At 50.2% G+C, this 71,765-nt stretch overlaps 1 protein-coding gene and 1 long non-coding RNA gene across 2 annotated transcripts; both read right to left on the reverse strand.

Moving 5' to 3' along the window:
* Window positions 1–12,626: 12,626 nt before the first annotated feature.
* LOC122541527 (uncharacterized) lies at window positions 12,627–41,679 on the reverse strand. Its single transcript, XM_087979142.1, has 6 exons — window positions 41,592–41,679; window positions 24,071–24,184; window positions 23,874–23,975; window positions 22,745–22,873; window positions 13,806–13,886; window positions 12,627–12,742 (listed from the first exon to the last, which is right to left on the reverse strand). The coding sequence occupies exons 1-6, from the start codon at window positions 41,677–41,679 to the stop codon at window positions 12,627–12,629; spliced, it is 630 nt and encodes a 209-aa protein (XP_087835268.1).
* LOC148139992 (uncharacterized) lies at window positions 21,385–22,418 on the reverse strand. The gene is made up of 3 exons (XR_015752994.1): window positions 22,389–22,418; window positions 21,613–21,667; window positions 21,385–21,560 (listed from the first exon to the last, which is right to left on the reverse strand). It is a non-coding gene; the product is annotated as an uncharacterized LOC148139992 (long non-coding RNA).
* Window positions 41,680–71,765: the final 30,086 nt, after the last annotated feature.

Below are 71,765 nucleotides of genomic sequence, written 5' to 3' on the forward strand. Positions count from 1 at the left end.
ACCCTTGTATACAAGCAGTCTCAGGTAGTTCACATATCTATTGAAGATGGTGGCTGGACTCTGACACTTTGGTGGGCAGTAGACGTTACCGGTGTGTATTCTCTCCCTTCCCACCTTAAACTAATAATCTGTGTCTATTGTACTGGTAGCCTGTTGACCTCAGGCAGTATCTGTGTGTCCTTTGCTGTATTTTCCCATGTAATGTCTCAGCAGCCATCTTGTGTGCTAAGTGACCAACCTATGGCTCAGCGACCATCTTGTATCTGTGTGCCCCTTGTTAGCATACCCCGTGTCAACTCCCACTTCACCATAGATCACAGTGGGCCAGGCAGCATCCATGGAGAGAGACAGCAAGCTAACATTTCAGGTTTAGAGTACTCTTCATCAGAACGGCTGTGAATTGTTGAGGGGGTAACATTTATGCAATAGTGGGGGTGGAGTGGAGTGCTGGCAGAGAAAATGTTGCATACGTGTTGTAGGAAATAAATAAATCTATTTAACTAAATTAGCCTTTGCTAAGGGCTTATTTATAGCAAGTTACTATATTGGAACAGGAACAAAGTGTGTGGTGCTGGAAAAGCATAGCCGGTCAGGCAGCATCCGAGGAACAGGAGAATCAATGTTTCGAGCATAAGCCCTTCATCAACAACAGTTCATTTGTAGTAATTAACATAAATAATTTGTTAACTTTAACTCTATTGAAATGCTTAAGTCATTTAAATTTTTAAAAATTTTGTCTGATTTTTAACTGTAGTGTAAAAGCAAAGTGTATTTTACTTAATGTCTAGTAGTTTGACCAATCAAATTGCATCTTTACTAACTTGTTATTCTAAAGGTAAATGTAAGGTCTAGACTATTTTCTAAATGTTTTGAGGGGTTTCAGTCTGGTCCATAACACTTGTTAAGCCTACATATGCATGCATACATATGTAAACGTTACAGAGTTAAGTCACCCACCCGAACAGACCCAGACACACAAATAGAAAGCTGGACAGAAAACCAACGCTTCCCCGGAGACTCACTGAAGATGTTACCAAGCACGGTGACGAAACGTCTGAAAACAAACCTTCCAGCTCAGCGAGCAAACTTACAACCAGAACCTCAACCTGAGCTACAAATCTTCTCAAAAAATGCCTTTGAAACCATTAAACAACAGCTCATGAAAGATTACAAGAAATGGGATAATGTGTTGAGGAGAGCGAACTAGCAATGAGTTGGCAGCATTTTTAATAATGTAAGTGGCAAATAATTGGAGTAATGCAAAGTGAACAGAATGAATCTGAACCAAGGAACAGTACACCCCAGGTCGTTCTGCTATCATGTGCATTTTGTTAATGCAAATTCACTATAACATGATGGATGAACTGGGGACACTTTCTAAAGCGTATATTGGTTATAACACGTTTCCAACCCCATTAGTTTCGGTGGTGCTGCTATTACACAATTTCCTTATAAGACAGGATTGCACGAGAACTGACCTACTACATTATAGCAGAACTGCCTGTATACACTCAGCCAGTACAGTACTCAGGATGACTGAACTCTGAAGTTTGTTTGTAGGGAGAAAACAATATTTTCTATAGGTGGTGGATTAAAAATCTGTAAGAAGAATGTAGTAATTGGAAGCAGAAGTGGATCTTTCAGCCTCTTGAGCTGGCTTTGCTGTTTGGAATGATGATATCTGAGCTGACTGTCACCTTAACTCTACCCTCCTGCCTATATCCCTCATAACCACTTGCTCCTCTAACTCAGCCTCGAATAGATTAAATGGACCCAGCCTTTACTGCTCAATGTGGAAGAGAATTCCAAACAATAGAGAGCCCTGTTCCTTCTCATTTCTGTTTTATTTCAAATTCCTGACCCCGGAGTCTTTCCACAAGTGTGCAAACATCAGTGAGTGTAGATCAGCTTTCTTCAGATACAGCTTTCGCCTTTTTTTGATTATCTTTTGCTGATTATTAAACTTTCTGCTACCTTTTCATCTCCACAAGCATTGGAAGGAATGTACAATTTTTCTTTTAATTTGACCCATAGAAGGCCAGTTAGCCCTGCTTCCCCCCCATTCAATATGATCAGGGCTGATCATCCAACTCAGTCCCCTGTTCCCGCTTTCTTCCCAAAATCTTTGATCCCTTCAGCTTTAAGAATGGTGTAAGAAGACTGGGGAACAGGGTGGTAGACATAAAAGAGAATTACAGAGCAGTGTATCTCACATCAATGGTAGGGAAACTACTGGAGAAGATTCTCAAGGAGAGACTTATTCTCCACTTGGAGGGGCAAGGTTTGATCAGGGATAGTCAGCATGGCTTTGTCAGAGGGACATCAGGCCTGATAAATTTGATAGAATTTTTCAAGGTGGTGACCAGATATGTAGACGAGGGTAGGGCAGTTGATATGGATTTCAGCAAAGCATTTGACAGAGTAATGAAGAAGGTAAAAGCATGTGGGATTCAGGGTAACTTGGCAAGTTGGATCCAATATTGTGGGTTGGCACAGTGGCTCAGTGGTTAGCTCAGGGACCCAGGTTCAATTCCAGCCTTGGGCGACCAGTGTCTGCGTGGGTTTCCTCCGGGTGCTCTGATTTCCTCCCACAGTCCAAAGATGTGCAGGTTAGGTGAATTGGCCACACTACATTGCCCGTCGTGTTAGATGCATTAGTCAGAGGGAAATGTGTTTGGATGGGTTACTCTTCGGAGGGTCGGTGTGGACTTGTTGGGCCAAAGGGTCTGTTTCCATACTGTAGGGAATCTAATCTAATCTAATCATATCAGCTTAGTGCCAGGAGACCGAGGGTGGTGGTGGTGGAAGAATGTTTGTGTGACCAGAGTCTGGTGTCCAGTGGAGTGGCACAGGGATCAGCGCTGGGACCCTTATAGTTTGTGACGTGTGTATACGACATGGATGGGAATGTGGCGGAGGTTGATAAGTAAGTTTGCAGATCACATGAAGATTGTTTGGGTGATTGTTATTTCAGTAGCAGATGGAATTTAACCCTGGAAAGTCTGAGGTCATGGACGATGGAACAAGACAAGGGAGCACTCAGTGAATGGCAGAGCACTAGGGAGCTCAGAGTAACATAGGGATCTCGGTTGTACACATTCACAGATCCCTGAATGAGGCAGGACAGGTTAATACGGTAGTTAAGAAGGGATATGGGACACTGACCTTTATCGGACATGGATTAGATTATAGGAGCAGGGAGGTTAGGTTGGAGCTGTACCTTAAACCACACTCTAGAAAGGGTGTGATTGCAGTGGTGGGGATGCAGAGGAGATTCTCAGCGATGAAGAGAACCTGGATACGCTCAGGTTGTTTTCCCTATAACAGAGCAGATTGAGGGAGAACCACGGGGGAATTGCCAGAGGACTGGAGAACAGTTACGTGATTGCAGTTTTCAGGAAGGGTGGTAGAGGTAAACCACGGAATTATAGACCAGTGAGTCTCACGGTTATTAGGAAGGAAATTTGGAAAACACTCTGAAGGAGACCACTAATCTCCTCGTGGAAAGGCAAGGTTTGACCAGGGATGGTCAGCATGGCTTTGTCAGAGGGAGGTCAGGCCTAATGAACTGGACAGAAGTTTGTGAGGAGGTCTCCAGGTGTGTAGATGTAATTTACATGGATTTCAGCAAAGCTTTGAACAAGGTCCCAGACTGGAAACCGATTGAGAAGGTAAAAGCACATGGGATCCAGGTAATTGTCTTAGTGGTAGGAGACAGAGGGTGGTAGAAGACTTTGTGTCACTGAAGGCTGGTGTCCAGTGGCACACAGCAGGAATTAGGGCTAGGACCCTGATTGGTTGTGGTATACATAAACAATATCGACATGAATCTGAGGGGAAGAGGGTGGTTGACATAAACAAAGGTTGGGAGATTGACAGTGAGGAAGTAGATGAAAGTTACAGGAGGATATAGACAGATTGGCTGGATAGCACATGGTATTTAATCCTGGTCAGTGTGTAGTTATGTACTTTAAAATAAGTCACAAGGCAAGGAAGTACTGAATAACTGGCAAGACACAAGGAAGCTCAGACCAACAGAGGGATCTGACCTCCGCAGGGATTCAGCTGGTCTGTGCCAAATGTTTTCCTTTCTGGGGAAAGTATTAAGGCAGACCAGCAGTATCTGGGTATATTGTGGTCTAGCAGTAATAGGGCTGTGTATGTGGATCATTTCCTCCTGGTAATGGCGTAGCTGAAAGATGACACCAGTCAGTGTGTCTGCAAGAGCTGCTTTTTCATTTTATTGAAAATTGCAATGACAAAGGCTATGACGTCCCAGCAATTGTCAGCATCTGGTGATTTATGCACAAAAAAAAACAGTATTCCTTCCTTTTAACAACGACAATAATCATAGCTGTCTATTGGACAGACAGCTGGTTAGAAAAATTCCATAATCATTCAAGTTCTGAATGAAATTATTACTGAAGAGGTTTTTAACCCACAAGCTGATGTTATCTGCAGTTTATTGTCGCTCCTGTATTAAGCCTTTGTTTAAAGATAGCAGCCTGTGGAAAAGGACAGGAGACAGCAAGGGTCGACATCTGCTTCTTGTGATTAAGTTGCCTGGAAAACAAGACCAACTCAATCACTACGGACTAAAACTAAAAAACAAATCCTTTGGGTATATGCAGCACCAAGACCAACTCAGTTTATGTAAGGCTGTTAGGAAATGTGGTCCAGCGAGTGGTTAGGTACTGTTCTGATCTTTTACAGAATCTGCAGCCTGATACCATTCGTTAGTTGTGAGGTTAGGTGACTCCTGACTCCATGATCTTTTTAACTCCTCTCCAATACCCTTCCTTAACCTGCATCCCTCCCTGCAGCCTTATGCCAGGGCTTGATCCTTTCACTGGGGACAGTCAGAGTGACATAGCCCCAGCCTCTCCCTATAGATCAAACCCCCAAACCCTGACAACATCCTTATAAATCTGTTCTGGGTTGGAGGGTTTGAGTTAACAAGAGAGAGGCTGAATAGGCTGGGGCTTCCTTCCTCTGGAGCGTCAGAGGCTGAGGGGGGACCGTTTGGAGGTTTATTAAATCATGAAGGGGCAGGGATAGGGTGAACAAACAGTCTTTTCCTCAGGATCCAAAAGTAGAGGGCAGAGGTTTAAGGGAAGAGGGGAAAGATTTAAAAGGGACCTGAGGAATAACGTTTTCACACAGAGGGTGGTGTGTGTATGGAATGAGCTGCCAGAGGAAGTGGTGGAGCCTGGTACAATTACAACATTTAAAAGGCATCTGGATGGGTACATGAATAGGAAGAGTTTACAGGGATATGGGCCAAATGCTGGCAAATGGGTCCAGCTTAACTTAGGATATCTGGTATACATGGACAGGCTGGACCAAGGGATTGGTTTTCATGCTGGATATATCCATGACCTGGCCTGTCTTCATTTTCTTCCACTTTTCTAAATCTGAATGACTCTCTCTGTGAACCCCAGCGTTGTGATAATGAGGAACAGTATAGCTGTGACCACACCGACACCGCACTGACACTGCACCGTGTGGTACAGACGACACCGACACCGCACTGACACTGCGCGATACAGAACACACCGACACCGCACCGTGCAGTACAGACCACACCGACACCGCACCGTGCGGTACAGACCGCACCGAGCGGTACAGACCACACCGACACCGCACCGTGCGGTACAGACCGCACCGACACCGCACCGTGCGGTACAGACCGCACCGACACCGCACCGTGCGGTACAGACCGCACCGACACCGCACCGTGCGGTACAGACCACACCGACACCGCACCGTGCGGTACAGACCGCACCGACACCGCACCGTGCGGTACAGACCGCACCGGCACCGCACCGTGCGGTACAGACCGCACCGGCACCGCACCGTGCGGTACAGACCGCACCGGCACCGCACCGTGCGGTACAGACCGCACCGGCACCGCACCGTGCGGTACAGACCGCACCGGCACCGCACCGTGCGGTACAGACTATACCGACACCGCACAGTGCTGCATGGACCACACCGACACCACACAGTACAGACCGCACCATGCGGTACAGACCACACTGACACCGCACCGTGGTACAGACCGCACCGACACCGCACCGTGTGGTACAGACCGCACCGACATCGCACCACGCGGTACAGACCACACCGACACCGTGTGGTACAGACTACTCTGAAACCACACCGTGCGGTACAGACCACGCCGGCACCGAACCGTGTGGTACAGACCACACCGGCACCGAACCATGTGGTACAGACCACACCGGCACTGAACCGTGTGGTACAGACCACACCGACACCGCGCCGTGCTGCACGGACCACACCGACACCGCACCGTGCTGTACGGACCACTCCGACACCGCACCGTGCTGTACGGACCACACCGACACCGCACCGTGCTGCACGGACCACACCGACACCGCACCCTGCTGCACGGACCACACCGACACCGCACCGTGCTGTACGGACCACTCCGACACCGCACCGTGCTGTACGGACCACACCGACACCGCACCGTGCTGCACGGACCACACCGACACCGCACCCTGCTGCACGGACCACACCGACACCGCACCCTGCTGCACGGACCACACCGACACCGCACCCTGCTGCACGGACCACACCGACACCGCACCGTGCTGCACGGACCACACCGACACCGCACCGTGCTGCACGGACCACACCGACACCGCACCCTGCTGCACGGACCACACCGACACCGCACCCTGCTGCACGGACCACACCGACACCGCACCCTGCTGCACGGACCACACCGACACCGCACCGTGCGGTACGGACCACACCGACACCGCACCGTGCGGTACGGACCACACCGACACCGCACCGTGCGGTACAGACCACACCGACACCGCACCGTGCGGTACAGACCACACCGACACCGCACCGTGCTGTACAGACCACACCGACACCGCACCGTGCGGTACAGACCACACCGACACTGCACCGTGCGGTACAGACCACACCGACACCGCACTGTGCTGTACAGACCACACCGACACTGCACCGTGTGGTACAGACCACACCGACACTGCACCGTGCTGCACGGACCACACCGACACTGCACCGTGCGGTACAGACCACACCGACACCGCACCGTGCGGTACAGACCACACCGACACCGCACCGTGCGGTACAGACCACACCGACACCGCACCGTGTGGTACAGACCACACCGACACTGCACCGTGCTGCACGGACCACACCGACACTGCACCGTGCGGTACAGACCACACCGACACCGCACCGTGCGGTACAGACCACACCGACACCGCACCGTGCGGTACAGACCACACCGACACTGCACCGTGCGGTACAGACCACACCGACACTGCACCGTGCGGTACAGACCACACCGACACCGCACCCTGCTGCACGGACCACACCGACACCGCACCGTGCGGTACGGACCACACCGACACCGCACCGTGCGGTACAGACCACACCGACACCGCACCGTGCGGTACAGACCACACCGACACTGCACCGTGCGGTACAGACCACACCGACACCGCACCGTGCTGTACAGACCACACCGACACTGCACCGTGCGGTACAGACCACACCTACACCGCACGGTGCGGTACAGACCACACCGACACCGCACCGTGTGGTACAGACCACACCGACACTGCACCGTGCTGCACGGACCACACCGACACTGCACCGTGCGGTACAGACCACACCGACACCGCACCGTGCGGTACAGACCACACCGACACCGCACCGTGCGGTACAGACCACACCGACACTGCACCGTGCGGTACAGACCACACCGACACTGCACCGTGCGGTACAGACCACACCGACACCGCACCGTGCGGTACAGACCACACCGACACCGCACCGTGTGGTACAGACCACACCGACACTGCACCGTGCTGCACGGACCACACCGACACTGCACCGTGCGGTACAGACCACACCGACACCGCACCGTGCGGTACAGACCACACCGACACCGCACGGTGCGGTACAGACCACACCGACACCGCACCGTGCGGTACAGACCACACCGACACCGCACCGTGCTGTACAGACCACACCGACACCGCACCGTGTGGTACAGACCACACCGACACCGCACCGTGCGGTACAGACCACACCGACACTGCACCGTGCGGTACAGACCACACCGACACTGCACCGTGCGGTACAGACCACACCGACACCGCACCGTGCTGTACAGACCACACCGACACTGCACCGTGCGGTACAGACCACACCTACACCGCACGGTGCGGTACAGACCACACCGACACCGCACCGTGTGGTACAGACCACACCGACACTGCACCGTGCTGCACGGACCACACCGACACTGCACCGTGCGGTACAGACCACACCGACACCGCACCGTGCGGTACAGATCACACCGACACCGCACGGTGCGGTACAGACCACACCGACACCGCACCGTGTGGTACAGACCACACCGACACTGCACCGTGCGGTACAGACCACACCGACACCGCACCGTGCGGTACAGACCACACCGACACCGCACCGTGCGGTACAGACCACACCGACACCGCACCGTGCGGTACAGACCACACCGACACCGCACGGTGCGGTACAGACCACACCGACACCGCACCGTGTGGTACAGACCACACCGACACTGCACCGTGCGGTACAGACCACACCGACACCGCACGGTGCGGTACAGACCACACCGACACCGCACCGTGCGGTACAGACCACACCGACACCGCACCGTGTGGTACTGCACTAATGAATTTCCGTCGGAACGTTTGTAAGTTATCAGCCTTTCGCATTCTGCTTGTTTATACTATACCTTATTTGAAAGCACTGTGTTAATTTGGTATTGAAATGTGTACAGTTGCTCGTCTGACTGCTTTCAACTTTAGATACATTTCCAGTTCTCGAACTGTCAGGATAGAAATGAACAGAGTGTAAAAGCTGCAATTTGAGAGACTGGGATGACATTGTGAACAATGAGGTTCTACTGAGAACCAAAGACAGATGGGCAGTATTAATTTGAGAGAATTAATGATAAAGGAGCACAGGTCTAGGACTTTGGAGCAGGTTTACGCCTCTCAGTCCCTGGAGTCTGCATCCCTTTTCAATCAGAGCTAGTTGTAGTCTCAACCCTACTCCCCAGTCACATTCTCATCTTTCAAAACCCTCATTTGTCTGGACATGGTCTAATTGGGTTCTGGGGAGAATGCCACAGACTCACAAGCCTCAGAAAAAAAAGAAATTCTCAACTCCTTCTTAAAAGAGAGAGCTCCTATTTTTAAACCGTATTGCCTGCAATAGGAGAAATCCTTTCAGAGTCCCCTCGAGATCTGTCAAGTCTCAGTGAGGTCCTCTCTCATCCCTCCACACTTCAATGAGTCCAGATCCAACTTGTTCAACCTTTCCTCCGAAAATAAACAGCTCTCATCCCAGAAAAGAGGTGAATGACCCTTACTGAAGTGCTTCTAATGTAGTGATATCCTTTTTATCAGTAAGGAAATCAAAACTGTAAACATTACTCCAGATGTGTTCTCAATATGGACTTGTACAGCTGCAGTAAAACCTCAAGATGTTTACCTGCAGTAAGCCCTGATATGCCACAGCCTTACTGTTCACTTACTGACCTGCATTCTAATATAACTGATTCATGAGCTGCTGCACCCAGTTCCCTTGGTAGCTCAGAGTTTTGCAGATTCTCTTTATTTATACAATAGACTGGTTTTGTACTCTTCCTGCCAAAGTAGACCAGTTCAGATTTTTCCACATTGCACTCCATCTGCAAAATGTTTGCCACAAAAGGTTACAAGGGAAGTTAGAGCCAAGGGTATTGGAGCCAAAGAAGAGGCAGAAAACTGGCCAGAAAAACAAATAGCAGCCCTGAGGAGTGGGAGAAGTTTAGAATTCTGCAAAGGAGGATAAAGGCATTGTCGGAGAATAAGCTGATGGGGAACATTAAAGCCGATTGAAAAGGTTTCCATTGGGATGTGAAGGGATAAAGATTGGTGAAGACAAATGAAGGTCCCTTACAATCAGAAACTCTGAGTTGCAGAGATTTACTGAATTCAAATTGCACCTTCTGCCTTGGCAGGATTGAAACACAAGTCCCAGAATATTCCTTGTGCCTCTGGAGTAACAATCCACCGATAGTTCCACTGGGTCATCACCTCCCTCGTGATAACGGAGAGCTGAGAAATGACTGATCATTGAAAAATGTACTTTTGCTATATTTTCGTAAAGAAAAACAGCCATAACATCCCAGAGATGTTGGGGAAACACGGGTGAAATACCTCCAGAGAAGCCGGTATCCTATCACTGTGTCATTCCTTACTTCCACGTGCACAGTACGTGAACTCTGACCAACTAGCTCAGAGTCAGTCCCGAGAGTGAGGGGAGTCTCAGCGACTCCCTGATCAGCCCAGGCTGACAGCCCCAGTCAGGGATGTCCTATTCAACATAATGCAACTGGTCAACCTCGCTCCAACCACTCCAACAGAGACTGAGGTACTGCATGAAATCTGGATTAGTACCGAAATAGGGTTGAGAAAATTGATGGGATTGAAGGCCAGTAGATCCCCAGGCCCTGATTAGCTACATCCTTAAGTACTTAAAGAAACCACCCTAGAAATAGTAGACACACTGGTGATTTTCTTCCAAGACTCTATAAACTATGGAAACTTTCCGAAAGATTTAGGGGATAAATAATGTAACCCCTCTATTTAAGAAAGGAAGAAAAATGAAAACTGGGAATTATAGACAGTTCAGCTGGACACAGGCAAGCAAATCCTTTCCAAAGTGAAGTATCGCTCAATAGAGACATTTCAAAATGCAAGTTATAAAGGAAACAAGAGAGGTGAAGGGTACAAGAGACCAGCAGCCCAACATCATTAAACCAAATCCAAAAGTCTTCCATTGGCAAATAAACAGGAACATCTAACATGATCCCAGATGATGTTGCAACTGGACAGGTCAGATCCTAAACTGAAACCCAGTTTAAAAATAATAATATGGTGGTCTTTCACTGAAACACCAGCATGCAACGCTGCAGATTTCATTTTAATTATAAAAGAATTTTATGACACAAAATAAAAGATAAAATAGAAGAACTTGTGCTACTTACATATATCACAATCTGAAAGATTTTAAAAAATTTCAAAACTCCTATCTATCCCAACACCATCACTTTACAATTGCCAACTACCAGAGATAGCCCTCTCTCTATCACATCCATCGATTTCACTTCTTTCAATTCCTGGTCCTAAGAGTTTGACAAATTTGCCCTTGATTAGTCTCTCAGATAAGTCTGAGCTTAAATGTTTTTAGCATCATATAACTTTTCTAGGTTTTGGTCCAAACACTTCTGGTCTGGAATTTTCTAACTAAAATCCTTACACTGAGGTAACCTATTTTCTAACTGTTCTGTACGACTCTTTTTCTCCTGTATCTAACCTCAGCCAGGTTTTCTGGGAACTTTAACCAAAAACTTGCTTCTAAGTCAAAAGCAATCAATACTTTTGAATGTTTACTTTCTTGGATTGTAAAATTCTCACAATGCAAACAAGTTATCATCATTAAGTTAAAGACAAATTCGGCTGATCCTATTGGATCATAGGGCTGCTCTCTCATTACAAAAAACAGCTGGTGGCAAGTTTAACACAAGGGTCACCAAGCATCAGATAAAGGGCAATGCTGAAAAGGTGCGAGTTTCATGGTAACCTCAGCCAGTGCAGGAATTGAACCTGCACTCTTGGTGTCACTCTGCATCGAAAACCAGTCCTGCCAACTGAGCTAACCACACAAGGGGGGGCCAAGTCAGTGAATACTTTCAAGGCTGAATTAGGATTTTACCAACAAGTAAGTCAAGGATTATAGGGAAGAAACAAGAAAGTGGATTTGTAGCCAGAATGAGACAGTTATGATCTTATTGAATGGTAGAGTAGGCATGAGGAACTGAATATTTCTTGTGGTTTTATATTCTTATATGTCACATAAACAGTATTCAATCATTAATCTTATTGCTGACTCTCTGCAGTGCTGAGAAGGATTTCGAAGCTGGTGGAGGATAGCTGAAGGGCTGATGGAACTGGTGATTTCTGGTTTAGTTGAGTCTTCAGCACCAGTGTGGGGTCAGATGCTGCATCTTGCCTGTCCGCTATGGTGGATCACCAACATCAGGCCATTTACACAGGTACACAAAAGCTAGGTCCTGACCCAAGCAAGAACTTTCCATTTGGGGTCAGGGTCTGACAGCCTGACATCTGTAACCAATTGTATTTTCAGAAAGTGCCTTCATCTCCTTTTCCCAGCTTCATCAGCAGTGCCTACCCATAATCATGGTGATGCCAATCTTTCAGCAGTGTATGGCCTCTGATTGGCTATCTAATCCCAGTTGGATGCCTCCTTTTTGACAGATTAGCTCAGCCACGTCCCACAACTGCCCTTGGTGGGTTACTGACCCAGGGCTGAGGTCAATGATACACACGTGCCAGCAAACAAACCATCGGTGCAATAAACAGGTAACCATTTCCAGACCAACTCAGCATGGGTACATCTTCATGACACATCGAAAAGATACAGGAGAAAGAACAGACTTTACAATCAGATGGAGAATTACACATAAGACAGAATTCTAACAGCCAATACCTAACTTCTTACTTACGGTATGTGATGTAGTAGATGACAGATGCAAACACAGGGAATAAGTAGACCACCACAGCAAGTAAACTCCTTGTAATTAACATTTCGGAGGGATATTGGCAGAGTGAAGCTGCAGCATGCAATGTAGAGACAGACAAGGTTACTTTAATGTTATCCTTTCCTAAAATTCTGACAATTAGTCATACTGGAAGAATCAGTGTCATGTACAGGTCATTGGGACATCAACATTAAAAGAGGCTGAATTCAGAGAGATAGCATCATAATTATTAAACACAGATCATCAACATGCAATGACAAACAGTTTGTAGATTGTAGAGATACTAATATTAAGTATCCAAGCAGTGCAAAACAGTAACCTTGCACAACGTTCCTGATGGGAATCCTTCCCACACAACCATCCCTGATGTAATAAACAGGCCATAAGACACAGGAGCAGGAATTAGGCCATTCAGCCCATCCAGTCTGCTCCACCATTCAATCATGGCTGATAGGTTTCTCAACCCCATTCACCCGCTTTCTCCTCGTAACCCTTGACCCCCTTGATACCCAAGAACCTATCTACCTTCATCTTAAATATCCTCACTGACCTGGTCCCCACAGCCTTCTGTGGCAATGAATCCCATCGGTTCCCCACTCTCTGGCTGAAGAAGTTTCTCCTTCTCTCCGTTCTCAAAGGCCTTTCCTTTACTCTAAGGCTGTGCCCTCTGGTCCTAGTCTCTCCTCACAATGGAAACATCTTCCCAACATCCACCCTGTCCAGGCCATTCACTATTCTGTACGTTTCAATTAGATCCCCCCTCATTCTTCTAAACTCCATTGAGTATAGACCCAGAATCCTTAAACGTTAAGCTTTTTGTTCCTGGGACCATTCTCGTGAATCTCCTCTGAACATGTTCCAGGGCCAGTACTTTCTTCCAAAGATATGGGGCCCAAGATTGTACACAATACTCCAAATGTGGTCTGACCAGAGCCTAACAGAGCCTCAGAAGTACACCCCCGCTTTAATATTCAAGTCTTCCCAAAATAAGCCTTGATACTGATATTTCAGGAGGCGAAGAATTTTTCTGTGTTCATGTGGGGAACTTTCAGGTTTCCCCCCAGTCCAAATGGAAATAGTTAGGAGTCTAATGTTTGAGATTCTTTTATTCGAATCTAATATCTCAGCTACTCACCAATTTGTATTGATTGATAAAGTAAGAGAATTGAAATTACCACCGAAAGAAATCCACAAACGAACAGGATAAAACAATGAACTGTCAAGAGAAAAAGTAATTAAAATCAGCCTGTTCTACTTGGAAGAGATTAATTATAATACATTCCTAATCTCTAAATACACCTGACATGAATGTCAATACACATGGAACATTCCAGAACAGTACAGGCCCTTCGGCCCTCTATATTGTGCTGACCTGTGGAACCAATCTGAAGCCCATCTAACCTACACTATTCCATCACCATCCATATGCCTATCCAATGACCATTTAAATGCCCTTAAAGTTGGCGAGTCTACTACTGTGTAGGCAGGGCATTCCACACCCCCCATTACTCTCTGAGAAAGGAACCTACCTCTGAATCTGTCCTATATCTATCACCCCTCAATTTGAAGCTATGTCCCCTTGTGCTAGCCATCACCATCCGAGGAAAAAGGCTCTCCCTGTCCACCCTATCTAACCCTCTGATTATCTTATATGTCTCTATTAAGTCACTTCTCAACCTTCTTCTCTCTAACAAAAACAGCCTCAAGTCCCTCAGCCTTTCCTCATAAGACCTTCCTTCCTTCCGTACCAGGCAACATTATGGTAAATCTCCTCTGAACCCTTTCCAAAGCTTCCACATCCTTCCTATAATGCGGTGACCAGAACGGTACACAATTCTCCAAGTGCGGCCGCACCAGAGTTTAGTACAGCTGTAGCATGACCTCGTGACTCCGAAAATCAATCCCTCTACCAATAATAGAACATAGTACAGCACAGAACAGGCCCTTCGCCCATGATGTTGTGCCGAGGATTATTCCTAATCTAAAATAAAATTACCTAACCTGTGCACCCCTAAATTCACTGCTATCCATGTGCATGTCCAGCAGTCGCTTAAATATCCCCAATGACTCTGCTCCCACCACCACCGCTGGCAACGCATTCCATACATTCACAACTCTCTGCATAAAGAACCTTCCTCTGATGTCTCCTTTATACCTTCCTCCTAATATCTTCAAACTATGACTTCTTGTACCAGTCAGTCCTGCCCTGGGGAAAAATCTCTGTCTCTAGCTATCCATGCCGCTCCTTATCTTGTACACCTCGATCAGGTCTCCTCTCTTCCTCCTCCTCTCCACAGAGAAAAGTCAGTTTATTCAACCTTTCTTCATAAGACAAGCCCTCCAGTCCAAGCAGCATCCTGGTAAACCTTCTTTGCACCCTCTCCAAAGCCTCTGTAACTTTCCTATAGTAGGATGACCAGAACTGGACACAATATTCCAAGTGTGGCCTCACCAGGGACTTGTAGAGCTGCAGCAAAACCTTGCGGCTCTTAACCCCTATCCCGCTGTTAATGAAAGCCAAAACACCATATGCTTTCTTAACAACCCTATCCATTTGGGTGTGACTTTGAGGGATCAATGCACTTGAATACCCAGATCTCTCTGTTCCTCCACACTTGTCTTTAATCCTATATTCAGCATTCTGGTTTGACCTTCCAAAATGCATCACTTTGCATTTATCCAGGTTGAACTCTATCTGCCATTTCTCAGCCCAGCTCTGCATCCTGTCTATATTGCGCTGCAGCCTGCAATAGCCCTCTCTACTATCGACGGCACCTCCAACCTTTGTGCCATCTGAAAATTTACTAACCCACCCCTCAACCTCCACATCCAAGTCATTTATAAAAACTACAAAGAGCAGAGGCCCAAGAACAGAGCCCTGCGGGACACCACTCAACATTGACCTCCAGGCAGAATACTTCCCATCTACAACCACTCTCTGCTTTCTGTCAGCAAACTAATTCATGAAAATGTGTTGCTGGAAAAGCGCAGCAGGTCAGGCAGCATCCAGAGAACAGGAGAATCGACGTTTCGGGCATAAGCCCTTCTTCAGGATAGCCAAATCTCCCTGTATCCCATACCTCCTGACTTGATGACTGAGCCTACCATGGGGAACCCTATCAAATGCCTTGCTGAAATCCATATACACCACATCCACTGCTCGACCTTCGTCGACCTGTCTCGTCACCTCCTCAAAGAACTCAATAAGATTTGTGAGGCATGACCTGCCCCTCACAAAGCCATGCTGACTGCCTTTAATCACGCTATGCTTTTCCAAATAGTCATAAATCCTATCCCTCAGAACTCTCTCCAAAACCTTGCTGACCACAGTCGTAAGACTGACCGGTCTCTAAATGCCAGGGATTTCCCTATTCCCCTTCTTGAAAAGAGGAACAATATTTGCCTCCCTCCAATCCTCTGGTACGGCTTCTGTGGAGAGTGAGGAAGCAAAGATCTTCACCAGCGGCTTAGCAACCTCCTTTCTCGCTTCCCGAAGCAACCTAGTCTGGTCTGACCCTGGGGACTTAACAATCCTAATGTTTGCCAAAATTTCCAGCACTGAAAATGTGTTGCTGGAAAAGCGCAGCAGGTCAGGCAGCATCCAAGGAGCAGGAGAATCGATGTTTCAGGCATAAGCCCTTCTTCAGGAATGAGGAAAGTGTGTCCAGCAGGCTAAGATAAAAGGTAGGGAGGAGGGACTTGGGGGGAGGGGCGTTGGAAATGCGATAGGTGGAAGGAGGTTAAGGTGAGGGTGATAGGCCAGAGTGGGGGTGGGGGCGGAGAGGTTAGGAAGGCGGTGCTGAGTTCGAGGGATTTGACTGAGACAAGGTGGGGGGAGGGGAAATGAGGAAACTGGAGAAATCTAAGTACATCCCTTGTGGTTGGAGGGTTCCCAGGCAGAAGATGAGGCGCTCTTCCTCCAACCGTCGTGTTGCCATGGTCTGGCGATGGAGGAGTCCAAGGACCTGCATGTCCTTGGTGGAGTGGGAGGGTGAGTTGAAGTATTGAGCCAGGGGTGGTTGGGTTGGTTGGTGCGGGTGTCCCAGAGGTGTTCTCTGAAACGTTCCGCAAGTAGGCGGCCTGTCTCCCCAATATAGAGGAGGCCACATCGGGTGCAGCGGATGCAGTAAATGATGTGTGTGGAGGTGCAGGTGAATTTGTGGCGGATATAGAAGGATCCCTTGGGGCCTTGGAGGGAAGTAAGGGGGAGGTGTGGGCGCAAGTTTTGCATTTCTTACGGTTGCAGGGGAAGGTGCCGGGAGTGGAGGTTGGGTTGGTGGGGTGTGTGGACCTGACAAGGGAGTCACGGAGGGAGCGGTCTTTTCAGAACGCTGATAGGGGAGGGGAGGGAAATATATCCCTGGTGTTGGGGTCCGTTTGGAGGTGGCGGAAATGACGACGGATGGTACGATGTATATGGAGGTTGGTGGGGTGGTAGGTGAGGACTAGTGGGGTTCTGTCCTGGTGGTGATTGGAGGGGCGGGGCTCAAGGGCGGAGGAGCGGGAAGTTATGGAGATGCGGTGAAGAGCATCGTCGATCACGTCTGGGGGGAAATTGCGGTCTTTGAAGAAGGAGGCCATCTGGGTTGTACGGTTTTGGAACTGGTCCTCCTGGGAGCAGATGCGGCGGAGACGAAGGAATTGGGAATATGGGATGGCATTTTTACAGGGGGCAGGATGGGTGGAGGTTTAGTCTAGGTAGCTGTGGGAGTCGGTCGGTTTATAGTAAATGTCCGTGTTGATTCGGTCGCCCGAGATAGAAATGGAGAGGTCTAGGAAGGGGAGGGAGGAGTCTGAGATGGTCCAGGTAAATTTGAGGTCGGGGTGGAAGGTGTTGGTAAAGTGGATGAACTGTTCAACTTCCTCGTGGGAGCACGAGGCAGCACCGATACGGTCATCGATGTAGCGGAGGAAAAGGTGGGGGGTGGTGCCAATGCAGCTGCATGCCACAGTCTTGCCTTCTCCGAGGATTTGACTCAGGACCTTCAGATTATGAGACTGATGCACTGCCTACTGCGCTAAGAAGGCCACATCAACTTCATCAATCTTGACCTGTTCAAGCCTGTTTGAACAGCTAATAAAAGCTAACACACCGTATGCCTTCTTAACAATCCTATCAACCTGGGTGGCAACTTTCAGGCATCTGTGTACCTGGACACCAAGATCTCTCTGCTCATCTACACTGCCAAGAATCTTTCCGTTAGCTCAGCACTCTTTATTCCTGTTGTGCCTTCCCAAGTGAATCACCTTACACATTTCCATGTTAAACTCCATTTGCCACCTCCTTGCCCAGCTCTGCAGCTTATCTGCAACCCGTAATATTCTTCATCACTATCCAGAACTCCACCGACCAGAGTGTCATCTGCAAATTTACTAATCTATCCTTCCAAAAATGACAAACAGCAGTGGACCTAAAACAGACCCTTATGGTACACCACTAGTAACTGAACTCCTGGATGAATATTTCCCATCAATCACTACCCTCTGCCTTCTTTCAGATAGCCAATTGCTGATCAAAACCGTGAAAATCCCCTCAATCCCATGCCTCCATAATTTGTGCAATACCGTACCATGGGGAACCTATCAAAAGCCTAACTGAAATCCACATATACCACATCAAATGCTTTACCCTCATCTACCTGTTTGGTCACCTTCTCATAGTACTCAATAAGGTTTGTGAGGCATGATCCACCTTTCACAAAACCGTGCTGACTATCCCTAATCAAATTATCATCTCTAGATTATTATAAATTCTCTCTCTTATAACATTTTCCAACACTTTACCCACAACTGAAGTAAGGCTCACTGGTCAATAATTACCAGGGTTGTCTCTACTCCCCTTCTTGAGCAGGGGAACAACATTTGCTATCCTTCAGTCTTCTGGCACTATTCTTAAAGTCATAGAGTCATAGAGATGTACAGCACGGAAAGAGACCCTTCAGTCCAACCCGTCCATGCTGACCAGATATCCCAACCCAATCTAGTCCCACCTGCCAGCACCCGGCCCATATCCCTCCAAACCCTTCCTATTATATACCCATCCAGATGCCTCTTAGATGTTGTAATTGTACCAGCCTCCACCACTTCCTCTGGCAGCTCATTCCATACCCTCTGTGTGAAAAAGTTGGCCCTTAGGTCTCTTTTATATCTTTCCCCTCTCACCCCAAACCTATGCCCTCTCATTGTGGACTCCCCCACCCCAGGGAAAAGACTTCGTCTATTTATCCTATCCATGCCCCTCATGATTTTATAAACCTCTAAAAGGTCACCCCTCAGCCTCCGACACTCCAGGGAAAACAGCCCCAGCCTGTTCAGCCTCTCCCTATAGCTCAAATCCTCCAAACCTTGCAACATCCTTGTAAACTTTTTCTGAACCCTGCAGGCAATGAAGCATAAAGATTAATGCCAAAGGATCTGCAATCTCCTCCCTAACTTCCCAGAGAATCCTAGGATAAATTCCATCTGGCCCAGGGGACTTATCTATTCTCTCACTTTCCAAAATTGCTAACACCTTCTCCTTGTGGACCTCAATCCTACCTAGTCTGGTCGTCTGTGTCTCAGTATTCTCCTCAACAACATTGCCTTTTTCCCAGTGTGAATACTGATGAAACAATATTCATTTAGAGCATGTCCTACCACCTCGGCTCCACGCACACCTTCCCATTACTATCCTTGATTGGCCCTAATCTTACTCTTGTCATTCTTTTATTCCTGATATACCTACACAAAGCTTTAGGGTTTTCCTTGATCCTACCTGCCAATGACTTCTCCTGTCCCCTCCTGTTGTTTTGTAGTTCCCTCTTTAGGTCTTTCCTGGCTAACTTGTAATTCTCACCGCCCTAACTGAGCCTTCGTGTCTCATCCTTACATAAACCGCCTTCTTCCTCTTGACAAGAGATTCAACTTCTTTAGTTAACCATGGCTCCCTCACTCAGCCACTTCCTCCCTGCCTGACAGATACATACTTATCAAGGACACACAGTAGCTGGTTCCTTGAATAAGCTCCACATTGCAATTGTGTCCATCCCCCGCAGTTTCCTTCCCCATCCTATGCATCCTAAATCTTGCCTAATCGCATCATAATTACCTTTCCCCCAGCTATAACTCTTGCCCTGTGTATACACCATCCTTTTCATCGCTAAAGTGTGATGACTATCGCCAAAGTGTTCACCTACCTACAAATCTAACACCTGGCCAGGTTCGTTACCCAGTACCAAATCCAATGTGGCCTCGCCCCTTGTTGGCCTGTCTACACACTGTGTCAGGAAACCCTCCTGCACACACTGGACAAAAACTTCTCCAGTTAATATATTTGGGAAGTTAAAGACCCCATAACAACTATCCTGTCACTCTCGTTCCTATCGAGAATTATCTTTGCTCTCCTTTCATCTACATCTCTGAAACAATGCGGAGGCCTATAGAAAACTGCCAACAGGGTGACCTCTCCTTTCCTGTTTCTAACCTCAGTCCATACTACCTCGGTAGACGAGCCCTCAAACATTCTTTTTGCCACCGTCATACTGTCCTTGGACTAACAATGCCACACTCCACCTCTTTTACCATCTTCTCTGTTCTTACTGAAACATCTAAACCCCAGAACCCGCAACAACCATTCCTGTCCCTGCCCTATCCATGTCTCCGAAATGGCCACAAGGTGAACACACAAAGTAGTCTCTCTGTCCTACAATCTTCTCGACACGTTACTGGGAGGTTCTGTCTCCTACAGACTCAGAGAGGAAGGCTGCCTCTGACATCATGTCCACCTGGTTCCAATCAACGAGGTAAAAACAATGACTGCAGATGCTGGAAACCAGATTCTGGATTAGTGATGCTGGAAGAGCACAGCAGTTCAGGCAGCATCCAAGGAGCAGTAAAATCGACGTTTCAGGCAAAAGCCCTTCATCAGGAATAAAGCTTTATTCCTGATGAAGGGCTTTTGCCCGAAACGCCGATTTCGAAGCTCCTTGGATGCTATCTGAACTGCTGTGCTCTTCCAGCACCATTGATCCAGAATCTGTTTCCAAGTTGTGTCCCCAATAAGCAGGAGCACAAAACTGCAAGAGTTCCAACTACCTATCCGGGAAGGAAAGCCGAGTGCCATGGCACATTTCACAAAATTCCCATGTGTGGCTTCTTCCCAAGTTTGATCCTCAGGCCTTGTAATTGCATCCATCCCATTCCTTGCTCCTCATCTCACCAGCCATCACCACCACTCATCGTCACCTGAATGCAACATCACCCCCATCCCCCAAAGGCACTCCCAAACTATTCCATTTCTCACACTCATGGGTCTCTTCCTTCTCCCCTCACAGTAGAAGAGAACACGGACGACTAGGGAAAAGCCGAGGACTGAAGATGCTCATTCGGTCATTCCCACTGCAGAGGAGGCAGCTCTGACATGTTGGCAGCTTAAGCTGCTTTAACCTTCTGTCTATTCACCTGACGAAGGGGCAGTGCTCCGAAAGCTGGGGATTCCAAATAAACCTGTTGGACTATAACCTGGTGGTGTGCACCGTCTGACTTTGTTTACAAACTGACACATCACGCCTGGTTAGAAACAGCTGCCTCCCCCTCACCTCTCCTCTCCTCTCATTCAGTCGGAACAGGGCTGACTGGTGGACACCAGTCAACTGCCAACAGAGAGAACACAGATACCTATCCGAACACGTGTAGCTTATAGGATGATAAATATTAAACACAGACTATCACCTTGGGAACCCCACCCCCTGCAAGTTCCCCTCCGAGCCCCTCCCCATCCCGACTTGGAAATATATCGGCCGTTCCTTCAGTGGGGCTGGGTCCCAATCCTGGAATTCCCTCCCTAAGGGACATTGTGGGTCTACCCACAGCACATGGACTGCAGCGGTTCAAGAAGGCAGCTCACCCCCACCTTCTCAAGGGGGCAACTAGGGACAGGGGCAGTAAATGCAGCTCACCCCCACCTTCTCAAGGGGGGGGCAACTAGGGACAGGGGCAGTAAATGCAGCTCACCCCCACCTCCTCAAGGGGGCAACTAGGGACTGGGGCAGTAAATGCAGCTCACCCCCACCTCCTCAAGGGGGGCAACTAGGGACAGGGGCAGTAAATGCAGCTCACCCCCACCTTCTCAAGGGGGCAACTAGGGACAGGGGCAGTAAATGCAGCTCACCCCACCTTCTCAAGGGGGGGTAACTAGGGGTAGGAGCAGTAAATGCAGCTCACCCCACCTTCTCAAGGGGGGGTAACTAGGGGCAGGGGCAGTAAATGCAGGTCAACCCCACCTTCTCAAGGGGGGCAACTAGGGGCAGTAAATGCAGCTCACCCCACCTTCTCAAGGGGGGGTAACTAGGGGCAGGGGCAGTAAATGCAGGTCAACCCCACCTTCTCAAGGGGGCAACTAGGGGCAGGGGCAGTAAATGCAGGTCAACCCCACCTTCTCAAGGGGGGCAACTAGGGGCAGTAAATGCAGCTCACCCCCACCTTCTCAAGGGGGCAACTAGGGACAGGGGCTGTAAATGCAGCTCACCCCCACCTTCTCAAGGGGGGCAACTAGGGACAGGGGCAGTAAATGCAGCTCACCCCCACCTTCTCAAGGGGGCAACTAGGGACAGGGGCAGTAAATGCAGCTCACCACCTTCTCAAGGGGGGCAACTAGGGACAGGGGCAGTAAATGCAGCTCACCCCCACCTTCTCAAGGGGGCAACTAGGGACAGGGGCAGTAAATGCAGCTCACCACCACCTTCTCAAGGGGGGGCAACTAGGGACAGGGTAGTAAATGCAGCTCACCCCCACCTTCTCAAGGGGGGTTAACTAGGGACAGGGGCAGTAAATGCAGCTCACCCACACCTTCTCAAGGGGGGTAACTAGGGACAGGGGCAGTAAATGCAGCTCACCCTCACCTTCTCAAGGGGGCAACTAGAGACAGGGGCAGTAAATGCAGCTCACCCCCACATTCTCAAAGGACAAGTAGGAATGGCCATTAATGCTGGGCCCAGCCAGTGATATCCATGTCCCATGAGAAAATTTTTTAAATCCCCATGTCCCATGAGAAAATTTTAAAAATCCCCAATCAGAAGTACTAGACTTCCAGCTTACCATTAATGGTTAAGAACGATGGAGTGCGGTTTGTGTTCAGACCAAGAAAGAGGATGGAAACATAGATGATCGCTGCTACACACATCAAACACCCGAACCCCGCAATACATCTGTACAATATGGAGAAGCCTGTGAAAGGGACATAATAGAGGTCTTGGTGAAATAAGAGTGTGGTCAGACAGATCCAGTTCTGCACCCTCATAAACATCAATTCTCTTCAGGAACATTGCATGGTGTGCTTCTTACCGAGTCAACTTCCCATCTTCAAAGCAAACATTTGTCACATTGTCAAAGAAAAGCAGACCAAAGAATGGATATGGAGGGAAGGAGTGGCAGGGGAGGAGGGGAGGGGGAAGAAGGGAGATGCGTGGGGGCTGGATTGAGAGAGGTGGGGGAGAATGAGATGGACAGGAAAGGGGAGTTGGATGACCGTAGAAGAGAAACAAGGGGGAGGAGAGTGATCAGTGGGAAGAGGGAGGCAGTTGGATTGGGAGAAGGGGATGAGGAAAGATGAGTGGGAGAAGTTGGGTGGGGTCAAGAACCAGAGGGCAGTGATTGAAGGTAATTGTCCAATAAATCAGAGATGACATGAGGAAAACGATTTTCACACAGTGTGTGGATAAATCTGGAACGTATGCCAAGCTTTTATAAGTGTTGGTGGAACAAGCTGAATCATTCTCTGGAGAGAGATGGTTTGCTGGAGAGGGAGTAAATGAGTTGAGAAGTTGTGCTGTTACCATTTGCAATTGTAAATCAAGCTGGAATCTGAGCTGCACAATATCAGAGCAAAGGTGGAAGATAATTTTAGGATTAACAAGAAAGAGAATTACAACACATTCAAAATGTGTTCACCTAGATGTAATAGAAAATGACCAGCATGGACCTTCCTCCACTTGTTTCTTCTGTGCTTTCAAAGGAAATGACAATCCTGCAGCACGTCCATCTCTGAGCGTATCTTCCACCCCCGCGCCCCCAGTTTGAAATGTACTTTTGTAATCTACCAACAAAGCGTGTATGAGGTTTCATCAATATTGTAAATTGATAGTGTTCAATTTGATAGTATGAGCCACAGGTTAGTATCTGACTGCAGCCAGTGTGTGTTTAGACATCAGCTAAACAGGTCACTTACCCGACTCAAAAACGGCTAGAACACTTGCAATCAACTGGCAGATGACAGCCACAAGCTGAAGTGCCACAAAAATGGTTGTCAGCTCCTTCTGCTGGTCTGGACCTAGGAACACAAACCCAAGGGCAGCAAAATGAAAACCAACAACCAATCTTTTGATGTAGAAATTATTGAATGCTTTTAACATTGTCAATGAATACCTTGGAGTTTCTTCAAGACAATGATTATGATCGCTTCTCCAACAATGGAGGTCAAACTGCTGGCCAGAGCCACAACAGAGATGAATAAAGTAGCAATGAGAATGAAGAGAATCTCTGAAATGTGAAAACAATACACAAGTGAATCAATTTGACATGAACTCAAAATCTTCCTGCAGACCGCAATTTCTTTGTTCATTACAGATCACTGAGATAATCTTCGCACAACTGCCAAACTTCTGAATCAAACCTCCTATACTCAAGTCTACATCTTTGATAGATTCCATCAACAACAAGGAACACAGTACTGAGGCCTGCAGAACCTCAGTGGAAAAGGCTTTCCAGTGACAATACATGCATTGACCATTACCCATTGCATTCATTCCCTGAAGGAACTCTGGATCCAAGCTGCCTCTTTGTGTTGGATGCCATGGCTTTCCCTTTTGTGACTGGTTCTGCCTCTGTGATCTTATCTGGGAAATTAAGTAGCCTACCTCAAATAGACTACCCTCATCAACCCTCTCTGCAACCTCCTCAAATATGGAACCATGTTAGTCCCTCAGAAATGTTTCCAATCATTTTCCTGCTAACTAGTCTCAGTTGCAGGTCTATAATTACTCAGTGTTTGGTTTTCTCTCTTTTTAAACAATGGTACAACATTTATTTGTGTTCCCGGACCTCCAGCAACATATCTAAAACAAGAGGTTGGAAAACTCGGTTGGAGCCCCATCCACCACCAAAGCTTTCACTCCCTTCAACACTGACACATAGCTGCAGCAGTATGCACCATCTACTACAGTAACTTAGCAAGGCTGCACCACCAACACCTTCCAAAGCCACAACCTCAACTATCTAGAAGGACAAAGGCAGAATATGCGTGGGAATACCACCCCCTGCAAGTAACTCACTGACTCGACGTGGAAATCTCTCCATTTTCCTCCACTGCCACTTCACAATTCCCTCCCTAACAGCAATGTGGTCTACCTCTGCCCAGAGGACTGCTGTGGTTCATCACTGCATTGCTAAGGGCATGATGAGGAGGTGCTGGTGTTAGACTTGGCTGGACAAAATTAAAAATCACACAATACCGGATTATAGTCCAACAGGTTTATTTGAAAATACTGGCTTTCGGAGCGTTGCTCATTCATCAGGTAGCAGTGGGACAGTGCCATAAGACACAGAATTTATAGTATTAGGTCATAATGTCATGCAGCTGATATCTTAGTGCTCCAAAAGCGAGTACTTACAAAGAAACCTGTTGGACTATAACCTGTTGGGTTGTGACGTTGAACTTTCTCAAGGGTTGCTAGCCTAGCCAATGATGAGCACAGCACCTGGTGTAAAGGAAGGCAGTTATGGTGTTTGGAGATCAATCCCCTTAGTGCCAGCACATGTTTACAGCAGTTACACAAACTAGCGCCCCAATCATCTTCAATGACCTTCCCCTCGTTGCAAGAAAGAAACAAACATCTGCCAAACAGAAAAATATTCCATTCAGACAGATAGCCGCTTGCTTCCCTTTTAACCCAAATTCTCAGCTGTGTCCCAAACTGACAAAGGAAAAACCCACAGGCTGACCCAAACCGAATACAATTAGTTTTCGATTAACCCGGGGTATTCCCTCACTGTTCATCTGCATGGTTACACCAGGGCATGCAAGCTTGGAATATTATAAAAGATATATTTGTATCAACCCATTGAGACATGTTATCACACTGATCCATGACAGGTTGATCTGACCCAGAGAGAAGGACATTACCACTTGGTTGCATCTGCTCCCTCCATCATAATCACATCAATTAACCTTTTTCAAAATAGGTCCCAGTTCACCCTAGGCTGAAAGGGACATTGCACAAGAAGAAACTGTAGACTTTTCCCAAAGCAAATGGGTAATCACAAAACAGAGGGAGAGAAAAGGGGGGGGGGGGGGGGGGGGGGGCAGGGAATACACATATGGCTAGGAAGAACAGGAAAAGCTTCTTTATGTTTGTGATCAAGCAAAATACGTTTTGCTAGAGCAGAGATGGAAGAATCAAGGAGTCACTGACGTGGGCCATGCTGACAGAAGTCAGTTCCAGAATACTCAAGCTGAGTCAGATTTTCAAAAAACACCAAGATTGGATTTGGTGTAACATCCAGGGAAAAATGAATCTGCTGAAAGGCCATTACACGATAAATTTGGTAAAAGTACAGCTCTTGGTGTGTCTCAGTTGCATTGTTTAATGCAGAAGCATTTTTTAAAATTCAGAAGTATTTGTTACCTCTTATGCTATACAGTTATGTAGGCCAGAAACAGGCCGACCATGGTGATACTGACCAACAAACAGCAAACTACACTAACCCCACTTAGCTGCACTTGGTCAATAACCTACAATGCTGGAGCATTTTAAATACTCATCCAGATGCTTCCTGAAGTTTGTCTCCACCACCCTCTCAGGATGAGATGGCACATTTCAACCACACACTGAATGAGTCATAGTGTCAGAGATGTACAGCACAGAAACAGATCCTTCAGTCCAACCCGTCTATGCCGACCAGATATCCCAATCCAATCTAGTCCCACCTGCCAGCACCCGGCCCATATCCCTCCAAACCCTTCCTATTCATATACCCATCCAGATGCCTCTTAAATGTTGCAATTGTACCAGCCTCCACCACTTCCTCTGGCAGCTCATTCCATACACGTACCACCCTCTGCGTGAAAATGTTGCCCCTTAGGTCTCTTTTATATCGTTCCCCTCTCACCCTAAACCTCTGCCCTCTAGTTCTGGACTCCCCGACCCCAGGGAAAAGACTTTGTCTATTTACCCTATCCATGCCCCTCGTAATTTTGTAAACCTCTATAAGGTCACCCCTCAGCCTCCGACACTCCAGGGAAAACAGCCCCAGCCTGTTCAGCCTCTCCCTGTAGCTCAAACCCTCCAACCCTGGCAACATCCTTGTAAATCTTTTCTGAACCCTTCCAAGTTTCACAACATCTTTCCGATAGGAAGGAGTCCAGAATTGCACGCAATATTCCAACAGTGGCCTAACCAATGTCCTGTACAGTCACAACATGACCTCTCAACTCCTGTACTCAATACTCTGACCAATAAAGGAAAGCATACCAAACGCCTCCTTCACTATCCTATCTACTTGCAACTCCATTTTCAAGGAGCTATGAACCTGCACTCCAAGGTCTCTTTGTTCAGCAACACTCCCTCGGACGTTACCATTAAGTGTATAAATCCTGCTAAGATTTGCTTTCCCAAAATGCAGCACCTCGCATTTATCTGAATTAAACTCCATCTGCCACTTCTCAGCCCATTGGCCCATCTGGTCCAGATCCTGTTGTAATCTGAGGTTACCCTCTTCACTGTCCACTACACCTCCAATTTTGTTGTCATCTGCAAACTTACTAACTGTACTTCTTATGCTCGCATCCAAATCATTTATGTAAATGACAAAAAGTAGAGGACCCAGCACCGATCCTTGTGGCACTCCACTGGTCACAGGCCTCCAGTCTGAAAAACAACCCTCCACCACCACCCTCTGTCTTCTATCTTTGAGCCAGTTCCGTATCCAAATGGCTAGTTCTCCCTGTATTCCATGAGATCTAACCTTGCTAATCAGTCTCCCATGGGGAACCTTGTCGAATGCCTTACTGAAGTCCATATAGATCACATCTACTGCTCTGCCCCCATCAATCCTCTTTGTTATTTCTTCAAAAAACTCAATCATGTTTGTGAGGCATGATTTCCCACGCACAAAGCCATGTTGACTATCCTTAATCAGTCCTTGCCTTTCCAAATACATGTACATCCTGTCCCTCAGGATTCCCTCCAACAACTTGCCCACCACAGACGTCAGGCTCACTGGTCTATAGTTCCCTGGTTTGTCCTTACCACCCTTCTTAAACAGTGGCACCACATTTGCCAACCTCCAGTCTTCGAGCACCTCACCTGTGACTATCGATGATACAAATATCTCAGCAAGAGGCCCAGCAATCACTTCTCTAGCTTCCCACAGAGTTCTCGTGTACACCTGATCAGGTTCTGGGGATTTATCCACCTTTACCCGTTTCAAGACATCCACCACTTCCTCCTCTGTAATATGGACATTTTGCAAGATGTCACCATCTATTTCCCTACACTCTATATCTTCCATATCCTTTTCCACAGTAAATACTAATGCAAAATATTCATTTAGTATCTCCTTCATTTTCTGTGGCTCCACACAAAGGCCGCCTTGCTGATCTTTGAGGGGCCCTATTCTCTCCCTAGTTACCCTTTTGTCCTTAATGTATTTGTAAAAACTCTTTGGATTCTCCTTAATTCTAGTGAAAAATCTTTTTCTCGAATCTCCTCTCAGACACATCTGTCATGGTTTTGATTTGATTTACTATTGTCACTGGTGTTGTGATACAGTGAAAGGTATTGTTTTCCGTGCTAACCAGACTAATCGTACCTTATGTAAGTACACAAGGCTAATAGAACAGAGTGTGGAATAGAATGTTACGGCTACATAGAGGTCGCAGAGGGATCAACTCCAATATATGAGCTGTCCATTCAGCTCATGATACATCTCACAATTCCATATACTTCAATCAGATCCCTTCTGAGGAGAACAAGTCCAGCCGGTTTAGTTTCTCCACATAACAGAGACTCTTCATCCCAGGCAACATCCCGGTGAGTTTCCTCTTCAAGCTTTCCAACGCAATCATATCCTTCCCGATAATGTGGCGACTTGAACTGCACACAGTTATTCCATCTGTGGCCTAACCGATGCTTTACGAAGTTGAAACAAGTCCTCTTTGCTCCAGCTAGTGAAGGCAAACATTTTCTCTGCCTTCTTCACCAGCCCATCTCCCTGTGCTGACACCTTCAGGGGTCGATGGATTTGTACACAAAGATCCCTTTGTCCTTCAGTACTCCCTACAAACCTGCCATTCATTGGGCAGATTCTTCCTTTATTGTTCCTTTCAAAATCACTTTTATCAGGATTAAAATGTACCAGCCACTGTTCTGCCTAATCTCTAGCTGATCAATATCAGACTGTACCCTGACACTATCCTCTGCACCATCCATGGCAACATGGTGGCTCAGTGGTTGGCATTGCTGCCTCCCAGCACCAGGGACTCTGGTTCAATCCCACCCTCAGGTGACTGTCTGTGTGGAGTTAGCACATTCTCCCCGTGTCTGCGTGGGTTTCCTCCCACAGTCCGAAGATGTGCAGGTTAGGTGGATTGGCCATGGGGAATTACACATAGTGTTCAGGATGTGTAGGTTCGGTGCATTTGCCATGGGAAACGCAGGGTTATAGGGATGGCTCTGGGTAGGATGCTCTTTGGACAGCCAGTATGGATTTGTTGGGCCGAATGGCCTGTTTCCACACTGTAGGGATTCACCAAATGTTCATGTCACCTCCAATAAACCAATTAAACCTTTGAACATTCACATCCTAGTAGCCCCCTGTGGTTTGCATTAGCGTACCACTGATCGCAGGTTTCCATCCAATTACAAAAACCCTCCACCATCCTCTTTACCTGCTATCTGTAAACCAGGATTGGATTGAGTTTACCAACTCGCCTTGGATTCTGGCGGTACATTTCAGACCAACTTTCCATCAGGGACTTACAGAAGTCCATACAAACGGCATCAACTGCACTCCCTTCATCAATATATTTGGGCACATTTTCCAAAAACGCCATTAAATTAGTCAGACAGGGTCTCCCTCCAACAAATCCCTGCTACCTCGGATCAATCCCTCTTTTTCCAAGTATTGATTTATCCTGTCCGAGAATGTTTGCTAATAATTCCCTACTACTGACATCAGAGTGAACAGTGGAAGATCTAGGATGTCATAGCAAGTCATACAATGCCACAGCATGGAAACAGGCCGTTCGGCCCACACTGGTCCATGCCACCAAAATGTCTTCCATACTAACCTGATTTCCCTCCATGTCCTTCCAACAGTCAGAAGGAGATAGAGCAGCAGATATCTAGGATATCAGAAAGATGTGAGCAAAACAGAGTTATTGTTCAGATTCAAGAGTGTGGTGCTGGAAAAGCACAGCAGATCAGGCTGCTTCTGAGGAGCAGGAGAATCGACGTTCCGGGCATTGTTGATGAAGGGCTCCTGCCTGAAATGTTGAGTCTGCTGCTCCTCAGATGCTGCCTGACCTGCTGGACTTTTCCAGCACCACTCTCGACTCTGATCTCCAGCATCTGTTGTCCTCACTTTCTCAGGGTTATTATTCAACTTTGCTAACATTAACTGGGATTGCCTTAGTACGCTGTAGACTTTTGAAAGTGCATCTAAAAGGGCCTTTTGTGCCAGTATGTAGTGGTCCTACTAGAGATGGGGCAGTGTTAGACCTACTCCTAGGGAATGAGGCAGTCAGGTTGGTCAAGTTTCAGTGAATAAGCATTTTGGCGATAGTGACCATAACTCACTATAATGCTTTTGAAACATACAAAGGAATAAGATGACTGCAGAAGTATGTAAGTTGGGGGAAAGCCAATTTCAAGATCAGGAGCTTCAATCTGGCCCACATAACCTGAGAGCAGGTACTTGCAGGTAGACCCACATTTGGAAGCCATGCTGTGGAGGAGCCGGTGATGGACTGGGGTGGACAAAGTTAAAAATCACACACCACCAGGTTATAGTCCAACAGGTTTAATTGGAAGCACTAGCTTTCAGAGCGCTGTTCCTTCATCAGGGAACTGATGGGGTAGGGTCATAGGACACAGACTTAAAAGAAATTCTGGGATTTGCATATTAATTAATCAAAATCTGTACGCCATTCTAAGTGATTAAAGACTTTACAGCAATCTTGGTTTGTTCAATACATCGCATCAGTTGTATGACACTTTGATCTTTTATTATAAATTCTGTGCCCTATGTTCCAAATAAACCGGTGTGATATTTGGAAAATGGGTGCCTTTTAAAGGTAGTATAGTGAGAATTCAGGGCCAGCGTGTTCCTCTCAGAATGAAGGGCAACTGCAGCCTTAGATAGTTCCCTTTATCAATAATGCAATACCCCCCAGCTATCGGCCCTGAAATTTCGATAGCCTAGAATGTGGAGCTAGGAGAAAGTGAGGTCTGCAGATGCTGGAGATCAGAGCTGAAAATGTGTTGTTGGAAAAGCGCAGCAGGTCAGGCAGCATCCAAGGAGCAGGAGAATCGACGTTTCGGGTATAAGCCCTTCTTCAGGAATGAGAATGTGGAGCTGTCAGTCCTGTCCTTCCTTCAACCATATCTCAGTGATTGCAACAAGTCGTATTCCCACATGCTGAACAATGTTCTAAGTTTATCACTCAAGTTCCTTGCATTAAAACAGATATAATTGAACTTTCTAGATCTCCCATGTGCCCTATCCATTGTTATGCACCAAAGCAGACACCCTGCCAAAGTAGATTATGGAGATAGTCTAGACCCTAACTTTTATACATCTTTAAAAAGCAATGATAAGGTGCTATGTTCCAGATATGATTTGACTGGGGCTGGGGCTGTTTTCCCTGGAGCGGAGAGTGAGAGGTGACCTTATAGAGGTTTACAAAATTATGAGGGGCTTGGATAGAGTAAATAGGCAAAGTCTTTTCCCTGGGGTGGGGGAGTCCAGAACTAGAGGGCAGAGGTTTAGGGTGAGAGGGGAAACATATAAAAGAGACCGAAGGGGCAACTTTTTCACACAGAGGGTGGTGCGTGTATGGAATGAGCTGCCAGAGGAAGTGGTGGAGGCTGGTACAATTACAACATTTAAGAGGCATTTAGATGGGTATATGAATAGGAAGGGTTTGGAGGGATATGGGCCGGGTGCTGGCAGGTGGGACAAGATTGGGTTGGGATATCTGGTCAGCATGGACAGGTTGGACCGAAGGGTCTGTTTCCCTGCTGTACATCTCTATGAGGGGTTGGGTAGAAGGGCCTGTTTCCCTGCTGTACATCTCTATGACGGGTTGGGTAGAAGGGCCTGTTTCCCTGCTGTACATCTCGATGAGGGGTTGGGTAGAAGGGTCTGTTTCCCTGCTGTACATCTCTATGAGGGGTTGGGTAGAAGGGCCTGTTTCCGTGCTGTACATCTCGATGAGGGGTTGGGGAGAAGGGTCTGTTTCCCTGCTGTACATCTCTATGAGGGGTTGGGTAGAAGGGCCTGTTTCCCTGCTGTACATCTCTATGACGGGTTGGGTAGAAGGGTCTGTTTCCCTGCTGTACATCTCTATGAGGGGTTGGGTAGAAGGGTCTGTTTCCCTGCTGTACATCTCTATGAGGGGTTGGGTAGAAGGGTCTGTTTCCCTGCTGTACATCTCTTTGAGGGGTTGGGTAGAAGGGCCTGTTTCCCTGCTGTACATCTCTATGACGGGTTGGGTAGAAGGGCCTGTTTCCCTGCTGTACATCTCTATGAGGGGTTGGGTAGAAGGGTCTGTTTCCGTGCTGTACATCTCTATGACGGGTTGGGTAGAAGGGTCTGTTTCCCTGCTGTACATCTCTATGACGGGTTGCGTAGAAGGGTCTGTTTCCCTGCTGTACATCTCTATGAGGGGTTGGGTAGAAGGGCCTGTTTCCCTGCTGTACATCTCTATGACGGGTTGGGTACAAGGGCCTGTTTCCCTGCTGCACATCTCTATGACGGGTTGGGTAGAAGGGTCTGTTTCCCTGCTGTACATCTCTATGACGGGTTGGGTAGAAGGGTCTGTTTCCCAGCTGTACATCTCTATGACGGGTTGGGTAGAAGGGTCTGTTTCCCTGCTGTACATCTCCATGAGGGGTTGGGTAGAAGGGCCTGTTTCCCTGCTGTACATCTCTATGAGGGGTTGGGTAGAAGGGTCTGTTTCCATGCTGTACATCTCCATGACGGGTTGGGTAGAAGGGTCTGTTTCCGTGCTGTACATCTCTATGAGGGGTTGGGTAGAAGGGTCTGTTTCCCTGCTGTACATCTCTATGACGGGTTGGGTAGTAGGGTCTGCTTCCCTGCTGTACATCTCTATGAAGGGTTGGGTAGAAGGGTCTGTTTCCCTGCTGTACATCTCTATGACGGGTTGGGTAGAAGGGTCTGTTTCCCTGCTGTACATCTCTATGACGGGTTGGGTAGAAGGGTCTGTTTCCCTGCTGTACATCTCCATGAGGGGTTGGGTAGAAGGGCCTGTTTCCCTGCTGTACATCTCTATGAAGGGTTGGGTAGAAGGGTCTGTTTCCCTGCTGTACATCTCTATGACGGGTTGGGTAGAAGGGCCTGTTTCCCTGCTGTACATCTCTCTGAGGGGTTGGGTAGAAGGGTCTGTTTCCCTGCTGTACATCTCTATGAGGGGTTGGGTAGAAGGGTCTGTTTCCCTGCTGTATACCTCTATGAGGGGTTGGGTAGAAGGGTCTGTTTCCCTGCTGTACATCTCTCTGAGGGGTTGGGTAGAAGGGTCTGTTTCCCTGCTGTACATCTCTATGACGGGTTGGGTAGAAGGGTCTGTTTCCGTGCTGTACATCTCTATGAGGGGTTGGGTACAAGGGCCTGTTTCCCTGCTGTACATCTCTATGAGGGGTTGGGTAGAAGGGCCTGTTTCCCTGCTGTACATCTCTATGACGGGTTGGGTAGAAGGGCCTGTTTCCCTGCTGTACATCTCTATGACGGGTTGGGTAGAAGGGTCTGTTTCCCTGCTGTACATCTCTATGAGGGGTTGGGTAGAAGGGCCTGTTTCCCTGCTGTACATCTCTATGACGGGTTGGGTAGAAGGGTCTGTTTCCCTGCTGTACATCTCTATGAGGGGTTGGGCAGAAGGGTCTGTTTCCCTGCTGTGCATCTCTATGATGGGTTGGGTAGAAGGGCCTGTTTCCCTGCTGTACATCTCTATGACGGGTTGGGTAGAAGGGCCTGTTTCCGTGCTGTACATCTCTATGAGGGGTTGGGTAGAAGGGTCTGTTTCCCTGCTGTACATCTCTAGGAGGGGTTGGGTAGAAGGGTCTGTTTCCCTGCTGTACATCTCTATGAGGGGTTGGGTAGAAGGGTCTGTTTCCCTGCTGTACATCTCTATGAGGGGTTGGGTAGAAGGGCCTGTTTCCCTGCTGTACATCTCTATGACGGGTTGGGTAGAAGGGCCTGTTTCCCTGCTGTACATCTCTATGAGGGGTTGGGTAGAAGGGTCTGTTTCCCTGCTGTACATCTCTATGACGGTTTGGGTGGAAGGGTCTGTTTCCCTGCTGTACATCTCTATGAGGGGTTGGGTAGAAGGGCCTGTTTCCGTGCTGTACATCTCTATGAGGGGTTGGGTAGAAGGGCCTGTTTCCCTGCTGTACATCTCTATGACGGTTTGGGTAGAAGGGTCTGTTTCCCTGCTGTACATCTCTATGACGGGTTGGGTAGAAGGGTCTGTTTCCCTGCTGTACATCTCTATGAGGGGTTGGGTAAAAGGGTCTGTTTCCCTGCTGTACATCTCTATGAGGGGTTGGGTAGAAGGGTCTGTTTCCCTGCTGTACATCTCTATGAGGGGTTGGGTAGAAGGGTCTGTTTCCGTGCTGTACATCTCTATGAGGGGTTGGGTAGAAGGGCCTGTTTCCCTGCTGTACATCTCTATGACGGGTTGGGTAGAAGGGTCTGTTTCCCTGCTGTACATCTCTATGACTGGTTGGGTAGAAGGGTCTGTTTCCCTGCTGTACATCTCTATGAGGGGTTGGGTAGAAGGGTCTGTTTCCCTGCTGTACATCTCGATGACGGGTTGGGTAGAAGGGTCTGTTTCTGTGCTGTACATCTCTATGAGGGGTTGGGTAGAAGGGCCTGTTTCCCTGCTGTACATCTCTATGAGGGGTTGGGTAGAAGGGCCTGTTTCCCTGCTGTACATCTCTATGAGGGGTTGGGTAGAAGGGTCTGTTTCCCTGCTGTACATCTCTATGAGGGGTTGGGTAGAAGGGCCTGTTTCCATGCTGTACATCTCCATGACGGGTTGGGTAGAAGGGTCTGTTTCCCTGCTGTACATCTCCATGAGGGGTTGGGTAGAAGGGCCTGTTTCCCTGCTGTACATCTCTATGAAGGGTTGGGTAGAAGGGTCTGTTTCCCTGCTGTACATCTCTATGACGGGTTGGGTAGAAGGGCCTGTTTCCCTGCTGTACATCTCTCTGAGGGGTTGGGTAGAAGGGTCTGGTTCCCTGCTGTACATCTCTATGAGGGGTTGGGTAGAAGGGTCTGTTTCCCTGCTGTACACCTCTATGAGGGGTTGGGTAGAAGGGTCTGTTTCCCTGCTGTACATCTCTCTGAGGGGTTGGGTAGAAGGGTCTGTTTCCCTGCTGTACATCTCTATGAGGGGTTGGGTAGAAGGGTCTGTTTCCCTGCTGTACATCTCTATGAGGGGTTGGGTAGAAGGGTCTGTTTCCCTGCTGTACACCTCTATGAGGGGTTGGGTAGAAGGGTCTGTTTCCCTGCTGTACATCTCTATGAGGGGTTGTGTAGAAGGGCCTGTTTCCCTGCTGTACATCTCTATGACGGGTTGGGTAGAAGGGTCTGTTTCCGTGCTGTACATCTCTATGAGGGGTTGGGTAGAAGGGTCTGTTTACCTGCTGTACATCTCTATGAGGGGTTGGGTAGAAGGGCCTGTTTCCCTGCTGTACATCTCTATGAGGGGTTGGGTAGAAGGGTCTGTTTCCCTGCTGTACATCTCTATGACGGGTTGGGTAGAAGGGTCTGTTTCCCTGCTGTACATCTCTATGACGGGTTGCGTAGAAGGGTCTGTTTCCCTGCTGTACATCTCTATGAGGGGTTGGGTAGAAGGGCCTGTTTCCCTGCTGTACATCTCTATGACGGGTTGGGTACAAGGGCCTGTTTCCCTGCTGCACATCTCTATGACGGGTTGGGTAGAAGGGTCTGTTTCCCTGCTGTACATCTCTATGACGGGTTGGGTAGAAGGGTCTGTTTCCCAGCTGTACATCTCTATGACGGGTTGGGTAGAAGGGTCTGTTTCCCTGCTGTACATCTCCATGAGGGGTTGGGTAGAAGGGCCTGTTTCCCTGCTGTACATCTCTATGAGGGGTTGGGTAGAAGGGTCTGTTTCCATGCTGTACATCTCCATGACGGGTTGGGTAGAAGGGTCTGTTTCCGTGCTGTACATCTCTATGAGGGGTTGGGTAGAAGGGTCTGTTTCCCTGCTGTACATCTCTATGACGGGTTGGGTAGTAGGGTCTGCTTCCCTGCTGTACATCTCTATGAAGGGTTGGGTAGAAGGGTCTGTTTCCCTGCTGTACATCTCTATGACGGGTTGGGTAGAAGGGTCTGTTTCCCTGCTGTACATCTCTATGACGGGTTGGGTAGAAGGGTCTGTTTCCCTGCTGTACATCTCCATGAGGGGTTGGGTAGAAGGGCCTGTTTCCCTGCTGTACATCTCTATGAAGGGTTGGGTAGAAGGGTCTGTTTCCCTGCTGTACATCTCTATGACGGGTTGGGTAGAAGGGCCTGTTTCCCTGCTGTACATCTCTCTGAGGGGTTGGGTAGAAGGGTCTGTTTCCCTGCTGTACATCTCTATGAGGGGTTGGGTAGAAGGGTCTGTTTCCCTGCTGTATACCTCTATGAGGGGTTGGGTAGAAGGGTCTGTTTCCCTGCTGTACATCTCTCTGAGGGGTTGGGTAGAAGGGTCTGTTTCCCTGCTGTACATCTCTATGACGGGTTGGGTAGAAGGGTCTGTTTCCGTGCTGTACATCTCTATGAGGGGTTGGGTACAAGGGCCTGTTTCCCTGCTGTACATCTCTATGAGGGGTTGGGTAGAAGGGCCTGTTTCCCTGCTGTACATCTCTATGACGGGTTGGGTAGAAGGGCCTGTTTCCCTGCTGTACATCTCTATGACGGGTTGGGTAGAAGGGTCTGTTTCCCTGCTGTACATCTCTATGAGGGGTTGGGTAGAAGGGCCTGTTTCCCTGCTGTACATCTCTATGACGGGTTGGGTAGAAGGGTCTGTTTCCCTGCTGTACATCTCTATGAGGGGTTGGGCAGAAGGGTCTGTTTCCCTGCTGTGCATCTCTATGATGGGTTGGGTAGAAGGGCCTGTTTCCCTGCTGTACATCTCTATGACGGGTTGGGTAGAAGGGCCTGTTTCCGTGCTGTACATCTCTATGAGGGGTTGGGTAGAAGGGTCTGTTTCCCTGCTGTACATCTCTAGGAGGGGTTGGGTAGAAGGGTCTGTTTCCCTGCTGTACATCTCTATGAGGGGTTGGGTAGAAGGGTCTGTTTCCCTGCTGTACATCTCTATGAGGGGTTGGGTAGAAGGGCCTGTTTCCCTGCTGTACATCTCTATGACGGGTTGGGTAGAAGGGCCTGTTTCCCTGCTGTACATCTCTATGAGGGGTTGGGTAGAAGGGTCTGTTTCCCTGCTGTACATCTCTATGACGGTTTGGGTGGAAGGGTCTGTTTCCCTGCTGTACATCTCTATGAGGGGTTGGGTAGAAGGGCCTGTTTCCGTGCTGTACATCTCTATGAGGGGTTGGGTAGAAGGGCCTGTTTCCCTGCTGTACATCTCTATGACGGTTTGGGTAGAAGGGTCTGTTTCCCTGCTGTACATCTCTATGACGGGTTGGGTAGAAGGGTCTGTTTCCCTGCTGTACATCTCTATGAGGGGTTGGGTAAAAGGGTCTGTTTCCCTGCTGTACATCTCTATGAGGGGTTGGGTAGAAGGGTCTGTTTCCCTGCTGTACATCTCTATGAGGGGTTGGGTAGAAGGGTCTGTTTCCGTGCTGTACATCTCTATGAGGGGTTGGGTAGAAGGGCCTGTTTCCCTGCTGTACATCTCTATGACGGGTTGGGTAGAAGGGTCTGTTTCCCTGCTGTACATCTCTATGACTGGTTGGGTAGAAGGGTCTGTTTCCCTGCTGTACATCTCTATGAGGGGTTGGGTAGAAGGGTCTGTTTCCCTGCTGTACATCTCGATGACGGGTTGGGTAGAAGGGTCTGTTTCTGTGCTGTACATCTCTATGAGGGGTTGGGTAGAAGGGCCTGTTTCCCTGCTGTACATCTCTATGAGGGGTTGGGTAGAAGGGCCTGTTTCCCTGCTGTACATCTCTATGAGGGGTTGGGTAGAAGGGTCTGTTTCCCTGCTGTACATCTCTATGAGGGGTTGGGTAGAAGGGCCTGTTTCCATGCTGTACATCTCCATGACGGGTTGGGTAGAAGGGTCTGTTTCCCTGCTGTACATCTCCATGAGGGGTTGGGTAGAAGGGCCTGTTTCCCTGCTGTACATCTCTATGAAGGGTTGGGTAGAAGGGTCTGTTTCCCTGCTGTACATCTCTATGACGGGTTGGGTAGAAGGGCCTGTTTCCCTGCTGTACATCTCTCTGAGGGGTTGGGTAGAAGGGTCTGGTTCCCTGCTGTACATCTCTATGAGGGGTTGGGTAGAAGGGTCTGTTTCCCTGCTGTACACCTCTATGAGGGGTTGGGTAGAAGGGTCTGTTTCCCTGCTGTACATCTCTCTGAGGGGTTGGGTAGAAGGGTCTGTTTCCCTGCTGTACATCTCTATGAGGGGTTGGGTAGAAGGGTCTGTTTCCCTGCTGTACATCTCTATGAGGGGTTGGGTAGAAGGGTCTGTTTCCCTGCTGTACACCTCTATGAGGGGTTGGGTAGAAGGGTCTGTTTCCCTGCTGTACATCTCTATGAGGGGTTGTGTAGAAGGGCCTGTTTCCCTGCTGTACATCTCTATGACGGGTTGGGTAGAAGGGTCTGTTTCCGTGCTGTACATCTCTATGAGGGGTTGGGTAGAAGGGTCTGTTTACCTGCTGTACATCTCTATGAGGGGTTGGGTAGAAGGGCCTGTTTCCCTGCTGTACATCTCTATGAGGGGTTGGGTAGAAGGGCCTGTTTCCCTGCTGTACATCTCTATGAGGGGTTGGGTAGAAGGGTCTGTTTCCCTGCTGTACATCTCTTTGAGGGGTTGGGTAGAAGGGCCTGTTTCCTTGCTGTACATCTCTATGACGGGTTGGGTAGAAGGGTCTGTTTCCCTGCTGTACATCTCTATGAGGGGTTGGGTAGAAGGGTCTGTTTCCCTGCTGTACATCTCTATGACGGGTTGGGTAGAAGGGCCTATTTCCTGCTGTACATCTCTATGAGGGGTTGGGTAGAAGGGTCTGTTTCCCTGCTGTACATCTCTATGACTGGTTGGGTAGAAGGGTCTGTTTCCCTGCTGTACATCTCTATGAGGGGTTGGGTAGAAGGGTCTGTTTCCCTGCTGTACATCTCTAAGACGGGTTGGGTAGAAGGGCCTGTTTCCCTGCTGTACATCTCTATGACGGGTTGGGTAGAAGGGTCTGTTTCTGTGCTGTACATCTCTATGAGGGGTTGGGTAGAAGGGCCTGTTTCCCTGCTGTACATCTCTATGAGGGGTTGGGTAGAAGGGCCTGTTTCCCTGCTGTCCATCTCTATGAGGGGTTGGGTAGAAGGGTCTGTTTCCCTGCTGTCCATCTCTATGAGGGGTTGGGTAGAAGGGTCTGTTTCCCTGCTGTACATCTCTATGAGGGGTTGGGTAGAAGGGCCTGTTTCCCTGCTGTCCATCTCTATGAGGGGTTGGGTAGAAGGGTCTGTTTCCCTGCTGTACATCTCTATGACGGGTTGGGTAGAAGGGCCTGTTTCCTTGCTGTACATCTCTATGAGGGGTTGGGTAGAAGGGTCTGTTTCCCTGCTGTACATCTCTATGAGGGGTTGGGTAGAAGGGTCTGTTTCCCTGCTGTACATCTCTATGAGGGGTTGGGTAGGAGGGCCTGTTTCCTTGCTGTACATCTCTATGAGTGGTTGGGTAGAAGGGTCTGTTTCCCTGCTGTCCATCTCTATGAGGGGTTGGGTAGAAGGGCCTGTTTCCTTGCTGTCCATCTCTATGAGGGGTTGGGTAGAAGGGTCTGTTTCCCTGCTGTACATCTCTATGAGGGGTTGGGTAGAAGGGCCTGTTTCCTTGCTGTACATCTCTATGAGGGGTTGGGTAGAAGGGTCTGTTTCCCTGCTGTCCATCTCTATGAGGGGTTGGGTAGAAGGGCCTGTTTCCTTGCTGTCCATCTCTATGATGGGTTGGGTAGAAGGGCCTGTTTCCGTGCTGTACATCTCTATGACTGGTCCACCATGAATGAAAACACACCTTATTCTTACAATACAGTTAAAATAAAACAAATAGAAGAATTGGCATAACTTTACTGAAATAATTCACAAGCTAAATGTATTATTTAACTACTAATCATAAACTGTTGCAATATAGGCAGCATCTCATAAACACACCTGAGCAGAACAATTAGGACTCTGACATGCTGTCTCTCTCTCTCTCTCTCTCTGTGGTCACTCTGGCCTTTTTATAAGGGAGCCTCAGTGGCTGAGACTTCACTCGGGTAGTACAGAAGTCAAGCACACAGCTACAGCAGCCCAACAAAACCCTTCTCCACAAACAAACCAAAAACAAACGTGCCCTGCCTTCGTGCCTCGGTGGGGGGTCCCTGAGGCCACCCACTCATTACCCTTTTGTGTCATTTTACAAAACCGGGAGAACGGAGAAGCCGTTTCCAAATGGCCTGTCTGAAGGAGCCATGTTGGCACCACTGTGCGTGACGCCATTCCCTGTGTAAGAGGAAGAGCACAGCACACCTCTCTGAAGGCAGTATGCTCACACCCACCTGCCATTGCATTCCTTTGATGTCTGGGTGGTTTTTGCTCCTGAATGTACATCTGTTCTATGCCCCATTACCCCCTTGCCCCATCAGTTTAAAACCTCCCCAACAGCACAGAAAAGCCCCCAGCAAGGATACTGGATCCATTCCTGCTTCAGGTGCTTGTACAGGTCTCACCTACTCCAGAAGCTATCACAATGATCCAAACCTCTAAAGCCCTCCCTCCTACACCATCTCTTTAGGTACACATTTATCTGCCCTACCTCCCTATTCCTGTTCTCATTACTGAGAGTAATTCGGAGATTGCAAGCTCAGTAAAACATTTGATTTTTGATGATTTTTGTTTGTTACCATAAGAATGGAACAACGTGAAGTGCAGTCCTTCAGTTTATTTCTTTAGGTGTGTGGAAATTCATCTTTATTTAAAGTTATGGTCTCTGTGAGTAACACAATAACCTCAAAACATAGAAAATCACAACAGGAATGTACCTCAAGACCATCGTGATAATCCGAGCAGGGATGACTAATCATCCAACTCTGTACCCTGCTCCAACTTTCTCCACATAACCCTAAATTCCTTTAGCTCTAAGACCTTTCTCCAACCACTTCCTGAAACCATTCAATGGCTTGGCCTCAACTGCTTTCTGTGGTAGAAAGTTCCACAGACTCCCCACTCTCTGGGGGAAGATATTTCCCCTCAGAAACAAAAACAAAAATTGCTAGAAAAGCGGAACAGGTCTGGCAGCATCAGTGGAGAGACATCAGAGATAACATTTGGAGTCCAGTAGCCCTTCCTCAGAACATTTCCCATCTCAGTGGTCATCAGTTAGATTTTAATCCAAAGTAGCTCAGACAGTAGCTGACAGCGGTACTTTTTCTCATCCTTGATTATTTAGAATATATTTATCTACTTTACATTGTATCAACCGGTGAAGTCCTACCATCTGCTGTGAGCACATGTGAGTTTCTGTTAGTGCTGACCTCGTTTTCCACGATGCAGGTATATACACCACAATCAGTCACTTCCATGTCCTGAATGAACAATGTCCTGTTTCCAAATGATAGGCCGTCATCCAACAAGTCCCGTTCTTTGTTATCCTTCCACCAACTGATGTGAGTTGCTTTTGCTTTTTTCACAATACAACTCAACCAGACATAGTTCATTATACGGGCAGGCTCCTGGGTGATCTGTGGGATTCGCAGTTTCTCTGTTAAAAAGCAAAGTTACAAAAGCTTGCTCAATTCAACTGAGAGATCATCCTGGTGCCAGCCTTGGCTCGTTCATGCTACAGCAGGAGAGAGCGCGCACAGGATCGAGAACGTGCGGGACAGAGAGCCCGCGGGTGAGAGCACGAGCAAGAATGCGAGCATAAAGAGGGAGCACAAGAGGGAGCATGAACAAGAAAGTGTGCGTGTGTGAGAGAGAGAGAGAGCACAAGCGAGAGTGCAAACTAGAGAGAGAGCATGCATGAGAGAGAGCGAGTGCGAGAGAGAGCGCATGAGAGAGAACATGTGGAGTGTGCAGTAGAGAGCAAGTGTGTGAGAGAGAGTGGGAGAGAGTGAGTGCAAGAGAGAGCGGGAGAGAGAGAGAACGCAGTCGAGAGAAAGCATGTGACAGCACGAGTGAGAGAGACTGCATACAAGAGTGCAAGTGAGACAGCACGAGAGAAAGCATGAGCAAGAGAGAGAGCACGAGCGAGAGATCACATGCGAAACAGAACGTGAGTGAGAGAGTGTGAGCGATAGTGTATGGGAGACAGCGAGTGCACGAGAGATACCGTGAGAGAGCACAGGAGAGAGAGCATGAGAGAGCAGGAAAGAGCGCACAGGAGAGATACCATGGCGGGGAGTGCGAGCGAGAGAAAGACTGCGCACGAGGGAAAGTGCGAGCACAAGAGAGACCATGAGCAAGAGAGCGCGGGTGTGACAGAGCATGTGCGGGAGAAAGCGCGAGGGAGAGGGACAGAGATTGCGAGTGAGAGAGAGCATGCACAAAAGAGAGAGAGAGAGAGAGAGAGAGAGAGTCAGTGCGCACGAAAGAGCACAAGCAAGAGAACAGACAAGCAAGGGAGAGCACGAGCGAGAGCACACACGAGAGAGCGCACGAGTGAGAGAGAGTGTGAGCAACAGTGAGCGCGAGTGAGAGTGCAAGAACAAGACAGAGTGTGAGCAATAGTGAGAAAGCGCACAAATGAGTGCAAGAACAAGAGAGAGCGTGAGCGCTAGTGAGAGAGAGCACAAGCAAGGGTGTGAGCTCAAGAGAGAGTATGAGATACAGTGTGAGCGAGAGAGAGCACGCGCGAAAGAAAAAAAAAGCGTGAGCAAGAGAGAGCACGAGTAAGAGAGAGAGCCAGAGTCAGTGTGCGCCCAGGAGAGAATGCGAGACTCTGTGCACAAGAGAGAGTGCAAGACAGCGAGAGAGACTGCGCGCACGAATGAACGAGAGCACGTGCACAAGAGAGATCACGTGCACGAGAGCAAATGAAAGAGAGCATGCGCAGGGGAGGAAGAATGCGTGGGAGAAACAGGGCGCGGGAGAGAGCAGGCGCGAGCACGAGAAAGAACGTGAGCAAGAGAGAGCGTGTGCGAGGCAGATTGCGAGTGAGAGAGCACACAGGAGAGACAGCACACGCACGAAGGAGAGTGAGATAACGCGTGCACAACAGAGAACGCACGTGAGAGACATTGCGCACGAGAGAGCACACGAGACAACGCGTGCACGAGCGTGAGCGCACACAAGAGAAAGAACACGGGAGACCACGCACGAGGAAGAATGTGAGTGAATGCGAGAGAGCATGTGCGCACAAGAGACAGCACGCACAAGAGACAACGAGAGAGATCGAGAGAGAGTGCATGCAGGAGAGAGTGCGAGAGAGAGCGTGCGCACGAGAGAGATCGAGAGAGAGTGCGAGAGAGAGCGTGCGCACGAGAGAGATCGAGAGAGAGTGCATGCAAGAGAGAGTGCAAGAGAGAGCGTGCGCACGAGAGAGATCGAGAGAGAGTGCATGCAAGAGAGAGTGCAAGAGAGAGCGTGCGCACGAGAGAGATCGAGAGAGTGTGCATGCAGGAGAGAGTGCAAGAGAGATCGAGAGAGTGTGCATGCAGGAGAGAGAGTGCAAGAGAGAGCGTGCGCACGAGAGAGATCGAGAGAGAGTGCATGCAGGAGAGAGTGCAAGAGAGATCGAGAGAGTGTGCATGCAGGAGAGAGTGCAAGAGAGATCGAGAGAGTGTGCATGCAGGAGAGAGAGTGCAAGAGAGAGCGTGCGCACGAGAGAGATCGAGAGAGAGTGCATGCAGGAGAGAGTGCAAGAGAGACCGAGAGAGTGTGCATGCAGGAGAGAGAGTGCAAGAGAGAGCGCGCGCACGAGAGAGTGCAAGAGAGAGCGCGCGCACGAGAGAGATCGAGAGAGAGCGCGGGCACGAGAGAGATCGAGAGAGCGCGCGCGCACGAGAGAGATCGAGAGAGAGTGCATGCAGGAGAAAGTGCAAGAGAGATCGAGAGAGAGCGCGCGCACGAGAGAGATCGAGAGAGAGCGCGCGCACGAGAGAGAGATCGAGAGAGAGCGCGCGCACGAGAGAGAGATCGAGAGAGAGCGCGCCCACGAGAGAGATCGAGAGAGAGCGCGCCCACGAGAGAGATCGCGCCCACGAGAGAGATCGAGAGAGAGCGCGCCCACGAGAGAGATCGAGAGAGAGCGCGCCCACGAGAGAGATCGAGAGAGAGCGCGCCCACGAGAGAGATCGAGAGAGAGCGCGCCCACGAGAGAGATCGAGAGAGAGCGCGCCCACGAGAGAGATCGAGAGAGAGCGCGCCCACGAGAGAGATCGAGAGAGAGCGCGCCCACGAGAGAGATCGAGAGAGAGCGCGCCCACGAGAGAGATCGAGAGAGAGCGCGCCCACGAGAGAGATCGAGAGAGAGCGCGCGCACGAGAGAGATCGAGAGAGAGCGCGCGCACGAGAGAGATCGAGAGAGAGCGCGCGCACGAGAGAGATCGAGAGAGAGCGCGCGCACGAGAGAGATCGAGAGAGAGGCGCCCACGAGAGAGCGAGAGAGAGAGCGCGCGCACGAGAGAGAGCGAGAGAGAGCGCGCGCACGAGAGAGAGCGAGAGAGAACGTGCGCACGAGAGAGAGCAAGAGAGAGCGCGTGCACGAGAGAGATCGAGAGAGAGCGCGTGCACGAGAGAGATCGAGAGAGTGCGCGCGCACGAGAGAGATCGAGAGAGTGCGTGCGCACGAGAGAGATCGAGAGACAGTGCAAGAGAGAGCGTGCGCACGAGAGTGAGTGCAAGAGGGAGCGCGCGCAGGAGAGCGAGAAAGAGAGCGCACACGAGAGAGAGCGAGAAAGAGCGCGCGCACGAGAGAGAGCGAGAGAGAGCGCGCTCACGAGAGAGATAGAGAGAGAGTGCAAGAGAGAGCGTGCGCACGAGAGAGATCGAGAGAGTGCATGCAGGACAGAGTGCAAGAGAGCGCGTGCGCACGAGAGTGAGTGCAAGAGGGAGCGTGCGCACGAGAGTGAGTGCAAGAGGGAGCGTGCGCACGAGAAACAGTGCGAGAGAGAGCACGCACACGAGAGAGCGAGCGCGCACACGAGAGAGCGAGCGCGCGTGCCCGAGAGAGAGCGAGCGCGCGTGCCCGAGAGAGAGCGAGCGCGCGTGCCCGAGAGAGAGAGCGTGCGCGTTCCCGAGAGAGCGCGCCCGACAGAGAGCGAGGGAGAGCGCGCGCCCGAGAGAGAGCGCGCGCCCGAGAGAGAGCGAGAGAGAGAGCGCGCCCGAGAGAGAGCGAGAGAGAGAGCGCGCGCCCGAGAGAGAGTGCGCCCGAGAGAGAGCGAGAGAGAGAGCGCGCCCGAGAGAGAGCGAGAGAGAGAGCGCGCGCCCGAGAGAGAGCGAGAGAGAGAGCGCGCGCACGAGAGAGATCGAGAGAGAGCGCGCGCACGAGAGAGATCGAGAGAGAGCGCGCGCACGAGAGAGATCGAGAGAGAGTGCAAGAGAGAGCATGCGCACGAGAGAGATCGAGAGAGAGTGCAAGAGAGAGCGTGCGCACGAGAGAGATCGAGAGAGAGTGCAAGAGAGAGCGTGCGCACGAGAGAGATCGAGAGAGTGCATGCAGGAGAGAGTGCAAGTGAGTGCGTGCGCACGAGAGAGATCGAGAGACAGTGCAAGAGAGAGCGTGCGCACGAGAGTGAGTGCAAGAGGGAGCGCGCACAGGAGAGCGAGAAAGAGCGCGCGCACGAGAGAGAGCGAGAGAGAGCGCGCGCATGAGAGAGAGCGAGAGAGAGCGCGCGCACGAGAGAGAGCGAGGGAGAGCGCGCGCACGAGAGAGAGCGAGGGAGAGCGCGCGCACAAGAGAGATCGAGAGAGAGCGCGCGCACGAGAGAGAGCGAGAGAGAGCGCGCGCACGAGAGAGAGCGAGGGAGAGCGCGCGCACAAGAGAGATCGAGAGAGAGCGCGCGCACGAGAGAGAGCGAGAGAGAGCGCGCGCACGAGAGAGATCGAGAGACAGTGCAAGAGAGAGCGTGCGCACGAGAGTGAGTGCAAGAGGGAGCGCGCGCAGGAGAGCGAGAAAGAGCGCGCGCACGAGAGAGAGCAAGAGAGAGCGCGCTCACGAGAGAGATCGAGAGAGAGTGCAAGAGAGCTTGCGCACGAGAGAGATCGAGAGAGTGCATGCAGGACAGAGTGCAAGAGGGAGCGTGCGCACGAGAGTGAGTGCAAGAGGGAGCGTGCGCACGAGAGTGAGTGCAAGAGGGAGCGTGCGCACGAGAGTGAGTGCAAGAGGGAGCGTGCGCACGAGAGTGAGTGCAAGAGGGAGCGTGCGCACGAGAGTGAGCGCAAGAGGGAGCGTGCGCACGAGAGTGAGCGCAAGAGGGAGCGTGCGCACGAGAGACAGTGCGAGAGAGAGCGCGTGCACGAGAGACAGTGCGAGAGAGAGCGCGTGCACGAGAGAGGGCGTGCACGGGAGAGAGAGCGCGCGCACGAGAGAGAGAGCGCGCGCACGAGAGAGAGAGAGAGCGCGCGCACGAGAGAGAGCGAGCGCGCGTGCCCGAGGGAGAGCGAGCGCGCGTGCCCGAGGGAGAGCGAGCGCGCGTGCCCGAGGGAGAGCGAGCGCGCGTGCCCGAGAGAGAGCGAGCGCGCGTGCCCGAGAGAGAGCGAGGGAGAGCGCGCGCCCGACAGAGAGCGAGGGAGAGCGCGCGCCCGACAGAGAGCGAGGGAGAGCGCGCGCCCGACAGAGAGCGAGGGAGAGCGCGCGCCCGACAGAGAGCGAGGGAGAGCGCGCGCCCGACAGAGATCGAGGGAGAGCGCGCGCCCGACAGAGAGCGAGGGAGAGCGCGCGCCCGACAGAGAGCGAGGGAGAGCGCGCGCCCGACAGAGAGCGAGGGAGAGCGCGCGCCCGACAGAGAGCGAGGGAGAGCGCGCGCCCGACAGAGAGCGAGGGAGAGCGCGCGCCCGACAGAGAGCGAGGGAGAGCGCGCGCCCGACAGAGAGCGCGCGCCCGAGACAGTGCGAGAGAGAGCGCGCGCCCGAGAGAGAGCGAGAGAGAGAGCACGCCCGAGAGAGAGCGAGAGAGAGCGCGCGCCCGAGAGAGAGCGAGAGAGAGCGCGCGCCCGAGAGAGAGCGAGAGAGAGCGCGCGCCCGAGAGAGAGCGAGAGAGAGCGCGCGCCCGAGAGAGAGCGAGAGAGAGCGCGCGCCCGAGAGAGAGCGAGAGAGAGCGCGCGCCCGAGAGAGAGAGAGAGAGTGCGCGCACGAGACAGAGCGAGAGAGAGTGCGCGCACGAGACAGAGCGAGAAAGAGCGCGCGCGCGAGAGAGATCGAGAGAGAGCGCGCGCACGAGAGAGATCGAGAGAGAGTGCAAGAGAGAGCGTGCGCACGAGAGAGATCGAGAGAGTGCATGCAGGAGAGAGTGCAAGAGAGTGCGTGCGCACGAGAGAGATCGAGAGACAGTGCAAGAGAGAGCGTGCGCACGAGAGTGAGTGCAAGAGGGAGCGCGCGCAGGAGAGCGAGAAAGAGCGCGCGCACGAGAGAGAGCGAGAAAGAGCGCGCGCACGAGAGAGATCGAGAGAGAGCGTGCGCACGAGAGAGATCGAGAGAGAGTGCAAGAGAGAGCGTGCGCACGAGAGAGATCGAGAGAGAGTGCATGCAGGAGAGAGTGCAAGAGAGTGCGTGCGCACGAGAGAGATCGAGAGACAGTGCAAGAGAGAGCGTGCGCACGAGAGTGAGTGCAAGAGGGAGCGCGCGCAGGAGAGCGAGAAAGAGCGCGCGCACGAGAGAGAGCGAGAAAGAGCGCGCGCACGAGAGAGATCGAGAGAGAGCGCGCGCACGAGAGAGATCGAGAGAGAGCGCGCGCACGAGAGAGATCGAGAGAGAGCGCGCGCACGAGAGAGATCGAGAGAGAGCGCGCGCACGAGAGAGATCGAGAGAGAGCGCGCGCACAAAAGAGATCGAGAGAGAGCGCGCGCACAAAAGAGATCGAGAGAGAGCGCGCGCACAAGAGAGATCGAGAGAGAGCGCGCGCACAAGAGAGATCGAGAGAGAGCGCGCGCACAAGAGAGATCGAGAGAGAGCGCGCGCACAAGAGAGATCAGGAGAGAGTGCAAGAGAGAGCGTGCGCACGAGAGAGATCGAGAGAGAGTGCAAGAGAGCGTGTGCACGAGAGAGATCGAGAGAGTGCATGCAGGACAGAGTGCAAGAGGGAGCGTGCGCACGAGAGTGAGTGCAAGAGGGAGCGTGCGCACGAGAGGGAGTGCAAGAGGGAGCGTGCGCACGAGAGGGAGTGCAAGAGGGAGCGTGCGCACGAGAGTGAGTGCAAGAGGGAGCGTGCGCACGAGAGAGCGCGAGAGACAGTGCGAGAGAGAGCTCGCGCACGAGAGAGAGAGGGCGCGACGAGAGAGAGAGCGCGCGCACGAGAGAGATCGAGAGAGAGCGCGCGCACGAGAGAGATCGAGAGAGAGCACGCGCACGAGAGAGATCGAGAGAGAGCGCGCGCACAAGAGAGATCGAGAGAGAGCGCGCGCGCACAAGAGAGATCGAGAGAGAGCGCGCGCACAAAAGAGATCGAGACAGCGCGCACAAAAGAGATCGAGAGAGAGCGCGCGCACAAGAGAGATCGAGAGAGAGCGCGCGCACAAGAGAGATCGAGAGAGAGTGCAAGAGAGAGCGTGCGCACGAGAGAGATCGAGAGAGAGTGCAAGAGAGCGTGTGCACGAGAGAGATCGAGAGAGTGCATGCAGGACAGAGTGCAAGAGGGAGCGTGCGCACGAGAGTGAGTGCAAGAGGGAGCGTGCGCACGAGAGGGAGTGCAAGAGGGAGCGTGCGCACGAGAGTGAGTGCAAGAGGGAGCGTGCGCACGAGAGTGAGTGCAAGAGGGAGCGTGCGCACGAGAATGAGTGCAAGAGGGAGCGTGCGCACGAGAGAGCGCGAGAGACAGTGCGAGAGAGAGCTCGCGCACGAGAGAGAGAGGGCGCGACGAGAGAGAGAAGGCGTGCACGAGAGAGAGAGGGCGTGCACGAGAGAGAGAGGGCGTGCACGAGAGAGAGAGAGGGCGCGCACGCATGAGAGAGAGAGGGCGCGCACGCATGAGAGAGAGAGAGGGCGCGCACGAGAGAGAGGGCGCACACGAGAGAGAGAGGGGGCGTGCACACGAGAGAGCGAGCGCGCGCACGAGAGAGAGAGGGCGCGCACGCATGAGAGAGAGAGGGCGCGCACGAGAGAGAGTGGGCGCGCACGCATGAGAGAGAGAGGGCGCGCACGAGAGAGAGTGGGCGCGCACGAGAGAGAGAGAGGGCGCGCACAAGAGAGAGAGGGGGGCGCGCACACGAGAGAGAGGGGGCGCGCACACGAGAGAGAGCGCGCACACGAGAGAGAGAGCGCGCACACGAGAGAGAGAGCGCGCACACAAGAGAGAGAGCGCGCACACGAGAGAGCAAGCGCGCGTGCCCGAGAGAGAGAGAGCGGGCGTGCCCGAGAGAGAGAGAGCGCGCGTGCCCGAGAGAGAGAGCGCGCGCGCCCGACAGAGAGCGAGGGAGAGCGCGCGCCCGACAGAGAGCGAGGGAGAGCGCGCGCCCGACAGAGAGCGAGGGAGAGCGCGCGCCCGACAGAGAGCGAGGGAGAGCGCGCGCCCGACAGAGAGCGAGGGAGAGCGCGCGCCCGACAGAGAGCGCGCGCCCGAGAGTGAGTGCAAGAGGGAGCGTGCGCACGTGAGCGAGAAAGACTGCGCGCACGAGAGAGAGCGAGAAAGAGAGCGCAGACGAGAGAGTGCGCGCACGAGAGAGATCGAGAGAGAGCGTGCGCACAAGAGAGATCGAGAGAGAGTGCAAGAGAGAGCGTGCTCACGAGAGAGATCGAGAGAGAGTGCAAGAGAGCGCGTGCGCACGAGAGAGATTGAGAGACAGTGCAAGAGAGCGTGCGCACGAGAGTGAGTGCAAGAGGGAGCGTGCGCACGAGAGTGAGTGCAAGAGGGAACGTGCGCACGAGAGAGAGCGAGAGACAGTGCGAGAGAGAGCGCGTGCGTGAGAGAGGGCGCGCACACGAGAGAGAGAGGGCGCGCACACGAGAGAGAGAGAGTGAGGGCGCGCACACGAGAGAGAGAGAGCGCGCACACGAGAGAGAGCGAGAGCGCACGCCCGAGAGAGAGGGCGCGCGCACACGAGAGAGAGAGAGCGCACACGAGAGAGAGAGAGACCGCGCACACGAGAGAGAGAGAGAGCGCGCGCCCGAGAGAGAGAGAGAGAGCGCGTGCCCGAGAGAGAGAGAGAGAGCGCGCGCCCGAGAGAGAGAGAGAGAGCGCGCGCCAGAGAGAGAGAGAGAGAGCGCGCGCCAGAGAGAGAGAGAGAGAGCGCGCGCGCCCGAGAGAGAGAGAGAGAGCGCGCCCGAGAGAGAGAGAGAGAGCGCGCCCGAGAGAGATAGAGAGACTGTGCAAGAGAGAGCGTGCGCACGAGAGAGATCGAGAGAGTGCATGCAGGAGAGGGTGCAAGAGAGCGCGCGCGCACGAGAGAGAGCGAGAGAGCGCGCGCGCACGAGAGAGAGCGAGAGGGAGCGCACGCACAAGAGAGCAAGAGAGAGCGCGCGCACGAGAGAGAGAGCGCGCACAAGAGAGAACGCGCACGAGAGAGCGCGCGCACGAGAGAGAGCGCGCACGAGAGAGAGAGCGCGCGCACGAGAGCGAGAGAGAGCGCGCGCACAAGAGAGAGCAAGAGAGAGCGCGCGCACAAGAGAGAGCAAGAGAGAGCGCGCGCACAAGAGAGAGCAAGAGAGAGCGCGCGCACAAGAGAGAGAGCGCGCGCACGAGAGAGCGAGAGAGAGAGCGCGCACGAGAGAGAGCGAGAGAGAGCGCGCACACGAGAGAGAGCGAGAGAGAGCGCGCACACGAGAGAGAGCGAGAGAGAGCGCGCGCACGAGAGAGAGAGCGCGCGCGCACGAGAGAGCGAGAGAGAGCGCGCGCACGAGAGAGAGCGAGAGAGAGCGCGCGCACGAGAGAGAGCGAGAGAGAGCGCGCGCACGAGAGAGAGCGAGAGAGAGCGCGCGCACGAGAGAGAGCGAGAGAGAGCGCGCGCACGAGAGAGAGCGAGAGAGAGCGCGCGCACGAGAGAAAGCGAGAGAGAGCGCGCGCACGAGAGAGAGCGAGAGAGAGCGCGCGCACGAGAGAGAGCGAGAGAGAGCGCGCGCACGAGGGAGAGCGAGAGAGAGCGCGCGCACGAGGGAGAGCGAGAGAGAGCGCGCGCACGAGAGCGAGAGAGAGCGCGCGCACGAGGCAGAGCGTGCGTACGAGAGAGATCGAGAGAGCGTGCGCACGAGAGAGATCGAGAGAGCGTGCGCACGAGAGAGATCGAGAGAGAGTGCAAGAGAGCGTGCGCACGAGAGAGATCGAAAGAGTGCATGCAAGAGAGAGCGTGCGCACGAGAGAGATCGAGAGCAAGAGAGATCATGGGCACGAGAGAGATCGAGAGAGAGTGTATGCAGGAGAGAGTGCAAGAGAGAGCGTGGGCACGAGAGAGATCGAGAGAGAGAGTGCATGCAGGAGAGAGTGCAAAAGAGAGCGTGCGCACGAGAGAGAGTGCATGCAGGAGAGAGTGGAAGAGAGAGTGCGCATGAGAGAGAGAGATCGAGAGAGAGTGCATGCAGGAAAGTGTGCAAGAGAGAGCGTGTGCATGAGAGAGATTGAGAGAGAGTGAATGCAGGAGAGAGTGCAAGAGAGAGCGTGGGCACGAGAGAGATGGAGAGAGAGAGTGCATATAGGAGAGAGTGGAAGAGAGAGTGCGCATGAGAGAGAGTGATCGAGAGAGAGTGTATGCAGGAGAGAGTGCAAGAGAGAGCGTTTGCACGAGAGAGATCGAGAGTGCATGCAGGAGAGAGTGCAAGAGAGTGTGCACTTGAGAGCAAGAGAGAGTTCATACAGGAGAGAGTGCAAGAGAGTGTGCGCTTGAGAGCGAGAGAGTGCAAGACAGCGTGCATGAGACAGCGCACATGAGAGCGAGAGAGAGAGTGCATGAAGGAGAGTGTGCAAGAGAGAGCGTGCACATGAGAGCAAGAGAGAGTTCATGCAGGAGAGAGTGCAAGAGAGCGTGCGCATGAGAGAGAATGAATGTAAGTGCATGTACCAGAGCAGCTAAGAGAGAGCGCAAGGGAGGAAAAGCGTGTGGGTGAGAGACGCACAGGAGAGAGAGTGCGCACGAGAGGCAGCTTGCGCAAAAGTGAGATAAAGCAAGACAGCGCAAGAGCGAGCGCGTGCGAGAGCTAGAGAGAGTGAGAGCGAGGGAGTGCGCGCGCCAGAGAGAGCGAGGGAGTGCGCGCGCCAGAGAGAGCGAGCGAGAGAGTGTGTGAGAAACAGCATGCAAACGAGAGTGAGTGATGTGTTGAACTGCTGTACTCGATGGGAAGTTAATTATTAATTATTAGTTGTATGCTGCGGTTGTCAATTTGTGACTGTCCTTTTGCCACTAGTATCGCACCCTAACAAGAATTTAATAGTATATCCAGGAATAAATAAATTCAAATCATCAACATTAAAGGGATCCAAATTAATTTAAATAAAACCCAAGGGTATATAATAAAGATGCCATAGTCCCAGATGGGTTTACTCTCTCATTGAGAGACACAGCTAGGAATGATTGAACCTGGTGGTCTTTATCGCTCAGGTGAGGGAAGAGGTTGAGGAGGTATACTCAGCCAGCACAGGGGTTGAACCCATGCTATTGGTGTCACACCCTGTTACAAACCAGCCATCTCGCCAACTGAGCTAACCAACCCTGGCATGTAAATAACAGAGTATTCATTCGGTGTAAATCAGTAGGTCGGAATGAGAATGAATTGCTGGGAATAAAACTGCTAAACAATTGTGTAATGCACACATTGGTATCAACTTTTATATCCAAGTGTTTCACTCACCCATAACTTCGACCAGAAAGTAGGTGTGTCTGACCACATCCTGATCCTTCCGGGTAGGCAGGAAGAAGATTGCTTCGTAAATGCCATTGTCTGTGATCTCTAACTGCTTGAGAAAGAGAGAGCCAGTGCGATTATCAAACTTCACTCTGCCTTTGAAGTAGGGGCTAAAAACCAGGGAGTTGCTGGCAGTTGTGTACTCCAGAATCACCCGTTCGATTTTATGATTGACGTGCTTCCAGATAATCTGGACGGATTCATTCTTACTGACTTGGAGCAGGGAAGAGGAACCTACAGGGAGGATTATTCTGATTGGTTCAGACAAAATGTCCTGCTCTAAAAGAAAACAGTTAGTCGAGAGAAACATTAGAAATTTACACCAAAGTAACATTCCCATTTAGCAAAAACACATTTTCAAAATAGCTCTCATCTCAGTAACAAATGGTATTCCACGTGAGTGATAAAGGTAAACTTTCCCTCCTTGCCCCTTCTCAATTTCTCTGCAGCCTTTGATCAGGGCATTTTCCACCAATGGTTACCCAAAGGCATCAGGACATTCTCACCTGGTTCCATTCTTACCAAGTTAGATATAGATCGACAGTAACTTATACAAAACCATCAAGAAGAGGAGCAGGAGTGGGCCGGCCAATCATCAGACTGTCGAGCCTGCTACACCATTCAATATCATCCAACTTAGTTCACAGCTGATCAGGGACACAGACACCGATTTCACAGTTACAGGAACGTGCTCGCAGACAGCAAACTGGTTTCAAGTGTGTCTACTTCAACACCAGGAGTATCCGGAATAAGAAAGATGAGCTTGCAGCATGGGACTTTGATGTTGTGGCCATTTCAGAGACATGGATGTTGCAGGTTTCAGGGTATAGATCTTTCATTAAGAACAGGGAAGGCGGTAAAAGAGGGGGAGGTGTGGCCTTGTTAGTCAAGGATAGTATAACGGTGGCGAAAAGAACTTTTGACGAGGACTCGTCTATTGAGGTAGTGTGGGCTGAGGTTAGAAACAGGAGAAAAGAGGTCACACTGCTGGGAGCTTTTTATAGGTCTCTGCAGAGTTCCAGGGAGGTGGAGGAGAGAATCGGCAAAAATGATTCTGGGTAGGAGTGAAAGGAACAGTGTGGTCACTATGGGGGATCTCTTGTTAAGCAGAAGAAGGAGGCTTATGTGTTGATGAGGCAAGATGGTACAGATGAGGCGCTGGAGAGTTACAGATCAGCTAGGAAGGATTTAAAGAGAGAGTTAAGAAGAGCAAAGAGGACACGAGCAGACTTTAGCAAATAGAATAAAGGAGAACCCTAAAGCTTTCTGTAGGTATGTGAGGAATAAAAGGACGACTAGGGTAAGAATAGGGGCAGCCAAAGACAGAAGTGGGAAGTTGAGTGTGGACCCTGTGAAGATCGGAGAGGTGCTAAACGAACATTTCTCATTGGTTTTCACTCAGAAAAAGGAGTTTGTTGTAGAGGAGAAGAAGGACATACTAGATATTAGAGGTGTTATCAATTCTAGAAGGAGTGAAAGTAGACAAGTCCCCTGGGCCAGATGGGATTTATCCAAGGATTCTTTGAGACGTTAGGGAAGAGATAGTGGAGCCTTTGGCCTTAATATTTGAGTCGTCATTGTCTACAGCTTTAGTACCAGAGGACTGGAGGATTGCAAATGTTGTGCCCTTGCTCAAGGAGGGCAGTAGAGATGACCCAGGTAATTATAGACCAGTGAGCCTTACTTCTGTTGTAGGAAAGGTTTTGGAAAGGATTATAAGAGATAAGATTTATAATCATTTAGCAAGCAACAGTTTGATTTCAGATAGTCAACACGGTTTCGTCAAGGGCAGGTCGTGTCTCACAAACCTCATTGAGTTTTTTGAGAAGGTGACCAAGCATGTAGATGAGGGTAGGGCAGTTGATGTGGTATACATGGACTTCAGTAAAGCCTTTGATAAGGTTCCATATGATAGGCTGTTGGAGAAAATGCAGAGGCATGGGATTGAGGTGATTTAGTAGTTTAGCAATGAGTGGTGGTTGATGGAAAATATTCAGTCTGGAGTCCAGTTACCAGTGGTGTGCCACAGGATCTGTTTTGGGACCACTGCTGTTTGTCATTTTTATAAATGACTTAGACGCAGGCATAGGTGGATGGATTAGTAAATTTGCAGACGACACCAAAGTCGGTGGAGTAGTGGATAGTTTGGAAGAATGTTACAGGTTGCAGGGGAACTTGGATAAACTTCAGAATTGGGCTGAGAGGTGGTAAATGGAGTTCAATGCAGCTAAATGTGAGATTATGCACTTTGAGAAGAATAACAGGAAGGCAGAATACTGGGTCAATGGAAAGATTCTTGGTCGTGTGGATGTGGAGAGGGATGTTGGAGTCCACGTACATAGATCCCTGAAAGTTGCCACCCAGGTGGATAGCGCTGTTAAGAAGGCATACGGTGTGTTAGGTTTCATTCGTAGAGGGATTGAGTTCCTGAGCCGCAATATTATGTTGCAACTATACAAAATGCTGGTGCAGCCACACTTGGAATATTGTGTACAGTTCTGGTCGCCCCATTACAGAAACATTGGAAAAGGTGCAGAGGAGATTTACCAGGATGTTGCCTGGTCTGGAGGGAAGGCCTTATGAGGAAAGGCTGAGGGACTTGGGTCTGTTCTCATTGGAAAGGCAGCTAAGGGGGGACTTGATAGAGACATACAAGATGATCAGAGGATTAGATAGGGTAGACGGTGAAAGTCTTTTTCCTGGGATAATGAAGTCAGCTTGTACGAGAGGGCATAACCACAAATTGAGGGATGATAGATTTAAGACAGATGTCAGAGGCAGGTTCTTTACGCAGAGAGTGGTAAGGATGTGGAATGAGGTAAAAACAATGACTGCAGATGCTGGAAACCAGATTCTGGATTAGTGGAGCTGGAAGAGCACAGCAGTTCAGGCAGCATCCAAGGAGCAGCGAAATCGACGTTTCGGGCAAAAGCCCTTCATCAGGAATAAAGGCAGTGAGCCTGAAACGTGGAGAGATAAGCTAGAGGAGGGTGGGGGTGGGGAGAAAGTAGCATAGAGTACAATGGGTGAGTGGGGGAGGGGATGAAGGCGATAGGTCAGGGAGGAGAGGGTGGAGTGGATAGGTGGAAAAGGAGATAGGCAGGTAGGACAAGTCCGGACACGTCAAGGGGACAGTGCTGAGCTGGAAGTGTGGAACTAGGGTGAGGTGGGGGAAGGGGAAATGAGGAAACTGTTGAAGTCCACATTGATGCCCTGGGGTTGAAGTGTTCCGAGGCGGAAGATGAGGCGTTCTTCCTCCAGGCGTCTGGTGGTGAGGGAGCGGCCGTGAAGGAGGCCCAGGACCTCCATGTCCTCGGCAGAGTGGGAGGGGGAGTTGAAATGTTGGGCCACGGGGCGGTGTGGTTGATTGGTGCGGGTGTCCCAGAGATGTTCCCTAAAGCGCTCTGCTAGGAGGTGTCCAGTCTCCCCAATGTAGAGGAGACTGCATCGGGAGCAACGGATACAATAAATGATATTGATGGATGTGCAGGTAAAACTTTGATGGATGTGGAAGGCTCCTTTAGGGCCTTGGATAGAGGTGAGGGAGGAGGTGTGGGCACAGGTTTTACAGTTCCTGCGGTGGCAGAGGAAAGTGCCAGGATGGGAGGGTGGGTTGTAGGGGGGCGTGGACCTGACCAGGTAGTCACGGAGGGAACGGTCTTTGCGAAGGCAGAAAGGGGTGGGGAGGGAAATATATCCCTGGTGGTGGGGTCTTTTTGGAGGTGGCGGAAATGTCGGCGGATGATTTGGTTTATGCGAAGGTTGGTAGGATGGAAGGTGAGCACCAGGGGCGTTCTGTCCTTGTTACGGTTGGAGGGCTGGGGTCTGAGGAATGCCCTACCTGCTAATGTAGTCAACTCAGCCACATAAGGGCGATATAAACAATCCTTGGATAAGCACATGGATGATGATGGGATAGTGTAGGGGGCGAGCTGAGAAAAGTCCACAGGTCAGCACAACATCGAGGGCCGAAGGGCCTAGTCTGCGCTGTATTGTTCTGTGTTGTATGTTCCCTTTTCATCTTCAAACCCGAGATCCTCTTTAGCAATTTTAAGAGGCATTTCTCACTTTTAATTTAACCAACCACAAGTAAACAAAATTAAACAAATTGTGTTATTTAAAGATCTAGGATACTAACCGGCAAGTGTTCAAATCTACTGGAATTGGTTGTACCCCAAATCAGTTTAAATCTGACCAAATCCCATACTGGAATTTGTCTAAACCTGTCCAAATCACGGACCCAAGTCCCGTATGCTGTTACGATACGACAGTGAACGCTCGGGATATATGAACATTAACTAGCCACAAAAAGACATGACCCACTCTCACTAATATACTTACATATGGATGAGGAAGGACACCACTTCGACTGGGACAACATATCCATCCTAGGACAAGCCAGAGACATGCACAAGAATTCCTAGAGCCAAGTTTCTGGTATTGAGACTGGCTCTAATGCAACGAGGGGTACGTCGAGATCAATTGTATTAGGAGATTCTGTAGTCTGAGGTACAGACAGATGTTTCTGTGGCCAGCAGAGAAAAAGCAGAATGGTGTGTTGTTTCCCTGGTGCCAGGATCAAGGATGTCTCAGAGAGGGTGCAGAATGTTCTCACGGGGGAGAGGGGCCAGCAGGAGGTCATTGTCCACATTAGAACCAACGACATAGGAAGGGAAAAGGTTGAGACTATGAAGGGAGGTTACAGAGAGTTAGGCAGAAAGTTAAAAAGGAGATCCTCAAGGGTAGTAATATCTGGATTACTCCCGCTGCTACGAGCTAGTGAGGGCAGGAATAGGAGGATAGAGCAGATGAATGCATGGCTGAGGAGCTGGTGTATGGGAGAAGGATTCACATTTTTGGATCGTTGGAATCTCTTTTGGGGTAGAAGTGACCTGTACAAGAAAGCCGGATTGCACCTAAGTTGGAAGGAGACTAATATACTGGCAGGGAGATTTGCTAGAACTGCTCGGGAGGATTTAAACTAGTAAGGTGGGAGGGGGGGGGGGAGTGGGTGGGACCCAGGGAGATAGTGAGGAAAGAGATCGATCTGAGACTGGTACAGCTGAGAACAGAAGTGAGTCAAACAGTCAGGGCAGGCAGGGAAAGGTAGGACTAATAAATTAAACTGCATTTATTTCAATGCAAGGGGCCTAACAGAGAAAGCAGATGAACTCAGGGCATGGTTAGGAACATGGGACTGGGATATCATAGCAATTACAGAAACATGGCTCAGGGATGGGCAGGACTGGCAGCTTAATGTTCCAGGATACAAATGCTTCAGGAAGGATAGAAAGGTGGGGCAAGAGAGGAGGGGGAGTGGCATTCTTGATAAGGGAAAGCAAACAGCTGTACTTAGGGAGGATATTCCTGGAAATACATCCAGGGAAGTTATTTGAGTGGAACTGAGAAATAAGAAAGGGGATGATCACCTTATAGACCTCCTAGTAGTCAGAGGGAAATTGAAAAACAAACTTGTAAGGAGATCTCAGCTATCTGTAAGAATAATAGGGTAGTTATGGTAGGGGATTTTAATTTTCCAAACATAGACTGGGACTACAATAGTGTTGAGGGTTTAGTTGGAGAGAAATTTGTTAAGTGCGTATAAGACAATTTTCTGATTCAGTATGTGGATGTACCTACTAGAGAAGGTGCAAAACTTGACCTACTCTTGGGAAATAAGGCACGGCAGGTGACTGAGGTGTCAGTGGGGGAGCACTTTGGGCCAGTGATCATAATTCTATTTGTTTTAAAATAGTGATGGAAAAGGATAGACCAGATCTGAAAGTTGAAGTTCTAAATTGGAGAAAGGCCAATTTTGACGGTATTAGGCAAGAACTTTCGAAAGCTGATTGGGGGCAAGTGTTCGCAGGTAAAGGGACGGCTGGAAAATGGGAAGCCTTCAGAAATGAGATAACAAGAATCCAGAGAAATTATATTCCTGTCAGAGTGAAAGGGAAGGCGGGTAGGTATAGGGAATGCTGGATGACTAAAGAAATTCAGGGTTTGGTTAAGAAAAAGAAGGAAGCACATGTTAGGTGTAGACAGGATAGATTGAGTGAATCCTTAGAAGAGTATAAAGGAAGTAGGAGTAAACTTAAGAGGGAAATCAGGAGGGCAAAAAGGGGACATGAGATAGCTTTGGGAAAAAGAGTTAAGGAGAATCCAAAGGGTTTTTACAAATATATTAAGGACAAAAAGGGTAACTAGGGAGAGAATAGGGCCCCTCAAAGATCAGCAAGGCAGTCTTTGTGTGGAGCCACAGAAAATGGGGGACATACTAAATGAATATTTTGCATCAGGATTTACTGTGGAAAAGGACATGGAAGATATAGACTGTAGGGAAATAGATGGTGACATCTTGCAAAATGTCCACAATACAGAGGAAGAAGTGCTGGATGTCTTGAAACGGTTAAAGGTGGATAAATCCCCAGGACCTGATCAGGTGTGCCCGAGAACTCTGTGGGAAGCTGGAGAAGTGAATGCTGGGCCTCTTGCTGAGATATTTGTATCATCGCTAGTCACAGGTGAGGTGTCGGAAGACTGGAGGTTGGCAAACGTGGTGCCACTGTTTAAGAAGGGTGGTAAGGACAAGCCAGGGAACTATAGACTGGTGAGCCTGATGTTGGTGGTGGGCAAGTTGTTGGAGGGAATCCTGAGGGACAGGATGTACATCTATTTGGAAAGGCAAGGACTGATTAGGGATAGTCAACATGGCTTTGTGTGTGTGAAATCATGTCTCGCAAACTTGATTGAGTTTTTTGAAGAAATAACAAAGAGGATTGATGAGGGCAGAGCAGTAGATGTGACCTATATGGACTTCAGTAAGGCATTCGACAAGGTTCCCCATGGGAGACTGATTAGCAAGGTTAGATCTCATGGAATACAGGGAGAACTAGCCATTTGGATACAAAACTGGCTCAAAGATAGAAGACAGAGGGTGGTCGTGGAGGGTTGTTTTTCAGACTGGAGGCCTGTGACCAGTGGAGTGCCACAAGGATCGGTGCTGGGTCCTCTACTTTTCGTCATTTACATAAATGATTTGGATGCGAGCATAAGAGGTACAATTAGTAAGTTTGCAGATGACACCAAAGTTGGAGGTGTAGTGGACAGCGAAGAGGGTTACCTCAGATTACAACAGGATCTGGACCAGATGGGCCAATGGGCTGAGAAGTGGCAAATGGAGTTTAATTCAGATAAATGCGAGGTGCTGTATTTTGGGAAAGCAAATCTTAGCAGGTCTTATACACTTAATGGTAATGTCCGAGGGAGTATTGCTGAACAAAGAGACCTTGGAGTGCAGGTTCATAGCTCCTTGAAAGTGGAGTCACAGGTAGATAGGATAGTGAAGAAGGCGTTTGGTATGCTTTCCTTTATTGGTCAGAGTATTGAGTACAGGAGTTGGGAGGTCATGTTGCGGCTGTACAGGACATTGGTTAGGCCACTGTTGGAATATTGCGTGCAATTCTGGTCTCCTTCCTATCGGAAAGATGTTGTGCAACTTGAAAGGGTTCAGAAACGATTTACAAGAATGTTGCCAGGGTTGGAGGATTTGAGCTACAGGGAGAGGCTGAACAGGCTGGGGCTGTTTTCCCTGGAGTGTCGGAGGCTGAGGGGTGACCTTATAGAGATTTACAAAATTATGAGGGGCAAGGATAGGGTAAATAGACAAAGTCTTTGCTCTGGGATTGGGGAGTCCAGAACTAGAGTGCATAGGCTTAGGGTGAGAGGGAAGTGATATAAAAGAGACCTAAGGGGCAACTTTTTCACACAGAGGGTGGTACGTGCATGGAATGAACTGCCAGAGGATGTGGTGGAGGCTGGTACAATTGCAACATTTAAGAGGCATTTGGGTGGGTATGGAGGGATATGGGCCGGTGGGACTAGATTGGGTTGGGATATCTGGACGGCATGGACAGGTTGGACTGAAGGGTCTGTTTCTGTGCTGTACATCTCTATGACTCTAAGTATGGCATTGCAACCGGAACTCTATCAACAAATACATTGACTTGGATCCCACTTACAACCCCTGAGAAAAAGAACTTGAAATGACGTCACCATAGGAAATGACATCACTACAGGAAATGAAACCACCAACCCAAGGAAACCCAAACATATAAATTGAAAGCAGGAAATACCACCAGTGCTTTATCCGGAGGCTCACTGAAGATGTTACCTAGTATGGTGACAAAACATCTGAAAATGAACCTTTCAGCTCAGCGAGCAAACCTACATCCAGAACCTCAACCTGAGCTACAAATCTTGTCAAAATTCGCTAAGATATTTCATGTGGAAAGATCCCTTTGATAGAGTGTGTTTCAAATAGCAGTTGTTCTGTCTGACTTTCAAAATGCCTGGCTTTTTTTTATACCCCCAACCTCAGATCGTCTTATTGGTTTGATGTTAGCAAAATAATAAATTCAAACTTGATTGAGGTTTAGTATCCTGGGGCGTAATTTAAACCGATTGGTTAAATTTGAATTGTTGTCAACACAGCAACCAACTCAGGGATCTTATTTCACTGCCAGATGTTACATATTTTCAATTTTCCAGTGCACTCTGAGACTGCTAGTTAATAATATGACAGGTGATTGTAAGCTCTCAGAACAAAACAGCATTCACTCTCTCTTAAAGGTACAGTCCATGCCTTCAACTTCATTACATCATACCCTTTGATCCCTTTCGTCCCAAGGATTATACCTATCTCCTTTTTGAAGACATTTAATGTTTTGGTCTCAATCAGCTTTTGTGGCAGAGAATTCTACAGGCTCACCATTCTCTGTGTGAAGTAATTTCTCCTCATCTCAGTCCTAAATGGTCTACTTCATATCCTAAGACTGTGACCCTCTGGGTCTGGAGTGCCTAGATATCCTTTCTGCACATGTCCTATGTCGTCCTGTAGAATTTTATGTTTCTATGAGATACCGTGGGCGGCACGGTGGCACAGTGGTTAGCACTGCTGCCTCGCAGCGCCAGAGACCCGGGTTCAATTCCCGACTCAGGCGACTGACTGTGTGGAGTTTGCACGTTCTCCCCGTGTCTGCGTGGGTTTCCTCCGGGTGCTCCGGTTTCCTCCCACAGTCCAAAGATGTGCAGGTTAGGTGAATTGGCCATACTAAATTGCCCGTAGTGTTAGGTAAGGGGTAAATGTAGGGGTATGGGTGGGTTTCGCTTCGGCGGGTCGGTGTGGACTTGTTGGGCCGAAGGGCCTGTTTCCACACTGTAATCTAATCTAATCTAATCTAAAACCCCCTTCATTCTTCAAATCTTCAATGAACACAGTCCTACTGATCCAGTTTCTCTTCATAAATCAGTCCTGCCATCCACAAATCCATCCATCACCACAACATTCTTCCTCAGATAAGGAAATCAAAACTGTACACAATATGCCAAGTATGGTCTTACCGCCGCTCTGTACAACTGCAGCAAACCATCCCTGTTTGTGGATTAGAGCCCTCCTGCTAGAAGGCCAACATACATTTACCTTTGTCACCACCTGTATGCCTACCTACAAGGATATGCTCCCTCTTTCCCATTCAGATAATAACTCACCTGCTTGGTTATGTTCCCTAACACTGACACGCATTTACCAACTCACACTGAACCTTCTCTACAGCTTTCTCATCACTCAGCTTCTCTTCTTCAGCCAACTGATGACTTCCAAACCCAGTCAGATTTCTTCAAATGCCTTCCTATTGAAAGGAACTGGTCCTGAATTATGACAGCGTTGCGAGGTTATAACTAGATCAATGGTAATGTTCTCACCTATTCTCTGTGGGGTTTTAACCAAAGGAACTGCAGTTTTCAGTCCCATCATTCTCTTCATTATTGTTGGTTTGCTTACATTGCCTTTGTTGAATCCCTGACCCCGAGTCTTAGAGGGTTTCCTTCGACTGTCCAACACGCTGATTTCTTTCTTGACTGTAAATAGTGAGGCAAAATAATTATTTTAACATTTCCAGTGCTATTTTTTCACTACTGTTCTGAAGATGTGGGTGTACTGTACCTTTACAAAAGTTAAAAGCTAGTAGAGTTACCTGACAGCACCAAGTGTTCCCAACAAGATATAATGTAGCATGGGGGTCCAGCAGTTAGTGTAGATGGTTGCCTAGAGACAAAAACAGATTCAAATTAGGCCAATCAGTTTAAATTATACCCCAAAAATATACCAAACTTCACCCCAGTTTGAATTGAGGATATTGACCATCTTAAAAGCCAATGACACAATCTGATGCTTTGGGGGGGGGGGGTATAAGATTGGGGAAAATTTAATAATTAGGAGGAGAACTGCCACGCCACCAGCATGTAGAAACTGCCCAAAAAATAGCTCTCTTAAAGGTACCGTTATTGCTGAGTAACCTGTGAAACAGAATCCCCAAGAAAAAGACACAATACAGAGAAGAACCAAAAGTAAAAGATAGGTTCGAGGAAGGAGTTGTAAACACTTGTTAGTTAATTAGTCTCTGTTATACTTAAATAAATAATGTTGTTAATTTTTAATTTAAATAGTTTTTGACCTCTCGAATTTTCACAGATTAATTTAGGGGATACACCTTTTCTGCGTTGCTGGGTTAAATTAAGCAGGAGGGTTTACCCCGTGTCATAACAGTTCCCTGAAAATTCGAGAGGCCAAGAACTATTTTAAGTAAAAATTAACAAATGTATTTCTTAAAGTATAACAGTTACTAATTAACTAACAACTATTTACAACTCCTTCCTCTAACCTACCTTTTACTTGCCCCTCTACAATACTGGTCCAATAAAAATCCCAATTAAGATTTACAAAACAAAATTTCTCATCTCAAAACCAGGCAGCTTTCAGTTCTTCTCTGTATTCCTGTCTTCTTTTCCCCAGTCTTATACCCACAAAACATCGGACTGGGTCATTGGCTTTTAAGATGGTCAATATACTCAATTCAAATTGGATTGGAGTTTGATATATTTTGGGGGTATAATTTAAACTGATTGGTCTAATTTGAATCTGTTTTTGTCTCCAGGCAATCAGCTACACTAGCTGCTGGACCCCCATGCTGCATTATATCTTGTTGAGAACACTTGGTGTTGTCAGGTAACTCTATTAGCTTTTAAACTTTCTTAAAGGTACAGTACACCCACATCTTCATCACACTACAAAACTTGACAGTTTCAAGTTGCTCCTGGCCACTTTGCCTTTGCTGGTGGGATTGCAAAAAAAAATTAATGTCAATTTTAATATCCCTTTCAAAATTTCCATTAATACCCACTTTTCAAACTCTTACTCTCTGCTTTGGTTTGCATGAGGTTAAGTTCCTTTTTGGAACACCACCCTCTATGTATTTTTAACTCAAGTAATAACTTTACCCAAGAACAGTTTTGTCCAGTGAAAAGTCCTTATCTCATTGGATTTAGGTAGACCTGAATCTTAACAGCCTGTGGAGCTTATGCTAAACTCAGCTCCAATGGAAAGGATTACAATGACTCAGCATACAATCCCTAATCATTATTACTATTTATTAAGCCGAATTGCTTGTTGAGCTTGGATCGCCCGAGTCCTGTGAATCGATTTTTGTTTTGGATCGGTTTGCACTGCTGCTATATTCAAGTCTTTGTATGCCCAAGCCATTGTGAGCAGCTGCTACATCACTGTGGCAGCACAGACATCCTCTACATTCTCAAATCTCTTTGTAGCCAACACAGGAAAGTTGGCAAAGGCAAAGCAACTGCATCTGGTGCATTAGAAAAATGGGTTAGGTTTCAGCTTTCTCCCTGCTTTGTGTGTGACCCTCAATCGACTTTCTCCATGTGCTCAAAACATCGACTCTCCTGCTCCTCGGATGCTGCCTGACCTGCTGTACTTTTCCAGTGCCACATTTTTTGACTCTGACTCTCCAGCGTCTGCAGTCCTCACTTGCCTCTTTGCCCGGGTGTCAAACAGCCTCGCTTCCTGCTGGAAAGATGCCCCCCCATCCATGCTTTAAGAAAAACCAAGGGTGATGCACATTATTCCGTCCAGCACAGCAGAGACTTTTGGTTTTGGTGAAAGGGGGGCTGGGTTAGAGTGGCAAAGACTGGCAGGATGGCTTAGTGGTTAGCCCTACTGTGTCTCAGTGTCAGGGACTCAGTTTTGATTCCAGTCTTGGGTGTCTATCTGTGTGGAGTTTTATACATACTCCCTGTGTCTGTGTGGGTTTCCTCCGGGTGCTCTGGTTTCCTTCCACAGGCCAAAAATGTGCAGGTCAGGGTGGAGTGGCCTGTCCTGTCCAGGAATGTGAAGGTTAGGTAGGTTATTCATGGGAAATGCAGGATTACAGAGATAAGGGGGGGACAGAGGCATATGGGTCTAGGTGGGATGCTCTCTGGAGGGTCGGTGTGGACTCAATGGGTCAAATGGCCTGCTTCCGCACTGTAATGACTCTTATAAAAATCTTAAATATGAAATGTGTGTGCATAAATATTACTGGTAAAAACAGAATACTGTATGAGTCTGCAAGGAAGATATAGTGTAAAGGGAATTGTCCCTTTATTCTGGATATAGCTGCTGAGCTTGTGCCGAGAGAGCGATGTCAGAATGCATGAAGCTGAAATTCTGTTCATATTGCTAAGCCAAGTAAAGTTTGTGGTTGTTTACTCACAAGAGTATAGATCTCACATTAACACAACATACAGGAGATATCACATTACAGAGAAATGGCTCATGCCATTGTGGCACAGTGGTTAGCACTGCTGCCTCAAAGCGCCAGAGACGCGAGTTCAATTCCCACCTCAGGCGACTGACTGTGTGAAGTTTGCACATTCTCCCCGTGTCTGTGTGGGTTTCCTCCCACAGTCCAAAAATGTGCAGGTTAGGCGAATTGGCCATGCTAAATTGTCCGTAATGTTAGGTGCAAGGGTAAATGTAGGGGGATGGGTCTGGGTGGGTGCGCTTCGGCAGGTCGGTGTGGACTTGTAGGGCCAAAGGGCCTGTTTCCACACTGTAACTAATCTAATCTAATGCCTACTTGACTTGAAATAAGTAAATTGCCTCATGTGGGGAACACACTACTTACACTGATGTGAAGGTGTCATTGACTTAACAGTCATTTGCTGTAGCCTCACAGACCCCTGATAGACATGACTGTCACCCAACAGGTCTAAATCCTGCAACAGGACAGACCCATTGTTCATGTTCGGTTCAGGTGTCTGTCCATCTGGTTGTAAAACTCGTGTCTTGTTCCCTGGGGTGGTGTAATCCCACAACATCACATCTTCACTCTGAAACCCATTTTCTGCAAACCAAGGTAGCAGCAAAGGAGAATCTTTCTCAGCAGCTGTCGATCCACCTGTAAAACCTGAGACAACAACACTCGCTGAGTTCAGGGACACATATCAGAATCACCTGCCAAATATACTCTTCACTGGAGGCTTTGGTAGGGAGCAGGACACTAACAACATGAAATAGGCAGGAGAGGATGTTGGACAAACCAGGGGACACTGGGAGCATGGGGAATGCAGCGGTTTTTGGAGGAGATTTTGGAAAGTGAATAGATCCTTTGGTTCCATTACTCATGGTTGTTGCTGGCTCGCCTCAGTCATGACCGAGGTCAGTAGCAAACGTATTGAGGTTAGATTCCTAAAAGCCATCTCACCAGTGTTAATTCCCCTTTAATGATAAAAGGCCAAGGGTTGCTGTATTACAGAGGCAGCACGGCTGCTTCACACGTCAGTGCTCTTTCTATAACTGGTTGTACAGGGAGAGCCCTGTTTGAAGGCTGGTCATGTCCAGCACAATAAGTGTCGATGAACACTGCTCATCGGGTGTTATAAATGCAGCCAAAATACCACGTCAGCCCCCAATAAATTCCATTGCCCTCATCTCAGCTTGACAGTTCACAGTCGAATTACTAAACTTAACAGAGCAGACCCACAAAAAAGGTAAAACACCACATGGGGAGAAAAGTCCCTGCAAGGAAGCAAAGGGAAACCCTGCCCCATTCCAAACTGTTAACAATTGTGAGAGGTTCAGCTCAGATCTACATACTGCTTATGGGGCTCCTCGTTGTGGCAGTGTTCGTGTCCCTACCTCTGGGACAGGAGACACAAGTTCACCAGAGCAACACCAGAGCTGTGCCACAGTATATCTGAACACGTTCATTAAAAACTAAACCAACACTAGTCTTTCGACACAACATTTCTCATGTCTCTCCCCATTTACAACTCAGTAACCCCGTCAGCACCCTCCCCCATTAACCCCGTCAGCACTCTCCCCCATTAACTCCGTCAGCACCCTCCCCCACTAACCCCGTCAGCACCCTCCCCCACTAACCCCGTCAGCACCCTCCCCCATTCTCCCTCAGTAACCCCGTCAGCACCCTCGCCCATTAACCCCGTCAGCACCCTCGCCCATTAACCCCGTCAGCACCCTCCCCCATTAACCCCGTCAGCACCCTCCCCCATTAACCCCTTCAGCACCCTCCCCCATTCTCCCTCAGTAACCCCGTTAGCACCCCCCCCATTAACCCCGTCAGCACCCTCCCCCATTAACCCCGTCAGCACCCTACCCCATTAACCCCGTCAGCACCCTCCCCCATTAACCCCGTCAGCACCCTCCCCCACTAACCCCGTAGCACCCTCCCCCATTAACCCCGTCAGCACCCTCCCCCATTAACCCCGTCAGCACCCTCCCTCATTAACCCCGTCAGCACCCTCCCCATTCTCCCCCATTAACCCCGTCAGCACCCTCCCCCATTAACCCCGTCAGCACCCACTCCATTTTCCCTCAGGAACCCCATCAGCACCCTCCCCCATTAACCCCGTCAGCACCCTCCCCCATTAACCCCGTCAGCACCCTCCCCATTCTCCCTCAGTAACCCCGTCAGCACCCTCCCCCATTAAGCCCGTCAGCACCCTCCCCCATTAACCCCGTCTGCACCCTCCTCCATTAACCCCGTCAGCACCCTCCCCATTCTCCCTCAGTAACCCCGTCAGCACCCTCCCCCATTAACCCTGTCAGCACCCTCCCCATTCTCCCTCAGTAACCCCGTCAGCACCCTCCCCCATTAAGCCCGTCAGCACCCTCCCCCATTAACCCCGTCTGCACCCTCCTCCATTAACCCCGTCAGCACCCTCCCCATTCTCCCTCAGTAACCCCGTCAGCACCCTCCCCCATTAACCCTGTCAGCACCCTCCCCATTCTCCCTCAGTAACCCCGTCAGCAACCTCCCCCATTAACCCCGTCAGCACCATCCCCATTAACCCCGTCAGCACCCTCCCCATTTTCCCTCAGTAACCCCGTCAGCACCCTCCCCCATTAACCTCGTCAGCACCCTCCACCATTAACCCCGTCAGCACCCTCCCCATTAACCCCGTCAGCACTCTCCCCCGTCAGCACCCTCCCCATTCTCCCCCAGTAACCCCGTCAGCACCCTCCCCCATTAACCCCGTCAGTACCTTCCCCCATTAACCCCGTCAGCACCCTCCCCCATTAACCCCGTCAGCACCCTCCCCCATTAACCCCGTCAGCACCCTCCCCCATTCTCTCTCACTAACCCCCTCATTGCCCTCCCCCATTCCGCCCATTAACCCCCTCAGCACCTTCCCCCATTCCCCTTCATTAGCATCCCCCATTCCCCCACATTGCCCCTCCCGCATTCCCCCACATTCACCCTCCCCTAATCCCCCATATTCACCCTCCCCCAATCACCCACATTAACCCTCCCCTCCCATTCTCCCTCCCCCCTCATTCCCCTCCCCATTCCCCCTCATTAGACCTCCCCCAATCCCCCCATTAACCCTCCCCCATTCCCCAGCCCCCTCATTCCCCTCCACCATTTCCTTCCCCATTCCCCCCCATTAACCCTCCCCCATTAACCCCGTCAGCACCCTCCATTAAACCCGTCAGCACCCTCCCCCATTAACCCCGTCAGCACCCTCCATTAACCCCGTCAGCACCCTCCCCCATTAAACCCGTCAGCACCCTCCCCATTCTCCCCCATTAACCCCGTCAGCACCCTCCCCCATTAACCCTGTCAGCACCCTCCCCATTCTCCCCCATTAACCCCGTCAGCACCCTCCCCCATTAACCCCGTCAGCACCCTCCCCATTTTCCCTCAGTAACCCCGTCAGCACTCTCCCCATTCTCCCTCAGTAACCCCGTCAGCACCCTCCCCCATTAAGCCCGTCAGCGCCCTCCCCCATTAACCCCGTCAGCACCCTCCCCATTCTCCCTCAGTAAGCCCGTCAGCACCCTCCCCCATTAACCCCGTCAGCACCCTTCTCCATTAACCCCGTCAGCACCCTCCCCATTCTCCCTCAGTAACCCCATCAGCACCCTCCCCCATTAACCCCGTCAGCACCCTCCCCATTTTCCCTCAGTAACCCCGTCAGCACCCTCCCCATTAACCCCGTCAGCACCCTCCCTCATTAACCCCGTCAGCACCCTCCCTCATTAACCCCGTCAGCACCCTCCCCATTCTTCCTCAGTAACCCCGTCAGCACCCTCCCCCGTTCACCCCATCAGCACCCTCCCCCATTCACCCCGTCAGCACCCTCCCCCATTCTCTCTCATTAACCCCCTCATTGCCCTCCCCATTCCGCCCATTAACCCCCTCAGCACCTTCCCCCATTTCCCTTCATTAGCATCCCCCATTCCCCCACATTGCCCCTCCCGCATTCCCCCACATTAACCCTCCCTCAATCACCCACATTAACCCTCCCCTCCCATTCTCCCTACCCCCTCATTCCCCTCCCCATTCCCCCTCATTAATCCTCCCCCAATCACCCACATTAACCCTCCCCCATTCCCCACCCCCCTCATTCCCCTCCACCATTTCTCTCCCCATTCCCCCACATTAACCCTCCCCCATTCCCCCCACATTAACTCTCCCGAAGAAGGGCTAATGCCCGAAACGTCGATTCTCCTGTTCCCTAGATGCTGCCTGACCTGCTGCGCTTTTCCAGCAACAGATTTCCATCTCCCCCATTCCCCCTCATTAACTCTCCCCATTACCCCACATTAACCCTCCCCCCATTCACCTCATTTACCCTCCCCCATTCCCCCTCATTTACCCTCCCCCATTCCCCCTCATTCACCCTCCCCCATTCCCCCTCATTCCCCCACATTAACCCTCCCCATTCCCCCACATTAACCCTCCCCATTCCCCCACAAAACTCTCCCCCATTCCACTCCCCCACATTAACCCTCCCCCATTCCCCTCATTTACCCACCCCCATTCCCCCTCATTAACCCTCCCCCATTTCCCCTCATTAACCCTCCCCCATTTCCCCTCATTAACCCTCCCCCATTCCCCCTCATTTACCCTCCCCCATTCCCACTCATTTACCCTCCCACATTTCCCCTCATTAACCCTCCCCCATTCCCCTCATTTACCCTTCCCCATTCCACCTCATTTACCCTCCCCCATTCCCCCTCATTTACCCTCCCCCATTCCCCCACATTAACCCTCCCCATTCCCCCACATTAACCCTCCCCATTCCCCCACATTAACCCTCCCCCATTCCCCCACATTAACCCTCCCCCATTCCCCCACATTAACCCTCCCCATTCCCCCACATTAACCCTCCCCCATTCCCCCACATTAACCCTCCCCCATTCCCCCACATTAACCCTCCCCCATTCCCCTCCCCATTCCCCCACATTAACCCTCCTACTAATTCCCCCACATTAACCCTTCCCCATTTCCCCTCATTCCCCTCCCCCATACCCCCACATTCCCCCTCATTCCCCTCCCCCATAGTAACCCCCTCATTTACCCTCCCCCATTCCCCCACATTAACCCCCCCGTTCCCCCTCATTTACCCTCCCCGATTCCCCCACATTAACCCTCCCCCATTTCCCCACATTAACCCTCCCCCATTTCCCCACATTAACCCTCCCCTATTTCCCCACTCCCCCACATTAACCCTCCCCATTCCCCCACATTAACCCTCCCCCCATTCCACCCCCCCACATTTACCCTCCCCCATTCCCCCACATTTACCCTCCCCATTCCCCCACATTTACCCTACCCCTCATTCCCCTCCCCCACATTAACCCTCCCCCATTTCCCCACATTAACCCTCCCCCATTTCCCCACTCCCCCATATTAACCCTCCCCATTCCCCCACATTAACCCTCCCCATTCCCCCACATTAACCCTCCCCCATTCCACCCCCCCACATTTACCCTCCCCATTCCCCCACATTAACCCTCCCCCATTCCACCCCCCCACATTTACCCTCCCCCATTCCCCCACATTTACCCTCCCCCATTCCCCCACATTTACCCTCCCCATTCCCCCACTTTAACCCTCCCCCTCATTCCCCTCCCCCATATTAACCCTCCCCCATTCCGCCTCACTTACCCTCCCCCATTCCCCCTCATTTACCCTCCCCCATTCCCCCCATTAACCCTCCCCCATTCCCCCACATTCCCCTCCCCATTCCCCCACATTAACCCCCCATTCCCCCTCATTTACCCTCCCCCATTCCCCCGCATTAACCCTCCCCATTCCCCCGCATTAACTCTCACCATTCCCCCACATTAACCCTCCCCATTCCCCCACATTAACCCTCCCCCCATTCCACTCCCCCACATTTACCCTCCCACATTTACCCTCCCCATTCCCCCACATTTACCCTCCCCCATTCCCCCACATTTACCCTCCCCCATTCCCCACTCCCCCACATTAACCCTCCCCCTCATTCCTCTCCCCCATTCCCCCACATTAACCCT

Source organism: Chiloscyllium plagiosum, unplaced genomic scaffold (genome assembly GCF_037043375.1).
Source record: "Chiloscyllium plagiosum isolate Xiang-an unplaced genomic scaffold, Cpla_swu_hap1 HiC_scaffold_35, whole genome shotgun sequence".
Lineage (NCBI taxonomy): Eukaryota > Metazoa > Chordata > Chondrichthyes > Orectolobiformes > Hemiscylliidae > Chiloscyllium > Chiloscyllium plagiosum.

What these genes read in the sequence shown, in the direction of transcription:
- LOC122541527 (XM_087979142.1), bottom strand. Translation starts at nt 41,679, where the DNA reads ATGGAAGTGACTGATTGTGGTGTATATACCTGCATCGTGGAAAACGAG. An exon ending in ACATGTGCTCACAGCAGATG is followed by an intron (nt 24,185 to 41,591) that starts GTAGGACTTCAC and finishes TTCACATTTCAG; the next exon opens with AGATTCTCTTCATTCTCATT. An exon ending in TGTCTTGAAGAAACTCCAAG is followed by an intron (nt 23,976 to 24,070) that starts GTATTCATTGAC and finishes TTGTGTTCCTAG; the next exon opens with GTCCAGACCAGCAGAAGGAG.